Source organism: Corvus kubaryi, unplaced genomic scaffold (genome assembly GCF_017639235.1).
Source record: "Corvus kubaryi isolate FWS band 111438036 unplaced genomic scaffold, C.kubaryi_AGA036_p1.0 37308, whole genome shotgun sequence".
In the NCBI taxonomy this organism is placed as follows: Eukaryota; Metazoa; Chordata; class Aves; order Passeriformes; family Corvidae; genus Corvus; species Corvus kubaryi.
In genome coordinates, this window is record NW_024581096.1 from 18,147,492 (window position 1) to 18,219,580 (window position 72,089).

The following is a 72,089-nucleotide window of genomic DNA, read 5'->3' on the forward strand; positions in this document are numbered from 1 at the left end:
CCCTCCATTTGGGCATATGAGATAATCCTGGTGCAAATGGCCACAGCCACATAGAGCACAGCATGGAGTGCTCAGTAGCAGTTACACTTCACTGTATATTGTCAGTAGTTTCTGTGTACATAAATTTTTCCTCTCCAAAAAAAAAAAAAAAAAAAAAAAAACCAAACAAAATTTAAAAAACCCAAACACAAAACAACCAAACAAAGAAAACCACAAAAACAAACAAACAAACAAACAAAAAAACCCCAACCAAACAAAAACCCCACCGTGAAAACATAACTACAGCACAATTTCTCAGGAACTGCTCTGTCATAAAGGTGTGGAGTGAACCCTTCATACAGTCATGAATGCTGGGAATCTGAGTGGATTTCTCAGCCATGAAACAAAGAAACTTCAGGCTCATCTGGCTCAGTGCTCAGCACCATCCACAAGATGTTGCACGTTCTCAAACCCCATTAATTTCAACTGAGTTGAAAGGCCCCAGTTCCCATTATTCTCTTCCTGTTGGTAAATGGATTCCTGTCACCTCTAGTGAGTTTTGGGTCTCTATGCCCCAACTACAGAAGGCAAAATGTAGAGGCATTAAAGTGACTCTAAGTGCCTTTGTTCCTGCTTCATTCTCAGCCCTGACCATCCCTAAGGGAAGGTACAGCAGCCTTAGGGTGAGTAAATATTATATTCTGCACACAAATATTGCAAATTATTTAGGCACTGCTTTGTAAAACTGAGTATTTTTTATGTTTTTAACATTTTTTTTTAATATTCTGGAGATTAGAAAAGAAGCAATATAGATCATTTGCAGTTCCTAAGAATTTACCACCACACTTTCCTATTTCTCTTATGCCCTCTGAGAGTACCTTTAGTAATCTGTTTTCAGCTCTGTTTACTTTGAATACTATTTAAATTAAACTGCAAAAGTAATATTGTAAACATTACTTGGTTCTACGGTGAATGCCCAGTACATGATTTAATTAGAGGTTTAGAGTTCCTTTAGAAATAAAGTTCCTGTGCAAATGTAAGCTTTACCAGTATAAAAATATATATACATGTATGTAAATGTGCATGTGTGTATGTGCCTACTGTTAATACTATTTTTATTATTTTATTATTTCACTTTTTACTGTCTGGTTATTTCTTCCTTTGTTTTGGATTTTTCCTACTCTATTCTCCAGAAAAAAAAAAAAAAAACAACAAAACTTGTGACAATTGCTAGCAGAAAACATAACAGCTTTGAAATCTATTTTCTTCTCTTTTTAATCCTACTTTAATCCTTTAGAGCTATAAACCAAGGAAAATGCCTATTTTCTACTGTATATATTTACAGCTTCTATTTTAAATAACTTTAGTGCTCTAGGATTTGCAATCACCATGATTTTCTATATGGACAAAAAAAAGAATATCAAAGTTTTAAGCTTCACAGGGAACAATTCAGGAGTCTTTAATGTAGGATCCATACAAAAGCAAGCAGAATTGTTCTTTCTCCACTCCAGCTATTTGGCTCCTCTCTGCTATTGTCTGGCGTATCCTTACCTTCAGTTCCAAGGCAGTTACATTTAATAACTAAATGCACTGAGCCAATTATTAAATTCACCACCATGATCCTCCCAATACATGCAAATGATGGACAAATCTTAAAACCATTTCCCAAATATGATAATTCTCTAATTTATGTGCATGTAAGAATTTGCCTTGCACAATCTAAAGTTGTGATATAAAGAAAATTGTTAATAGAATATAAACAAAGAGTGACTATGAGCTCACAAACCATTTTCATCCTATCAGAGATACAACTCTTCATGCCCTTATCTTTCTATTTGCCTCTTTTATGTGTATTAAGTAAAATGTACACAAGGAGAATAGGGAAGAGAGATGAAAAGACTCATTAAGTGATCATATTTTTGTGTCATTAAGGCATTGTTCTTTACATGTTCCCATTCTTCCTAGGAGAACTAAAAGAGAAAGGAAAACATTTCCTAATGTCCAATTTCATGGTGAGTTTGTTGAATATGTGGGACATTTCATCTCTGGTTTACCTAGTCAAAAAAGCGACTATATTCATGAAACATCTTGAAAATTAATCTATTAATCCGTAGGCCTAAAGCTACAGAAGTATCCTCTTAGTAACTCCTCTTAGCTAACTCAAAGGAAGTGGAGTGCCTACACAGCACTCAAACCCAGTCCTTAAAAGAAGAAAGTCTGGCATGGACTCTCTTGATTCTTAAATTTAGTTCCTCAGCCATATGTAGTCATACATTTCATGACCCTGGAAGCTTCTCTTTTTAGAATCAAATTATTGAATCCTTCTGTTCCCAAAGACGTCTGTTTGTCTGATGTGGCCCTTCCTGGAGTACGTAGTCTCCTTTGTAATTAGGGGTTGTCCTCGATGTTGAACTGATACGTTTGTGCCAGTCAGCTTTTATTTGCTGGATAGCTGTTTTCCAGTATTTTCAGATTGCCAATCATATAAAGTTTTACACTGGAAGATTGAACACCTACTCAGATTTTTGAAGCCTATTGACAGAAGACTTCTTTTTAGCTGTCTGTCATGGACTGCTGAGAACAGCTTCCTCAGGGCTAAACAAACACAGCTACTTCAATTTCCTTTTCCAGCAAAATATGTTTCTACACTCTTGACCATCACAGGCACTCTCTTCTGTGCCTTCTACCACTTAAAAGCAAACTTATTTTGTTCTAATTTTCTAACTGATTCTGGAATGGGAGTGATGACAGCTGATCCATGTGGAGAAATATCCATGCTGCTTCTAGTTCACACTTGATAATGTTCAAAGATAAGCACCACATAGCTATTGAAATGACACCACTGACCTATAAAATGTTGGTCTATAAGATAAATAATATCTCTCACTTGATGGAAGGTTGAAGGAAGCAAAAATCTGTGACTAAATATTGTGATTCACAGAATACAATCTTCTTCCTGAATCTCTTCAGGAAACAAAGAGGAAGGCCTCCTTTTCTAAAAGGAAACCTAAAAAACTGTATGAGAAATCAAGTTAATTGCATTAATCTGAGCATCATTTGTTCCTATCAGATAGTCACGTTTTGCTTTTTGTTTGAGCAAAATTTCTCAGGTTTAGAAAAACAGTAAAAGTGACTGAATGAAGTAAAGCCAATGAATTCTTGTGTGGATTTTCTGATAGCTAATGCAGGAGGAGTTTGGTCAGGATGCAAAATTGTATCAAACTTTCTATGCATAAACAATTTCTCTTGTCTTTAAACATTTTCATGGTTTTGGGAAATTAATATCACATTATTCTTCACATTTTTCTTAGATTTGGGTGCAAAACACAGAAAGAGATGTATGTAAGTGTACAGGCATACATCAAAAGGTGATATATACTCCCTGTTCTCAGGAAACTAGGCTAAAAATGTATCTGACTTTGAACAAATGAGAATAAATGTAACTCTGACTTTTAAAAAACACCACAAAAATAGCTTTTCAACTTCCCAACCAATTCTAAACCCCACAAGACTTAGAAATTTAAAATCCAAATGCCCCAACTGAACAAAGGATATAATCTGAAAAACTTTATTTTAGGGTTCATAACACACCAGTTCATTACGGCCTCTTTCTTTCAGCATGTGTTGTCATGGATTTCAGCTGGTAACAGGAAAACACAAAACATGATGAAAAAAATGTAGTGAGAGGAGTATTAGCAAATTGGCACCAAGTCCTTTAAAACCCAGAAGAAAGCTTATCCTTTTGGCCACCCTAACGTGAAGAACAGAGTTACAGTGATATTTGGAGACCAGGTTTTAGTTGCCATCAATTGACATGGCTGCACAATGGAGCTAGTCTAGATGGAGCTTTGCTGATTTCCATCTGTAAGAGATTTGATTTTAATCTTCTGGTGCCTTACTACCATTATAGTGTTCTCCAACTGACTCAAAATAAAAGACGTACTCTTTCCCTTTGGGTAACACAAAATGATTCCTTAATGTCTATGTGAACTATTAAATAACTAACACCATAGAGAGAGTGGATCTGTCTTCACTGATCTTCTTAAACTCTCCTCTATCTGTGGGAATCACCAAAACGAGTTAAGATAACTGATTGAAATGTGGTTTTTTCCAACATTTCCTTTCCATAACCTTGTATTTTTTTTTTTTTTTTTTCATTTCTGTTAATATACCACTTCATAGCTCAGAAAATCTTGCCCTTTATTTTCTAAGCAGTTCCTTGAATATTACCCTTTGGATATATTTATTTATTTAATTATAAATCCTCTCTGTGCTTCTAGTCTTTATTTCTTTTTCTTTTTATTTACCAGTAGGGAGACTTAGATAGGCTCAGTTTTCTTAATCCTCTTTATAAATTTAAAAAAAACCAATTAAGTCTGCAGAAAGTCTTATTTTTCTGATGGAAAAGAAAATCAGGCTTCCTGCAACATAATAATGCTTTGCACTTCTATAGACCCTTTTATCTGAGGTTCTCAACTAGCTGTAAAACATGCATTCATTAATTAAGCCTTGAAAGAGCCAAGAGACAAACATTACGCCTAGGTTGCAGATAGGTAAACTCAGAAAAAGAAATTCCTTGTTTTTATGGAAGTAACCCAGATTTGAGAAGTGGGACTCAGAAGTCCTAATTTCTGTATGACATGTTTTAGTTTCACGTGAAGTCCAGTCCCGTACTGTTTCAATTGGCACAATTCAATGTTTCTTCTAGAGCTAACAATAGAAAAAGCTCCTTTATTATGTTGTTATCCAGAATGTTCCTAAATCACAGCCTCATTTCTCAATGAAAAGACTATCATGCAGGTTTTCAGTAGGTATAAACTGCTGTAATTTGACTTTAACCTACTGAGATCTGGCAGTGTCCTAAGTAAGATGAGTCTGCCCTTAAGTCCACGTATATGATAGACGTGCATGATAGACAATGGCTTTGTGTTTTCCAGCTATCCTGAAAACAGAACACAAACAAAACTCTATTGGCCACCTAAGAATAATGTTGGAGGGCCAAGTGAATTATATGTTCTAATAACTGGGCATAACTCCGTGGCAATATCAGGAGAGAGAGAGAAGAGGAAACTTAAGTTTTACTTGTCCATCTTAAGAGAACAGGAAAGGGAGGAAGACAACAAAAATAAACAAGCAGATAGTGTAAAAAAAAAAAAAAAAAAAGAAGAACTTCTGTTTGTAAATTAAGTTAAAAGCAAAATTCATAGGGCAGATATAATTTCAGCACCATGCTATAGAAGGTTCAAGGGAACTCAGCTTCATACTATAGCTGATCTGAAGGAACACACTTTCAAGATGTTACTAAGGAAACAAGGTGGCTTGTTTCATATCCAGCTCCTTTATATTCATTCCAAATTTTTCTTGCAGTAAGATTAAAAAGAATATTTATACAGATTCTTAAATTTAGTCATGGATTGAAGTCCAAAGCCTGTAGGAGATTAAAAATTAGGTTTCAATTTCAGAACTAATTTCACTAGGGTTTTGAAATGTTTCAATTCATTGGTAACAGGATTTACTTCATTAATGTAGATTTCCAAAAGTTAGACATCTGAGTTATTCAGGCTCAATCTCTTCAGAGTCCAATAGAGAAACAGGCACTTCAAGGAAGAACTGTACTTGAACAGGTGCTTTCATCTGAAAGTGCGTATGAAAGGAGCCTTGGTGGGTTAGCTGAGTCACACACAGCAAAATTAAAAACATTTTCAGGGAGACAAACCTCAGCCTCAACTGGCTTCCATAATAGACATTTGTGTACACTCATAACAAACAGCCTTTGCTGGTGGAATGAAACTACCCCCAGCCCATGGACGTGCTAAGAATAATTAATTTCTATGCAGAGGCTCTTAATTGAATCATCTTGTCCAAAATGAGGAACCGATTAACAATCTAGAAGACAAATAGCACCGCAAAAAGATAAAGCTCATGATAGTTAAGAAGGACGAAGAGAAAATAAAAGAATTCATAAATAAGGCTTCAGAAAGAAATATTTCAATAAATTCAGAGAATTGGACAATAGTATGTTATGAAAGAAAAGTAATAGGGAAGCTTATTTCTTTAAATAAACAATAGAAGAAGAAAAAGTAATTCTAATACAGAGGAAGAACAGAAACTGTAGCAAGGGATAAGATTTCCTACACCAATACGCATCTACTGATCTTAAATACAGAAGGGAAGAAGGAACTGGGAAGAAATTTCAAAGCCAGCTTGGGCTGATCTCTATTTGTGCTATTGGTGAAAATATGACAAACGTTCCCTCATTCTTTGCAACTTCACTTGTGGTTTCCACATGACGCCTTTTGAGCTGATCCAAACCAGCCCCTGAGAAAAGCTGATGACTCTTCCCTCAGATCAACAGGTTGATCTGGTTCAAATGCAATGGTCTTGACTTGGCATGTGTTGACCATAACACCTCACTGTATAAAGTCTATAAAGAGAATAGCATGAGATTACAAAGGCAGACTGAAAAAGAAACAAAATTGCACAAAAGCAACCGTACAACAAAAGTTCATAAAATATGATATGAAGAAAAAGGGCCAGAAAAATGACCATGCTCATCCTGCCACAGAGAAATTTGTTCAATTAAACCCTATTAAGATTAATTTTTTTTTTGTTGGGTTTTTTTTTAACTAATTTGCTATTGGAAGCAGCTGCTTTTAGGCAACTAATAAAATATATGTTGTTGGATGGTGGACAAGGAGTCTAAAATAGTGAAAGTTACAGGGCATTATTTGCATTCATATAAGTATATGCCACTCATTTGAACAAATTTGCTTAAAAAATCACAAGATTATCCTAATATGCCATTTAAACAAGTATCATATACTTATATGCATACTGGTACGTATTCTGCTTTTAAGTTGGTTGAATATCACATCAGCATCCGTGAAGAACTTTGAAGCGGTTTCAGTGATTTTCATTGAAAACTTAGAGATGAGTGTATCAGAAAAATGGAAGAAAGCAAACATTGTCCCATGTTTAAAAAGAACAAAAAGGAGATACATGAAAACCAGGTCATATATATATATAAGTCCTCAATGGAAGTGCATTTATCTAAAATGTATGTGTGTGTATGATATGCATGAATCACCTGCTTGTACAATGAATTTGTTTTCTCAATAAATTAACAGTACATAAAGATATAACTATATTTATTTATATTATAACCTAAAGAAACTGATTATGCAATTGTTCTAATATTCTACCAATATTGTGTTTGATTTTTGAATTCTCTGCAATTTAACAATTAATGCAGCAAAAAAGTGGAGCTTTGTTTCAGTGATATTAAATATCTTTTTGTGAGAGTGTGTGTGTGTGTGTGTGTGTGTGTCTGCATACACCTCACAAAAACAGAGAATTCATATTGCTTGTGGATAAGCAAATCCCCAGTTTGTCAGTATCTGACAAGTGTTTGGCACTTTTCAATTTAAAAACTTCTTCTTAGTGAATTTTTAAACAAATTAGTTGAAACAAGTGACATACAAATAAAAAATAATTATTTTTCATCCTCTTGGTGTATTTGTCAAGATTATTCTCAGCTTTGAGGCACCTTCAAACAATGCAGAGAAACAGAAGCCCCTATGAAGATCTCCCAGAGAAGGAACAAATTCTATACTCAGAAGCAGGTTAGACCCATCAGTATGATGCTTTAGTAAAGGCTTTTTTGTAATCCTAGTTAGCAGACTGGCATAATGTTTTCTTATCATCCCCACATTTTTGTTAAGGCTCTAAATTTCCTTTCTGGATAGCACCACAACATGCTTTTCACTTGTATAATATCCCAGTGATGCAGATCTACCCACTGCACAACACCACATTGGTTAGGGTAGATGTTGTGTAAAGAAATGAGGACAAAAGGACCATTATTCTTCCTCTCTGCTCAGGAGAAAAGCCAGGCCCTGGCGGAGAACAGCACTTCTCTGTCTCCTGGAAAATCAATAGCAGTCTTGGAAACGGAGGCTGCACAACAGTTGAGTCTCGGTCCAAAGTCTAAAGGAAAATAAAACAATAACAAACTCTAGTTTTTCTCCCTGACATTTTCCTTTGACACAAAGAAATTACTCCCATTTATTGCAACTCTGTTGTTGACCTTGGAGTTGAACCCAGCTCCTACACAAAACCCCCTGAATCTTCCCCTTTCAGGTACTTTTGGCCTGCACCTCTAATTCATGCTTTGACACTGATTATTCTTTACTGATGTGTTGGCTTTTCTTTTCTGATTTGTTTGGATTTAAATTGTAAGTTATTCCTCAAACATGGCTTTTGCTGGCACTAAATTTGACCTATTGTTCTGATTCTGACACATTTGGGCAATAAAGTGTAGGAAGTGTATTTTAAATTTCAGTACCTATCCTACCAATACCCCTAGGTGTTGGACGCAAAGGGAGTAACTACCTCTATTTATTTCCTTTTTCTGTACTTAAAAAAAAAATAAAAGTCCATCTTAAATTAGTAGCTGGGATAGCTGTTCTCTGCATTTTCTCTCCCCATGCCTTCTTCCCTCCCTCCTTCATACTTTCCCGTTTCCTTTTACTTTTTTTTTTCCCTGCAATCTGTTGTTTTCTTTTACTTTTAGAGATAACTATGGTAAATAAATACAGATTTAATCTTTAAATCCACTATCAAGAGAAAATGCATAGTCCAGGTGAATGGGGGAAAGATAGACAAGAAAGGAAGTGGGAAATATAAAGAAAAGAAAAAAATCAGTCTGCCGATCAAATCTTTCATTTCCAAACAGAAATAATTACAGTGATGGTCAGTGGGGAGATTTGGGCAATTTATAGTGGTATAGAAGCAAGTTCCTATCAACAATACTTGATATTCAGGGCAAGCCGCAGAACTACAAGTCCTGAAGCATTGCCTATAATCTTTATTTCATTTTTAGATGTTATGCTGTAATAAAATGTAAAAAGGGAATACATAAAAAGTTATAGAGGTGGGAAAAAACATGGTTTGAAGTTGTATGGCATTTCTTGACAGGGCATGTTCCTAAGGATATGCAGAGAATAACAAATGCTATTTGAAATAAGTACAATAGAGATCTGAAACTAGATTGAAAACCCAAGTCAATTTTCCTGAGTGTCATTTGATTAGCTTTCTTATATAGAACTGAAGCTTAAACAATGCTGGGGATTCAGAGTGGAGAGGTGCTTGGGAACACAGTGAGAAATGGGTTACTCCTACCAATTGCATTTCTGTAGCTTTACAACATTATCATTGCACATTGCTTCAGTGTTTTTGCAATAATCCATAAATGAAGCAATGTCAGAGGGAATTTGATTGATAGCTGGGAAAACACAAAAGCTGTGAAAGTTATTTCTATGCTCTCTCTCTCTGTCTGTCACTGCCTTCTGGGCAAGAGATGTTACCAGTAGCTGTATGAAATAGCTAGAATCTATTGCCTGGCTGTCTATATGGGAAAACACTAACGAGTTTGTGGATATTGCTTTGGACAACAAAAGGTGACAAATATGCATGTAACATATTTGACTTGTGGATTGGTTTGAGTGATTTATGTTGGTGGTGCTTTTTTTCTTTTTTTTTTTCAGGTATTGCTTGCATTTTATCTCCTAATTTAGCAAAAGGTGTCTTGCTCTCTTGCAACAAAATTAACCTTTAACTTGGTTTTCACCTTTGGAGAATTCTAGGTTGAGAATGAGTGCACAGATAACATTTTGATTTGCATCTGAAATAAAGAGGTCCTTCAGAGCTCAGATTTGAGCTTTGTATGTTTATACACACATGTAGAGCTCTTGCAAAGGAGTGAGATATGCAGAAAATTCGTATTGATACTAAGATATGCTGATTGCTGTTTCTTCTATAATTTCTCTATTTCTCTATTTTTGTTGTTATTTTATTGTTCAAATCCTCTAACTGTTCTTCAAACTTAGATTACTTTAAAAAGGCAATTTGCCAGATACCTTTTTTTCTTTTTTCATTTTATTTTTTTCTTTCTTTTCTTTATTTCTTTCTTTTTTCTTTACATTTCCAGCAAGGAAATATTCTCAGAGCCTGTGTTATATGTAAGAGTGAACACCCAGAAACTCAATGGAGATAGCAACAGAGATGGTTCTAAGAGGGCCAGGGTGATTCCAGCTGTCCCTTAGGAATACTGCACTTTGAATCCTGCACAGGGGGTGTTTGAAGCTACAACATTCTTCATAGCTTTAGGAAAAAAAATACTGTTTTAAGAGATATTTTATGTTACTAACATTATTTCACTCTATTTTTTTACCCTCTCAGAACTCTGTCAATCTCTCTGTGTCTCTACATAAGCTCGTAATAATGGAGTACAAACCAGCCTCTGTTTGAAAAGTGTTTGAATTCCCATACAGTTCCCAAAATGCATACTCTGGAAGCAGTGCAATGTACTTAAATCGTGATCATGAGAAGTGACACAACATTCATAAGTTGTAATTGTTCCTCTTTGGGTTGATCCACTTCTGTTCTACCATTCGTACATACCATGGCCTCCTCTAATGCGTGTTAACAAAAATTGCAATTCATGGTGTGTGTTATGGCACATATTGTGTTTAAATACTGAATGATGACAGACTTGGTGGGCTTCCACTGCAAATATTGCCCATGGGGAAAAGTTGGTTCTGAGGCTGTGGTAAGTAGTCTCAAAATACTATTTGCTTTCCTTTTCTTCAGGATTTATTGCATTTTATAATGTATTATATATTTTATTCAAAGAAGTCTTTCTAGGGATAAGGACTTCAATACATAACAACAGCTCCCTTGAGTGGGAGATTTCAGGGCGACCTGCCAGCTCTTCTTGCTGCAGATGTCAGGCCATCTGGCTGCCATCTCTGGGGCAGGACACATCAAGGGAGTTGGCTGGCGCATCTCCCCAGCAGGAGTTACTTGGTAGGGGTAAAGAGGGGAGGGGAGTGTGTGAGGATGTGTGGAAAAAATATAGCAGACTACTGTCATGGGAAGTTTGTGAGTGAGACTGGTTTTATGTATATATTTATGTAAATCGATAGAAAGACAGATGTACTGAGAGACATTACTTCCAGCAAAGATTATTCAGGGTTAAAAATGAGCTTTGGTAACTTGGATAGGAAAGACATCTCATTCGTGGTATTCAATATTTCTAATGTTTCTATTCCATCCTTTTTGTTTATTTTTTTCTTTCTTACAACCATGCAGATAATGTGCACAAGAAGGGTGTATGAATTCTGGTGGGTTTTTATGAACGTGGGTACCACTGAATATGTTTGAATGGACAGCCATCTGTTGTCAAAAGAGATACAAATCTTTCTCTGAGCTGGAATACTGGATAATAATTAACTTAGATAATCTAAGTTAACCGCACAAAGAGTTGGGGTCAACGGCTCATTGTCCATGGGAGAGCAGTGATGAGTGGTGTCCCTCAGGGGTCAGTGCTGGGGCTGACACTGTTCAACATCTTTGTTGGTGGCAGGGACAGTGGGATCGAGGGCACCCTCAGCAAGTTCACTGACAACACTGAGCTCTATGGTGCAGTCAACACACTGGAGGGAGGGGATGAATCCAGAGGGACCCTTACAAGAGGCCTGGCTAGAGCGGGGGCACCGTGTAAACAACATGAAATTCAACACAGCAAAGTGCTGGGTCCTACACCTGGATTGCAGCAATCCCAGACACCCCTACAGGCTGGGTGGGAAAGTGATTGAGAACAGCCCTGCAGAGAGAAACTCGGTAGGTGATGGTCGATGAAAAACAACTTGAACTGGCAGTGAGAACGTACAGCCCAGAAAGCCAAATGTATCCTTGGGCTGCATCCGAAGGAGTATGGGCAGCAGTCGAGGGAGGGGATTCTCCCCATCTACTCTAGTCTTGTGAGACCCCATCTGAATAACTGACTGCAGTTCTGGTGCTCTCAAGATAGAAAGGACATGGGACTGCTAGAGCAAGTCCAGAGGAGGCCACAAAATTGGTAGGAGGACTGGAGCATGTCCCCTATGAAGACAGGCTGAGAAAGTTGGGGCTGTTCGTCCCGGAGAAGAGAAAGTTGAGTGGAAAACTTATAGGAACCTTTCAGTATCTGAAGGGGCTACAGGGAAGCCAGAGAGGGACTCAGCTATCTATAGTGGATAGGAGAAGGGGGACTGGGTACAAACTGAAAGCAAACAAATTTAGGTTAGATTTTAGGAAGAAACTCTTTACTGTGGAAGTGGTGAGACACCCGAAAAGATTCCCCAGGGAGACTGTGGGTGCCCCAACCCTGGAAGTTTTCAAGACCAGGTTGGATAAGGCCTTGAGCAACCTGGTCTAGTGGGAGGTGGCCCTGCCCAAGACAGAGAGCTTGGGACTAGATGAGATTTTAAGGTACCTTCCCATCCTTAACATTCTATGGTTCTGTGATCTTCTATCCAGATAGGTACAGCTTGAAAGAAGAGGATGGTGCAACCTCAGGAATCAGACCTTTCTGGTTTTTTTCTACAAGGATGAAACACTGGCTGTTGCTCAAAAAACCTGAAAGCCAAGGACAGTGGTGAAGACATAATTTTATAAATGAAGATATGGCTACCAAAAATTGAATCTTTGATGCTTGGAAGCTGACTAGAGCTTCCTGCAAGAGCTTAAAAAACCCCCATCAAACAGAAACACCCCAACATCAAGAGCAACAGCAAAACCCGTTAGGAAGCGACAGGAATGCAACTTTAGTGGATAATTTTTGAGAGGACCCTAGCAATGGTGACATATTGAAGTTTCTGAGTAATGGCTTATGAATCCCAGTCCAGGGGACTAGGACAGGGCAAATGTGCATAGCACACATCTCAGGAATAAAAAAGGGGTCAGATCAGTAACTATATATTAAGATTTAAGTCTTCTACTCAAAGGCTGAAGTCTGAGTCTTGGTACTGGGTACTGACATTCCTCCCTAAGTAATTCTTCTGCAAGCAAATAAGTAACAGGAGGATGGAAGATCTACCTTTGTCACTGTTTATTCAGAAATGAGCTGTTACCCTACCTTAAGCTGATCTCTCAATATAAAGTGCTTCACTTCCCTGAGCTGAAAATGTTGATGCTACCGCAAAGACAACCTTAGTGTGTTCTTTGAGAACTGATGTAGGCTAATGAACTACTGGGAATAAAGTTGGCATGCTGTGAGATTATCCCTTTGGTGATCAAGACAGTCTCATTACTTTTTCTCTTCTGCCACTGTCTGCCTTCCTTTTCAGAATTGGGAAGGGACCGATATTCCATCTCCCTCAATGCCATTGTTACACTTAGGTAGGCAACAAGGTTAAGATCAGAATGTGACATAAGTTTGTTGTTGTTTTTTTTTTTTCCCCATGGAGATCCGACCTGCATGGAATAATCAAAGAAAACAGGAATAGAGCCCTGAAAGAGATCCCTGCGTCCAGTCCTTTGTTCTCACTGGCAGCTGTGTAATTTCAGACAAATTTACCTCTCACCTGTATCTTTTATGTAAACTTCTTAATGAGGTTAGTCAATCAAAGGATGTGATAAGATTTCATGCACCATGTGCAAGTCCAAGGGATGGAAAATAATGTGTTCAGATGCCACATAAGTAATGAACATGGCATCTAAATATAAAGAGTGAAAAATGGAAAATAAAAAAAAAAAAACTTACACATTCTCTTAATAGAAGCTAAAAGCATTTATGTTTCAGGTATCCACCTGAGTGGGTTTTTCCTTTAAATGCTGCCCTTATGCAATCACTCAAGAAGGGTTTGGGGCAGTTTTTTTCCCTCATTTAATTTTTTGATGCCATTGAAATATTCTCTTGTCTTTGCTTCAATTCACATCTCTTCCTTGCTCTTCTTTCTTCTACTTTATCTCTCTTAAAAAATTCTGCCCTTGTTTAAAATACAACAAACAACAAATGATAGCTAGAATTAGTCAAGTGTGCTTTAAGACCATGAGGCACTATCAGCAAATGCAATCTGTCCTCTATAGACCTAATATCCGTGGAGATGAAACAAAATGTTGTTTACTGAATCAACACTAACCACAGCATGGCCTGCATGGGGGAACCAGGCACACATTATTGCAGAGGCTAAAGAGTGTAAAACCACTGATCCTGCAGTTACAGGGTCATAAAATCCTGCTTTCTGTGAAAAGCGTTTAATAGTGGGCATTTTTAATACCTCCTCTCTGGGAGACACAAAATACAAGGGACCTTGAATAATTACTCAGTATAAAATATTGGGAGTAAACTTCTGTCAACAAAGCAGATGGTCCTCCCCCTTCCTCTGACACCCCCTGAATCCTCCAGCCTCGAACATACAAAGTGTGTTCTGACAATTTGACAGTTGATAAGGAAAAGACATTTACCATTAACTCTAAATAGGAACAAGGAGCATAAAATGAGAATACGGCCCTTCGATGAACATAAGTGTGAGTTCCAGTCAGCTGATCCCGGTTGTGCTGTGTGAAACGGGACTGTTTTGTCTGTCCCTATGTGTGCTATTTTTGATGGCAATAAATAGAGCTTAACTGAATAACATTTCAAATGGGTTGCAAGCTGCAGTTTTATTTGAGGTTGTGGTTGCTTTCAGTGCTGGGCAAAGGCATAAGCCCTGTGCAACCTTCACATCTATATGTTGAGTTTGTACAGCACTTTCTCGATTTGTGTGTGGTACAGAAAAAGGTTATCAGTTGCCTTTACTGTAATGAACCACTTGTGGTTGGAGATCATGCACAAAAGAATAGAATTCTTCTTTCAACCTTTATAAACAGTGCAATTCATTTAGTTTAACTGATGGCAGGTTGAATTTATGATGCTGAGTGCAAGAGAGGTAAATCCCACACTGTCCCTACTGTCTCAGAAAATATTAAAAAAAAATATATATAAAATTATATTTTGTTTATAAAATTCTTCTTGAGGATTTACTGAAATAATTTTAAATTTAAAAAGAACATTCTCACACTTGTTAGACAAGGGTACTTTGGTGCAAATGCAAATAATAAGTGAATATCAGGTTTCATATTAATCTCAGCTCATGAGAGATATGAGGCAGTTAAAATCACCAACAATATTAAACTTATATTACAGAATTGGGTACAAAATGCTTACCTAACTAAGTAAAATTCAATTCAATCCCACTGACCTGCCCTAAGTCTGTCATCAGATGAAACTGTCCTTCAAAAATATAGTGAATAATCATAAGAAATACAGACCCGCTTCTTTCTTCACTTGTATCAGTTGGGGAAATGTTTCTTTTTCTTCATAGCATGGATTTATTCTATGTATATTTATTCTGTGTATTCCTGATTATTGTTGTTGCTGTATTGGTGATTATAGTTATGTTTCTGCAGGGTGGTTAAATCACTGCTCAGCTCAGCCTGTGGTGGTTGGTGGTGTTAGGGCAGTGGATCACTGGCTCCATGTTTCCATGTTAATGCAAGATGATTCCCACCTTTGCTGGTTCCAATGAGAACAGTATCCTTACACCAGATAGTCATCTCAGAGTCAAGAAATCCATACTTGTTGAAAGGATGTGTCACTTGTTCTAATTTTTCAGTACTTCTGTATCATTGGTGGGTCTGTACCACCACAGACTGGGAAGTCTGCAGCACACATCTAAGCACCTGAGGGAGCTGGGGGTGCTTATTCTGGAATAAAGGAGGCTGGGAGGGAACCTCATCTCTCTTTACAAGTCCCTGGAAGGAGGTTTGTAGCCATGTGGGTACTTCTTCTCCAAGGTAACAAGTGACAGAACAAGAGGAAACAGACTCAAGTTGCCCCAGTGGAGGTTTCAATTAGATATTTGGAAAAGTATTTCACTAGATGGGTGGTCAGACGTAGAAACAGGCTGCCTAGGGAAGTGGTGGAATCACTATCCTGGAATTGTTCAAAATGTGTGTGAAGGTGGCATTGGGAATGTGGTTTAGTACTGAACACATTTGTTATACTGGTTAACAGTTGGACTCTGATCTTAGAGGTCTTTTCCAACTTCAATAATTCTAAGAATTTATGGTTATGAAGACCTGCATTTTAGATGCCTACTTTTGTTTCAGTCTGGAGTAAAAGGAAACAGTTTCATAAGAATGTGATATGAATGTGGTAGGGCATTTGTGACTTGCTGAGAGGTTTGAATCATTTGTGTTCTGACTCATATTTCAGTTCCTGTATCTGTGGCTGGAGAATTTCTGCAGAATTAAAAAAAAAAAAAAGATATTGTCATTCTAATGGTATTCAAATGCTGAGTCAGAAAAAACAATGTGAAACCAAGAGTTGTCTTTTATTTCTGAAGAATTACTCAAGTGTTGCAGGATGTAATGGAGAAATGGGTTTCATCCTTTGTATACAACAGCACAATAATGGAGCAGGAATAAGGCCAAGACCTCAACTCCACGAACTGTAATGTTGTTATACCAATGCACAAAAGCTGAGACTCTCTTTGCTGTTGACTGCACTGTATGTGCAATGATTTTAAGATTAGCCATTTTTAATAATCTTCATACACACAAAAGCACAGTACTACAGGGATAGCATTTTGTAATTATGTTCTTCATCATACAGCAAGCCTGTCTGAATAATGTCAGATTGCAAATGGATCTAATCCTGTATGAAGAGTTTCTTCAATTTTGAATTATGCTACATTATATTGCAGAGACTTTTGAAACAGAGGGCTCAGTCTTTGAATAGAGGTGTCTTTATTCAGCATTAACAGGTGCAGCTGATTGGTGCAGGTATCTACTGACTACAAGTTGTGAGAGAAGAGCTGTGACACTGCAGTGGAAAGATGATGTGTACAAACCTTCTGGTGACAGTATCATTTGGCTTAAATATAATGTGGCTGTGTCTTGCCTAATGGCCCATTCTCCTTTCCTATTCAGGAAAATCAAAAGCAGCACTATGAACTCAGTGGAGTTACAATTACACATGAAGCAATGTGCATTATTGACAGTTTTTCAGTAGTCAAAGCATCAGTGAGGAAGTTTTTCAGAGCACAAAAGAAAATATAAAAGAGTAACCAAGAGATGGGAAAAAATAGTAAAAAGACTTTTAATTTGACGTAGGAAGGCTTTATGCTATTAAATGTAATTATATCAACTCTTCACCCAAGCTTCACATTTCAAGAGGTATCTCGGATGTATCATAACTGTACCTACTGGTAACTGTCTATAAGCAGTATATAAACACAAGAAATTCAGAATCATTTAACTGTCTAAATCCCAGAGATCTAGAAATCCAGGGGTGAAAAAAACCAAACCAAACCAAAACAAAAAAATCCTCAAAACAACAAGAGCAAAAAATAATTGCTTAAAGTGGATGGAGGGAAAGACAAGGATGGAAGGAAAGACAAGGAAGAGAAACGATCATTTCAACCACAAATGAACACGCCAGTGATTTCCAGGTAAATTTAATTTAGCACACAAGAACATAAACACCCCCCTTCTGGGCTCCTTAGTACAAGAATTCCTGGAGTAGGTCCAATAATTGGTGACAGAGTTGATTAAGGATTTGGACCATCTCTCCTGTGAGGAAAGGCTGAGGAAGCTGGGGTGGTTCAGCCTCCAGAGAAGACACAGCTGAGAGGGGACCCCATCCCTGTGTGTCCCTGTCAGCAGGGAGGGCTCAGAGCAATGGCACCAGAGGAACGGGCAGGGATTGATCCCAGGAAGTTCCACCTGGACAGGAGGCAGAATTTCTGTCCTGGGCAGTGACTGAGCCCTAAACAGATTGTCCAGAGAGGGTGTGGAGATCACTGCTCATTTATGGAATATCTGGGATATTCCAGAACCCTCCAGACACATTCCTGTGCTGGATGCTCTGGGATAGCCCTGCTTGAGCAGGGAGTTGGGACCAGATGACCCCCACTGTGACCCATTAATGTTTTTAGTGATACTGAAATGAGCATTGCTATTCTGAGAGGCAGCTACTGAACACCCAGTATTGTCATCTTGTTTAATTAAACAGAAACCACTGGTTATCATTTTGATCTCACATCCCAAGACCCACGGGACAAGACCCTAGAGTGATATCTACATATTAACTTTTGCACTGATAGCAGGTGGTAGACTTGTGATTCATTTACTGTCTCTGAAGACATTCATCCCAGAACATTCATTCATAGCAACCTTGAATTGGCTGGGGGAGACATTTTTGGCTAGAAAGTATGTCAGGGACAATAGGCATAAATAGCATCTTGAGGACAATAAAATATCTACTATTAGATCCCTTAGACTTCTTTCTTCCTGAAGTTTCTGTGTGTCTGAAGGAGAATGCAAAGGACTTCATACTCTCATCTGTGTCAACCTTACACAATCAGGTGATCCCCTTCTGCTACAAAGTCCCTGCCTTGTTCCTCCAGCTCATTCTTGTGATGTTCTGCACTTCATGACCAGCATAAAGATGCACTAGGGTACTGTTTCTGTATATAAGCTGTCTTATTCCTTCCTAATGAAAAGTTTGATATAAAACAAGGTATAAGGCAGACAAGTAAGATGATTTGTAGAAATTGCAGTAGTGCCTAAGATGGCAGTGGTCTCCACACACACATTTCTATGGTTACAGACTGATAAAAAAATGACTAAAATTCATCAAGTGCTTCTATAAATCTCTTTACCAAAACAGCAGTGCAGGAGCCTCCCAGGAACTGTAACACTACAGATGAAAAAGCTTAATCTTTCCCCACACTAGCCTGCAGCTAGACCACCACAGTAGGTGGTGCTGTGAGAAGAGTCGATTGGCATTTCGGTCTCTACAGGGGGAATAAGTAACAAAAAAATTACCATCCTTCACTTCCCTGCCCCCATCAACCTCTCAAAAGTAGTTTTTAGAGCTCCTGAAATGTTCAAAATAAGAAAAGTCTTATTTCTACCTCCTCACCTCTCCCAAGAAGGAAATCCATAATGGAATTATTTAGTTCCTACTACAGATTTCAAGTTTTCACTGTGAAAGCAGTAAAGGAAATACAAGGAAAAGGGGGAAAAAAGTAAAATAAAGAAGGAATCACAAAGAATCACAGGATAGTCTGAGTGGGAAGAGGCCAGAAGGATCATAGAGTCCAGCTCTTAAGTGAATGGCCCATATGGGGATTGAACACATGTTCTAGATGTTATTAGCACCAAGGTCTAACCAAATGAGCTAAGAAAGAAAGAAGAAAAGTCTTAGGGTAAAAAATTGAAGAAAAATCTTAGGGTAAAAAAAAAAGAAATAAACCAAAGCCATGAAGACATTTTAAGGAACAAGCATTGCAGCAGAGAGATTACAACAGTCAATAAAATGTAGACAAAGAAAGGTACACAAGCAAATTAAACTAGAGTAATTTTTCTACATCTTCAAGGAGAGAAAGAGATATTATGATTAGAAAACCACAGCAGAGAAAATGGGGTTAATACAGCATCTACGCTAATTAAATACAGTAAAACACTTGACAAAGAATGGAGTTTTTTGCAGAACAGGAAATCATTGAAAATATCAGCTGGCTAGCTTTTTTGTGGAAAACCATTAGTAACTTTATTTATTAGTGTTTTCTTTATATATATGTGTGTGTGTATATATATATTTATATGTATATATCTGTATATATATATCTATCTTGTCCCACACCATTGATTTTTTTGAATTACGTATAGATAACTCCTAAACACATTTCCATATGGACACCAATTAGTTTCTGACTGGTTTCTGAAGGCTTCTTTTCTAGAGATAGAATTAGTTTCTAGCCTCAGAAAGAGTTCTGGCATTGGAACAGGCTGGCAAAGAATGAGCCAGAATTGCCTCCAATGAAGAAATTCCTTGCTGTGAAATCCAGTCCCTGATGGAAATGATTACCTACCAGCATAAACTAGTCGTCTCTCTAATGATGTTTTGATTTCATACAGCACTCTTTATCAGAAGTCCCAAGAGTTGCCTGAAGAAATCATTTAGTGTTCCCAAAACCAGGAACACATATACATACAAGTAATTAAGAACAACTTGGTTTTATTGTTGTTTTATTGTCTTGTTTTTCTGTGTTTTTTTAAAAGAGAACATATTTTACATTAATTGGTCTTATACAGAGCATAAAACCTTCACCACTGTGTACCCATTATTGTCCATTAATTTTTTTCTCATCTGATCTCTCATATTTTGTTTCCTTCAATGGTAGTTCTTTGTGTCAGTCTATATTCTTATGAGGAACTCCCCATGAGTGAATGATTTTAACCTCAGTTGAACCTCATTGATTTCAATCATATTTTGTCCAGAAATAATTCCCATAAAACCATGAAAATTTACAGTGCCTGCATTCTGAGGCAGGCTCCTTATATTTAATAGTAATCCTTGGTGACTGGAAACCAAGTTTGTCAATCATTGATACAATAAAGTAATTTCAATAACAAAAAAAATGCAAAGATGTGCAAAAGCCACACCATTTTCTATCTATTTGTCTTCACCAACACTGTTCAAAGGGCCAAGAAACAGATTTGGAGTCTTTTCCTTACATATTTTGCAGAGGTATATCGAAAAGCTCAGAGCCAGACAAGCTGGTTGATAATCTGAAGAATGCTTACCTCAGTTGTCCCTTGAGGTGTGCTCAATGTCCTCACAGGAGCACACTTGCTTGTGGAAATTGAAACTCCTCAGTGGAAATTATAAAATAAGAGAAAATAAGTAATAAAATAAAGATCTTGACTATATCCTCTGGATAGATTCTAGCTCCTAGTCAGTATTCCTCTTAATAGCACAGGCTGCCGCACTCTCACGTAGATTGTTTTCTGGTGTGTAAGAAAACACCATGTTGTATACAAAATGTCAGCTCTTATCTTGTATATCCTATACCCAAAGATATCCATGTTCCAGAATAAAAATCTGCTTTTAAATTGCTGATAAAATTGGCTTATTTTCTTCATTCCTCTACTATGTGTTATACACTATTAGACCAAAATTTTTAATGAACTCACTGGTTTCTCTTTCAAGATATAAGAGAAAAAAAAAAAAAAAAAAACAAAACTAAAAACCAACAAAATAAATGAAAAACCCCAAATAAAACCAAGAATATCTGCTCATGACAAGGAGCAGTTTCTATTTGGAACAACATTTAGTTACAACTTTTTTCTCATAACTGGATTCGGGAAAGTCTTATTTTGGCTGCAATTGGGGTTTCTTTTGTGGGTTTATTTATTTGGTTAATTCTTATTTTATTTTGTCAATGTTTACAGGGGAGGATGTCAATAGGACAGAGCCAGGCTCTTCTTGGTAGTGACAAGAAATAGGACATGAGGCAATGGGCAGAAACAGGCACACAGGAAGTTACAGCTGAATATGAAGAACTCTGCTGTGAGAGTGACTGAGCACTGGAATAAGCTGCCCAGAGAGGCTGAGAATTCTTGTTCCCTGGAGATGTCAAAAATCTGTCTGGGCACAATCTAGAGTAGTATGCTTAGGGGGACACTGCTTGAGCAGGGAACTTGGACTTGAAGACTTGGTGTCTCACTGAATCTGTGACAATATGTACAAATTGCTGTAGCAAGCTGGGGGTGGGTTTCTTTTCCCAGGCAACTAGTGACAGGACAAGAGGACATAGCAACAAGCTATGCTAGGAGAGGTTCAGACCAAACATGAGGAGGAAATTCTTCATGGAAAGGATTGTGAAAAGTTGGAATAGACTGTGCAGAGAGGTGGTGGAGTCACCATCCTGGAGGTGCTCAGGAAATGACCAAATGTGGCACTCAGTGCCATGGTCTGGTTGGCAAGGTGCTGATCAGTCAAAACTCAGGCTTGATGACCTTAGAGGTCTTTTCCAACCTAAATGATTCTGTGATTCTGTGAAATAAAAGGCCCACTCGAAGCTGGGATAAATGGTGCAACTCTTTTTCCTTCAGTGATATTCATCATGATTTGGGAAATAATCACAATCATGGTAGTTTAGCAGAAAGGATAAGTCAGAAATAAAATGATCTGTTATCAAATTACACAACTAGAGCCCTTAAAATAGCCCCAGAATCTTTGACAGTATTTTAGAGCAGATGATGCTGGAATTAACAGATTTAGAGACATTGTCTTAAACTACTTCATGTCTATGTTAATGAATACATTTTATCAAAGACCAAATTAAGCAGAATGCTTGTGATCTTGCCTGCCCAGTTTAGTGCTAGCACATAGCCTGACCTTTCAGCACTTGGGCTCTCTAGTTAGGTCCCAAGGCTGCTGTAAATGTTAAAATGAAGCACAAGACCATCACTGTGAAATTTGTTGCTGTCCTGCTTTTAAGGTATCTATTTTTCACGATGATGGGACATCAGGGATAACATGAAGTCAGATGGGGTAGACCTTTTACAGCACATTTTTTGAAGTTAGCATATTTACTGTACATATCAGTCATAAAAGTGTCTTCCTGGAGTGTCACAGACATCCTGGCTGGAAAGAGCTGAACAAAGAATGTGTATATAAAGTGGGAAAAGGCAGATAGAAAGTAGAAAGAGAGAGTAGTAATGCAAAATTTGTGACCGAAATCGCAGTAAGATGCACAGTAATAGAAGAAGTAATAGACCCTCTTCTCATTTACAAGTTTGATGTGACCAATATTGACTCACAGTCTTTCTCCTTTCACTCGTCTTTGAAAAAGAATAGTTTTACAAACTTAATTTCCTGAACCAACTTTTCAAAATTACTTTCATAAACTTTAAACTGTTGATAATGATCATGCTATACATGTGGGAAGAGATTTTTCTGTTTTTTTGTTTTGTTTTGTTTTCTTGCTTTTTTTCTGGGATAGGCAATCTTACAGATCTTCCCCTGGTTCTTTTTCTGCTCATTTGTGTAAATTCTTTTTTCCTGTAGCACCTTTTCATTTGTTATTGCTAAATAAGGAGAAACAAATTGTGCAGGCAGCTGGTCTGTTCTGAAATGGCTCCCCTCAACCCTAGTTTTCTCCCTTCAAATGAAAGACAATAACAATTTTCTTGGATTGCTTTATAAGTCGAGGGCTCTGGAAATCTTTCTGACGTTGCTCTGAAGGCACAATGCTGGTGATACACTATGTTGCACAGAAACAACACTGCTTTTTTGTTGCTTTTGTGGAACCTAGAGGTCTTGACTTAATGAGTTGACCGTTTGACTGGAATAAAAAGTGACTGATGTACATTTGATACAGCGGTGTCATCTCAGTATATATCACATGACTAGCGTATGCTAAGTGGTTGGAAGATGCAGATCTGGAATGCAAAGAATGGGCTTCCAAGAAAGTGAAGATCAAGGACGTGACCTCCAAAGCTTCTTGTACATTATTTAAACAAAATGCTCTGGACATGTATTATATAAAGGTAATGTAATGTCCTAAGGTTTTTAGAGATATGTCTAAATAACTTCCTAAAAATTCTTTGAAGGTCCAAGCTTTCAAGAGACATCAAACAAGGTTTGGGATTACTGTGATGGCAGCATTCTGTGACACAACAAGAATGGGAAGAGAGGTTAAATTTAGATACATCTTTTAGGCAGAAAAACCTCTATGAGAAGAATCATAAAGATAAAAAACCAAAAAAACAAAACCAAAAACTTAAATAGTCAACAGAGAAAGTCAGGTGACTCACACAGATTCAGGTGAATAACCCTTCTGAGTTTCCTCTCATCTCTTTGACTCAAAAGTCAGACTAGGACAAGCTTAAAGAGTATTTAATCAGCTAGTCTGAAACAGTCTTGAGAAATCAAATAGAAATTACTCAAAATCTATGGAAAAAGACCCAAATATTTATGTTGTGATTTATCATCTTTTATTTATCTACACTGGACATCTACCTCTGAGCATTTCAGATACTCTTTGTTATTATCTAGGGAGTGGAATAGTAGTTAATCTAATATATTCTGAGCATTTTCTTAAGGACAAGATGAATCATGACCTTGTTTCCCTCATTGGCGGGGGTGACAAGATTAAAAATATGTGGCTACCTCATTGGTGTCTACATTTAGTCAGATGAATCCCAGCCTAATGACCAAGTGGAAGCTAACACTCTCTCTAATAGCTATTTGGACGCGCCCACATTATCTGAATTGTCTTGATGAAATAAAAGTAGGCTTGTGCCTAGATTTCCAAACCCTTAACCAAGTGACAGCTGGCTCCCTCAGGAAGGATGCTAAAATTTGACTGAAGATGGAGAATGAAAACCATCACTTTTCAGTAGGAGGCCTCTCTAGGTCATTTGTAAGGCAAGATAGTGATTTTTCTTGAACACAGATTTCAGAATAAGATTCCAGTCTTTAAAGTTCATAATTTCTTTTTTGTTGAAAATATACATTTTTATGGTGAGTAACCACTGCAGAGTGACAGGAGGAAATTCATATTGAAATATGTAAAACATGTTTTGTATTGATTGATTTTCAACACTGCTGTGTAGATTGCACAATTAGATTGACGTCAACAGATTTATTCCATTTCCATGATTCTGTCCAAGCATTTCAAGCTGTGTCACATAAAACACAAAAAACCTCCCTCCAAACTAATTGAAATAACATTAGGCATAACACTATTGAAATGAAACATTAAGTATTAATTTAAGCAAATATTAATAAAACAAAAAATAAAGCCCATTATGAAATAACATTCTATCTTTCTGCCCATGTAATCCATCCGTCTATTTTTTACATAAAGAATAGAAACAGATTTTCTTTCAGTATGTTCTCACCAAATCTGGTACTATCTGGAAGGCACGCATGCATATTAATTGTAGTAGGTGTTAGAGACAGAAAAAGACTATTTTTTTATAAAATGTCATAAGTTTTTACACCTGCTTAGTTACTGTGAAGGTTACCAAATAGCTGAAAGGTTTTTTGTTTAACAAAAACGTGTGCTATTTAAGTATGGGGAAACACAAGAAAACATATTGCTTTGGCCTATTACTCAAGAACTTTTACTCAGAAGTGTCTGTCCTTGCTCTAGAAGGGTAGATTAGGGATCACAACCTTAACAAAATACAAAAACTTCCCGGTCATTTTTCATCTCATATGTCAAGTTTCTAGAGGAAAAGAAGTGGAGGTAAAGTGGAGGCAATCCTTTTAGCTTAGTATTCAAAGTTCTTGATTCATACAGTGTCCAGACACGTTGTTTATTTAAGTATTCCTTAAGAAAAGGAATATTAGCAATGACCAGTGAATAGTTTTTAATGTTCACAAAGCTGTATTTTTTTGCACACAAAAACTACAAATGCATCTAAGTAAAAGAAATATTAAAAACAAACACATAAACAAACAAAACAACAACAAAAAGTAGAAAGAAGAATGTGACAGGGCACAAGAAAGAGAACAAGCAGAAAGTCAATGCATCAAAACACAGGAACCAGGACCATTTTATTGCAGGTAACTCACACAACTGTTTATTTGCATCTAATACTATAACATTTTTGCATTTGGCCATTACATTTATCCAGATTTATTGTGTAAATGATAAGGTTCCACATTCTCATTGCAGCTTGTATTCCAAATATATTTTCATATTTTCTGGACACTCCAGACATTTGACAGTGCCAGCTGAGCCTGCAGAAGTTCACACACCTGAAAATTTTATCAACATAGACGCCCACATGCAAAAGGACATTCAGGAGCTTCTGCCTCATTTTCATATCCTTTGTGAAAAAAAATTGGATATGTTGGAGATTATTTTTCCTTCCACTGATACACTGTTTTTTACAGTGGAAAGTTCCATTCAAAAGGAACTGAACTTTACAGAAGAGGGATTGAAACTAGGGGACATTTAGGTTTCTTCCAACCCAGGCCATTCTACGATTCTATGATTCTTATTGTTAACACCAGATAAAGCAACCCAGTTTCTCTCTGTTATCTCGACTACCTCCCTCTCCCTAAACCTCCAAATCAAAACTAACAAAAGAGAAACGCTTACTCTCCCTTCACTAAAGGCATTTAAATTTATGTCAGAGTAACTGTACAGTAAGAAAGGAATCCAGTCCCCCAAATTTTTCAGCTTCCTTCATAAGATTCATTAATAGTATCCACGTGAATATTTCTACTTGTATAACAACATCGTAAAAAAATTCTTCTTGCATGATCTGTAAACGTTTAAAACTTTTTTAATGGAAGCATGTATAATGAAAAATTGGTTACCACAGGGCAGTACTGAACTTAATCTACATTCATTTATGTTCTTATAAAAGAGTAGAACAAATCAAATCCAAATCAAACCAAACCAATGACATCGGTTGTCCAATAAAAGGCTTTCATATGAGAAACCAAGAACAAAATTCTACTGTCTTTTGCAGTATTCAAATTTGACCAATTTCAATGGCATTACTTTTCTCCCCTCTGGTAAATAATTTGAAGGCAAAGTTCTCATGCAAGACATGAGGCCCCAAGGTATGTAAAGTAACAACCAAACAGCCAAGTATTTTGATGCAAATTGAGTTTTCTGTGAAAATTAATGAATCTGAGACAGGTATGCAGCAAGATTCCTTCAAACTGAAAATAGAACAGCAATAAAAATGCCAAGAAGTGATAAGGCAGCAATAACACATGAGAGATTCTATGTATCAGTTGGAAAAAAGTAGTTACTGTAAATGAGTGGGTGTTCTTGTGCTCTATTTTCCCTCCTTCTTTCTTTTTTTTGTTTGTTTCATTTTCCTTGATTGCTGAACAGAGACACGTCTGCAAAATGATGGATTAATTAGGAGAAACATACATCTCTCTTTAAAATAGGAAAAAAAAACTTCATCTCTATAAGATCCCTTCCAAAGTCCTCATTATTACAATGTGGTGGGCTTTGAAAGTCATTTACATAATAGCTAACAAAAATGTACTCAGCAATACACCGGGCCCACTAAACACGGGAGATAATTACACTGGGAGAATGATATTCCACTGCCAGCTCCATTTTCAAGATACATTTATTTGCCTTGCACACAGCCCTGAACAACCAAACACACATTAACATACCGTGTAGGTGCGTGCTATTGCAATCTACATGATGGGGGAAGGGAAGAAATACAACACACTATTCTTGGCATATATGTACCACCTGAATGGTATTTTTCATTATCTCCTGCACTGGGAACATTGTATTATTCCACTGGGAAGTCATAGCGAAGAGGATATAATTATCAGCAAAGTAATGGGGATCCTCTTGCTAATGGCCAGCTATTCAAATATCTCAATATAATCGCCTTGCCCAATCTCTCCCCATTGCCTACTCTTCTGGAGAAACTCATCATTTTTTCCACTTACTCCAGCATAATGAATTCATTTTGCATTTTCTTTGTGAGAAATTAAGAGGAATAGCAATGTAATGTGTTGACATTTGAAATGCAGCATAGCAAAGTTTAGACTGGCAATTTAGTTTAATCGCCCACTAGCACGGAGAAGCTTCTTATTAAATTAGTTCTTGGTGTACAGGACATGTATTTCTCCATTGAACTCTCTCATCTTTCTTATTTTTATCTTTCATCCACATCTCAGTTCACTAGGGAGACAGCAGAAAACACACACTCACCTCAGGTACTTTTATATATTACCCTTTATGATCATTGATGTTCATATAGAGGACGAGTGACGGGTGAAAACACTTACATCTTCACAAGAAAACACATCTTCTGAAAAACAGTAGAGGTTGCTAGTCCCTTTAAGAGGAGTACACATAGAACAGTACTGATCATTCATTGTTGTAAGAGCTCTCATGGTGCTTTCCCAAACTGCCTGGGTTCATCCCTTGCTTCCTGATGTCATTACAGCATAACCATTAACACTCTATTCTTGCTTATGCTTACTTTAAAATTTTAACAGGATGCAGAATTAATCAGTCCCAAGATCATTCACTTAAAAGTTGCTCTGAGTAGTCAAAAAGCAGCTTATATATTCCATTTTTGAAGGGAATGTATTGGAGGGGCAGTTGGACAAATCTTTGTGGGTTTTGTTTTGGTTTGTTCTTATTTGTTGGTTTTACATGGATTCAACATATAAGTGTAGTATATAAAATTTTGGTCATTTGTGTTTGGGATGTCAGTGTAGCCTGTAATTTGTGGAAAATATTGGGTAGGCCATTCAGGAGAAGGACAGGATGGTGAAATTGTAATTACATTTACCACCACCACCACTTAAAATTTTTTGTGTAATATGTATTACTTTTCATAATTGTTTCCTCATATTTTTGTAGTCTGGATATCATTCACAACAGTAAGAACACATCGTTATTTCTTTAATGTGAGCAAAATTTTGTCTAAAATAAAATATTTTTATTTTAACAGGGTTTTATCTCAGCAAAAACTGCATAATTTTCAAAATCCATTCAGCTCTACTATTAATGAGATAACAAAGTCTACACCAGGAGATACTAGAAATGGCATAATTTCAAAACAAAAATACAAAATAATCCTCTCAGATAATATGTGTTGATTCTGTTGTATAAAATGAAATAGATTGCATTTTGAATCATTTAATCAAGGATATTGATAGTAAAAAAATACTAAAGCAGAGAAGCCAGTGTTTCATACCTAAAGGAAATATTCACAAAGATTTCTAGGAAGAAATAGAACCTGGATATGGTTGAGGAGTTTGATTTCTTCCTGTGACACACTGTTTTTAAGGACAGAACCTTTTTAAGTTACAACTGCAATGACTGCCTGCTTATATGAAATGTGTGTTCCTGAGCAAATAGTCAACCAGGAATATTTTATTTTTCTTGAAAGAAGTAGAGCAAATTGTTCTTACATCACCTTGTCTTACTCTGGTAGAATATTTCACTAGCTTTAACCAAATGAATCCTCATTTACATGAATGGAAGACAATATTCAACTTCCATGGGTTTATGAGTTTTTCCTCTGGTATTTCTGCTTCATAAGTAGCTAAAGTTGTGTGCTGTAACCTCCTGGCTTAAAAATCCTTGGAATTTCCCACAAACATTACTCATAACTTAACACATACTATACTGCAGCAAAATACCAATAGCAGGTCCTTAACAAAGTTGTTGATTTCTCAGAGTAAAACAGTTTTCTACATGAAAAATCCTCCAGTTTCCTCTTGTTATTAAGAAATCTGCTTTCCCCTTCTTCATGCCTACATACTCTGATATTTTTGTCTATTTCTTGCAGTTTCCAAGTCTCTGAATTATGGGAAATCTTTTTTTTTTTTCTTCCTTCCTGAGGAGCTTTATGAGTATTCACGCTACTCACCACTTTGCCAACTCCTGCACTCCTTCTGCAGAAGAGAAACACTAATTTTCACATCAGAGCCTACCAGTTTGTAAACTTGTCTTACACCATTAATTTCAGGAACCTTCCAACGTCTTTCAATGGGAAATTAGCAGTCAAATGTGTTTAGTTTGCAGAAACAGCAGCCACACCACTGACAAGAGCAACAACTCGTACAACTGTAAGTCATTAAGAAAAGAATTTCTTCAACTATGAATGCATACATTGTCAATGGTGAATGAAAGGAGGAAGCAAAAGGGAGAAGTGGAGGGGGGTGAAGTAAAAAAGACAGAAAGTGCCACAATAGGCTCCAAAACTCTCTGTGCTAGTCAAACTTGTCAGCATTCAGCCTGCATTTCCTGATGACTGTTGTTAAAAAAGTGTTAAAAAAGCAGTTTCTATTGTTCGTTGCCTGAAAAAAAAAAAAAAAAAAAAGGACTTGAAGTTTTAAAGGCTATTTGTAAAGGATCCTATTTAAAGTTTTGGCAGAGTAGGGAACCTAATTACTAAATGTCATTTGTCTGAATGTAAATGAGAAAGGAGTTGGAGAAAGAAAAAGGAAAAGGATCCATGGTCTTCTGGGGTTTGAAAAGCCCCCCTGATGGTGACTGCATTGCTTTTTCACCCCTTCTTCCTCAGTGTGATTAGGTCCTAGATTGCAGAGAGCAGCCTTTCCCTGCTGAGAGCACAGGGAGCGACTGGGAGCATGATGGAGTGCCCTGATGAACTGAAAACACGGAGGCAACAGGTTCTATGAAGACGATAGTGGTGCTGAGACATCTGCTGATCACCACTGCCTGTGCCTGCGATTTTAAGTGTGAAGAGGGAGACACCAACCCAGATTCCTGTTTGGGGCAGGTTCTGCTGTTTCTCTAAAAATGCCAAATGCACCAGAATGCCAAGTCAAGAGCATGGTGACCAGGGGTTACCGCAATACAAATTTTTGTATTAGTGAGAAATGACTAATAAAGGCAACCTAAAATCACTATGGGTGTACTGCGTGTGGGGAGTGGGAATTCCAGTGACAGTGATATCAGCCACCAGAGCAGGGATGGAGGATGAGCACCCACCTCTTTTGGATGCTTTAGAAAACATCTACATTGTTTGCTAACTATTGCTATTGTTTGCTAACTTTTTTTCTCAGGCTTTCTGTTTCACAACTAAAAGATAATTCACATTTTCCTCATCCCCTCATCACATCACAGGGTTCACTGTTCCATTATCACCCTCATCATCATCTTCATCATGCCTGCAGCTTTTCAAGGCTTCCTTGTTGCCTGTCCCAAACTGAAAGAAACTCTGTATTTCCATGATTATGGCCTTCAGAAGAGACCCAAGGGGAAAAGAGAACTGCAAAGCTGCTCACTTCCTAGATTTGCTGAGTGTCTCTCCACGCTGGCTTTGTGCACCATTTCCTGCTCAGTCTTTGCTGGATATTTCTTACCTCAGGATATGTACCCTAAGGCATCCCCCACAGGTCAGGATGTAGAGTCACAGATATGAAGATAATGAGGAGCCATGGGCTACAGTGTTTTTCAGCATGCTGTTGTCATCCAGCTCTCTACATCTCTATTTCAGCAGGCAGCAGAGTGTTGCATCTCCTCTCTGTCAGGCTAGTTTGCTGGATCAGTCCTCAGCCCTTGTATTTTTACTTTTTTGTGTATGTGTGTGTGTGTATCTAGGACATTTATTATTTGCATTTTTCAGTCTGGATTATGAGCATATCTGTCAATCATTCCTAAATTGGCCTGTAAAACAATCCACTGTACTACTTGGTTTTTGTATAGTTTTGCGTGGGTTTTCCCAGCTCCTTGCCTTATAACATCTATTCTTTACATATGTTCATGCCTCACATTGGCTGTGCTTTAATTTAGAGACGGAATCAACCTGCTCTATGTTGTTTTGGTGAGCTCTCCGTGGCACACATCAAGCCCTTCTTGTCTTACCAAAATGGCATTTGCCACAACTGGTACCCTGTCCAAGAGCCTGGAGTAGAAGTCACAAGTGAAATGTGCTACCATAGATGAAAGTGCATCATCCTTCTGCCTATCTTGCACATACATTTAAACATGATTTGGTGTGTTAATCTCCACTCATCTCTTTTTTTTTTTTTAATGGGGTTGTCATCCTGCTACAGCAGATATACGCTTTCTGGCTGAATTAAATAAAATGGCAGAGTTTTTACTGGCTCTTAAATGAAAGTCACGGAAGTTTTAGATGGCCAAGTTTTCAGCTATAAATTAAATAAATCCCTTGGATTGTTCAGTCACAGAGGTAAAAAAACCACACTGAATTACTCACCTTCCAGCTATCAATGTAGCCCTATGAAAAGGATGGACACCTTCCAGCTGCCTGTTGGGCCTATAATGCATGAAAATGATCAGTGATGAACAGGGATTGTCTGGGGGTTTACCAGTTGGTCCAGACCAAACCCAGGCCAGGAATACTTCTAACAACAACGTAAGACATTCACAGTCAGAGCACAAAAATGCAACATTTAATTTACTGATACAAATAGAGGCTAAGGGGCCACTCACTAAGATGTTCTGACATCTTCTGGCTGTAGGTGAGAGGCAGACATAGGTGTTTAAATAGATATATAACTTTTTTAATGCACTGTTTGCTCTCTTTTAGAGTGTTATTGAGTCATTTTCTCAGACTAATAAAGCTGGAGGTAAATATAGCTTATTCATTTCTAACTTGGTCATTACAGAAGGCAACTACTTTTCATAATCTTTCTCCAAAACAACAAAGACAGTTTATTCACTTACTGGTTTTTATTTTGGTTTTTATTACATCATAACAACCCTTTGTTTTTGTCCCACTGAGATTCTAAAGGAAGACAGCAAGACTGATCTTGTCAAGGTCTGAGTATTCAAAGTGCCAAATAAAATGACTCTAAGAAAAGTCCCTTCCCCAATTACTTTAACTCATGGAGGAATTTTCCATTACGGCTCTGAAGCTGATGCAATTTTTATGCATTATAAGGCCACACTCTATCAATTTATTGCCCCTCAAATGAGTGCATTAATATTGATGGCAGCTAAACACATTGCAAACATGTTCTGCCCATTAATGCCCTGGAATAGAGTCATTATCCCATTTCAGTCCCACTGCAATGGCGGGACTGATGGGTGTACAGAAGGATCTGAAATAAAAACTCAGAACTGAGTATATTCAGAGATCAGGGCTCATATCCACTAGAAGCAGTGAGATCTGCTAAAGGTTCACAGTCCATTACTTGTCCCTGATATCCTGAGATTCATAGCCGTAAAGAATAATTCACCCAAAATAAATTTGAGGACTGCTGTGGTGGTATTTATGGGTGTACACACTTCCTGACCTCAATGGACATATGCCATGAAGTACCAAATACCCATTATCCACGTATTCATGAGAGGAATGAAAGGGTATTCAAATGTGATTTCCCAGTACTCCAGTTTTCCTACTGAGCTCTGCAAATGCTTGCTAGGTGGCCACTAGCTTGAGAGGATGTAGTAATATCCTGATCCTCTTCAGAACAGCTGCCTATGAAGTGTCACACTTGCTGGGCTTCCATTTGGAGAAGAATAGGAGGCAATTTCTGGAAACATGAGAGGAAAATCTACTCCCTCTCCCTTCCTTTTTTTTTTTCCATCTTAGTGCCTCAGGTTAATAAAAAAAACGATAGTCCTGAATGCTACAGGGAAATAAAGAACGGTAATACCAGTGATTGCATGTAATTTCTAATACTGAAACATTTCATTCTGGAACTAAACACTGCCAGAGGAAAACACTTCTCTTCTTCCCTCTTCCTCTTGCCTGCAAAATTCAGATGTTATGTATGTGTGCTTATGTACCTATTTGTCTATATATACAAATTATCTAAGGGCACAAAATCTATGCTACATACATTTAATATATATATATATCTAGCCTGCAGTGGAGTTTCAAGAGTAAAAACTTCTTGAGCTCAAGGTTTTTTTTATACCACCAGAAAAAATCCTAAACTAATTTATTAAATAAATTAATTAAATAATGCACTTAAATTATTGCTTGTTTTCTTAATTAAAGGTGCTTTGTTTGGTTTTTTTTCCTCATAATTTTATTTGAAACCTTACTTTGAGAATTTTATTCCCAGGCTTCCTTCTTGGGGTTATAATTACAAGAAACTATAAATAAAAACATCCTGTTAAGTACATGAAATAAAAAGCTGAGAGAAAAAGAATAATAATAAAAAGAAAAGAGACTCTGAGCTTGAAGAATTAGACACTATTTGCAACTACTTCTGGAACAATGAACTACTTTGTGGTCATAAGAATGCCTCTAACCACCTGTTCATGTCAGGAAAATAACTACCTTCTTTTCCCTTTCTTCTTATTTTTATTGCCTTGTGATTAGGCTGCAGATATGTGCTGTAGCTAGACATGTCTTTGATAACGAGAGGGACAGAACTCAGGTGCGGAGTGCAGTGGCCAGTGACAGGGGACACAATCTCACCCACAAGTATCTGACAACAGTTTTGGAGAACTCAGACCATTTTGAAAACCTTAATGTGGATAATTTCACTACTAAAGTCCAATCCTTATAGTCTTGGGGTCCTGCATTTGCAGTCCCTGACTGGGTCAAATAAAAGCTACAGGTTTTACTCCATCAAATCTTGGATGTATTCTGACCCTGTTATTTGAGACACCTTTCCTCTATATGTGAGCACTTGGGGACAAGATGGATCCTCTTATATGCAGATATCATAATCTGAATTAGGATCATTCCTCAGGTCCCTATTCCTGTGGGACCTGAATTCCACCCCCCTTCACAGTGGACCACAATGCTCATTTGTCCCCTCAAGAATAATGATGAAGGCTGTTAGAACTGATACTTTTTGCTGTAGGAGGTGGGGACGTGGCCTGTAAATTTTGTAATTAGAGGGAAGCATTTAATATTTAATTAAGGTAGGAGTTGTTTGGGTTTGGGGTTTTGTTTTGCTTTATTTTTACTAGAAGGTGCCTTGTGTTTAACATAGGCAATTAACAGTTGAACTATCAAAAATAAAAAGAATCAGCTTTTCTCAGCTGCACTGCTAAGGCAAGAAAAGAATTTAACCCATTAACATTGTTGCATTGTGCCCATTAACTATGATTTTAATGTTGTCTTCCTCGCTTATCAGTACTGCTAATTATGAAACATCCTTGGTGGAGTGCCATCATGTGCTCAGCGCTGTAATCAAGCAATCAAGCCTGAACTGGGGAGGGATGTACTTGAGTTGGAAATATTAGTGAACAAGAGAATGGGATTTGGAGCCACCTATTCCCCCATTCTAAAGCTTTGGGTAGAACTTCCACCAGAGACCAACAAGGAACCATTGCAGGTGCCCTCATTAAGATCTCAAGTTAGCAAAGCAGTTAAGCATGTGATAGAGTCAACATGATTTAATAACTCAGTTGAAGTTAAGCGCCAACTCAGGGTCTAAATCAAGAAGGATATACTTTATGGTCTATTTCTTTGGAATATTGTAGTTTTGAACTGAAGAAGGGGAAGAGTTCAGGCTTCCCCTAAAGTCAATTGTGCTAAGCATATTATCCCAAGTCCTACCTTCCACCAAAACTACCAATAAAGGTAATTGAGGTGCTTTTTTATGCTACCAGAGCTCTGCAAAAATCATCACTTGTTTTGTTTTCATGTCAAAAGTCAAATACCGTGTTTAAAAAAGGAAGATAATTTTCCCTTTATTTAAAAATACGTCAGTTGCACAAAGTGATATTTTTACACCAGTATTTTTCTTTTCTTCAGCATAGGTTAAACTTCACTTTTATGCCAACTGATACTTTACAATTACTCCTAGTTACATCTCTCCTTCCTATACCGCACTTTCCCCATCAATTGAATGGAGGAGACTGATGTCAGTGTTCCTTGAAATACAGTCACAGTTTAACAGAGCTGCATGTTATAGAATAAGCAACATGACTTATATTAAATAAATAAATAAATAAGAATAAAGATAAATAAATAAATTAAACAGAAAAGCAATTCAGAATAGATTGATGGGGGGGAAAAAAGCCCTTAATTTAAATCTTAGTAAACTAGATGTTATTTATAAGTTTTTCCTTAGGCAATTTAATCACTTCTCAATAACAAAACTGATTATTTAGTCACAAACACTTCTGCTCACAGTCGTCACTTTTATTAGTAAGATCCAGTCTGATCTGATTAGAAAACAAACTTCAGGAATATCTCCTATTAGCTTCTATTCATCTCAGCAGCAATTTAAAGTACAGCTGATGGCTGACTAAAAAAAAAAAAAAAAAGGACTCAGAAACCCCAACAGCAAAACTCACAATAGAACATTCTACAAGCACTGGCACTAATATATGAGCCATTTATCTTTTACTCCCAGTTACTTAGAAAGGTAAAGATTTGTAGATGACAAAGCTGTCGATATTACATTAAAGCAAAAATAAACACAATGAGCAACCACCTGGAAAGGAAGAGAAATTTGTATGATGAAGGAGGCATGTACATCTTGCCTCAAGCTCTAAATGAAAATCCTATGTAAGGCAGCTTTATCATGGATGTGCTGACCAGTACATTTGAAAGCTGGTGCCTTTTTCATTTCCTTGCGAAAAATACTTTTTAAAACCAAGAAAATGGCCAGGGAAACAAAACTAAGGGTTTGTAGCAGGTGGAGTACCAAAAACATGGTCACAGTTCTTGGTGCTGTCTTACTGATGACGGCATTGCTTTCACCCTTGAGCATGTGCATTTTTGCCTGGAATCTTTATTTTCTCTTTTCTCTGCTGATTTCAGATGTAGGGGATTCCTGAGCACGATGAAGTTGTGTTAGCAGGTGGGCATCTTGTATACTGAGAACAAGGAGTAAGGGCAAGCAGACTTCATGGAGCAGACAATGTAAAAAAAAAGAAAACAAAAACGGGGAAGTTGGGAAGATAGAGAAAAGAAGGCATCACAACTTTCTCAAGGTTTCATGAGAAAAGCAGGTGCAGGATCTGTAGCCTCTCGCTGAAGGATTTTCTCTTTGTGTCTGTACTCCTACAAAAACATAAGACACTGAGCCACATCCACACCCGTTAATTAAATGTCTGACTTTTCTCTCAGATTCAGCAGTTTGCATGAAAGGCGCAGGAGGGCAGTGCCAGCTCCTCCCGATGAAAACACTTCCAGCCAGGATCTGGCAGTAAAGCAGCAAGGAGCAGAGCTCGCCACTCCTCCCAGACACAAATCCCGGCACTTGCAGCTCTTTGGGGTACAATGCTGCCTCTTGACCAACTGCTTGTACTGCTTTCATCCTCACTCTGGTACCCAATTATCACCTTGTTAGCCGCACACCTGCGGTGTCTTCACCCAGAGGTCACTAAACCTCGTGGGCCTGATTCTCCACTCAGTGCTCCAGCCCCAAATGGAGATCACTCCATCAAATCAACAGCTTTAGAGGAGCCTAAATAAAAGGGGAATGAGGTGATCTGCAACATTAACCCTTTTCCTCTCTGTTTTTCCCTCATATGCACCCTTCAGCCATCTGTCGCCACTGAGAAAGTGATTAGTTAATGGGAACATTTCTTCTAATCAGGGCTGGGCAATAGCAAAAGCAAGAACAAATGCAACTCTTAGGCTATTGTAGTGTTTCTCCAAATCCTTCTGGAGCTGTTACATCTCAGGAAGAGTAGTCAGGAAACTTGACTGATGTAGGAACAGAATCAGCAGTATGCTAAAAGTTTTGCATCTAAATAAGTCATTCATGATGGCTGCTTTGTGTTTTGGCCTCATCAAAATTCAGGCCTATTACAGCATGGGGAGAAAAGCTCTGGGAAGTGAAATGAGAGCTGGGAGAGACAAATGTAAATAGAAAATGTGTTTCTGAATTGTGCTACAGGGACTAGTATGAATATAAGCTACTGGTAAATGATGGTGTTTCACTTGAAGAAGGATATTGTCCGGTGGTGCTAATATAAAGAAATAAAGTTTCAAAGAATTATCACAGCATAATATTGACTCAAAAGCACTGTCTCCAAGACTGAAGCTAAAAGAAATCTCCTCAAGAGAGGTGTATATGTAGCTATGAAAAAATAACAATACCACCTACATTTCAGGACCAATATTGCACTAACTTTTCATCTCAGTAAATTCAGTGTTTGATGCAGCAAAGCCCCATACTTGGCTAAGAAGGACCAGGAGGAATATAATACGTTTTAAAATTTCTGTCACAGAGATGAGTTGAATTTAAGAAGAGACAGTGCAAATAATGCACATCTATAGGGAGGGCTAAACTAATGAGCATAAGCTAAGACTTTTTAACATGCAGGGGGTTGGTGTAATCCTTACATATACATTATTTTCACACTTACGAGCAAAAGAATGACTCTGAAAAATACGGTGGAAGAGAATTTATGAAGTATATTAGCGCTTGGGGAAAGCAGGCCATTCTCATAGTGTTTATATTTTGGCATACAGACCCCAACAGTGTTTCAGCATTTGGATGAACAATGCTAGTCTGTAACTTTCCACTCAAGCCTTCTGAGAGACCCTTGTGAGAAACAAAGGCTTTGGTGATCTGTCAAGAATGCTACTGCTTAACAATCAAAGCTTTGGATTTAACACTAATAGACTCAAATCTTGGCCATGTCTGCTTTCCTGAGGTCATTTTGTGAATGCCACACCATACTTTGTACTGGCCTGGAGAACATCCCAGAGGTTTCTCATTTCAGCAGTTCAGTGGAGTTGTGAATGTCCTTCCATTCAAGTAAGTAAAAGAGAAACTGAGGTAGGATTATTTGACAGTGGTTCAGTTCAAGCCTGTTTCACTGTTAAGATCTACTGAATCAGGAGAACTGGTATTAGCACCTACACATCAGTGTAGTGTCAATTAATTAGAAAGGAATCAAATGAGTGATGCATTCTGCTTAACTCTGAAGACCTCATGAACAATAAACAAGTGCCTATAGAAGTACTAATGGTGTATTTACTTTGGAAGCTGAGGGATTTTTGAGGCAGGTGAGACTCACAAAGACAAAGGACTAAAATGAGAAAGAAACAAGGGTAGACCAGTCTGAGAAGATAATTTATTTAGATATAAATATAGATATAGATATATATAAACTACTAACATCGTAGTTTGCTAATTTGAATTTTCCGTAATAGCATGTGCCTTGGACTGTTGTAGTAATACAGCTGCTTTTATGGGTAAATGGGATGACTGCAAACACCCTGTGTCTGTTCCCTGCTTCACTATGGAATTTGTTGTATGGTCAGTAGCAACCTGGTCCAACAGGTCTTGTCTAAGCAGTAAAGGTTAGATGCAGCCTTAAAGCTAGGAACCCACAGAATATCATGCCGTTTTCTCCAGAGGATTGGTGTAATAAAAATAGCAGTTTCTAATAGGTCTAGTCCACCACTGAGTCCTTTTTTTTTTTTAAATTATTTTTTTATTTTTATTTGGTCCAGGTTTACCACAAACAGAAGGCTGAGGCAGGAATTGTGATAAGACAGTGTCTCTCACAGATTTCTGCTGCCAGTATTGTTGTGTCTGATGCTAGTTTTTTCTCATTATATTCAGTGTATCTGAAACTAAGCTCCACTATGTGTAACTAGCCTATGGCAGGAAGCAGAGGAAATAGCCTTTTCAGGAAGCCAGAGAAAATTCATGTTAAAATATAAGCTGATGTTATTAAGCTGGTTGTTGGTGCAGTAGAAGTACTGAGGCTTGCTTGTTTAGACAGTTGGCTGTGGTCAAATTAAGCACGCTTGAAATTCAAATAGAACCACAACTTAAATAAAAGATGACAAAAAATTATATACCACGTTTACTTTTGTGCTAAGGAGAACTGTGACATTTCATTCTGAGTGGCTTCTTAGGCAATGTAAGACTGCGAAAAATTCTATTCATCTTTTGCTTGAAGTTAAGGATGTGTGAAGTTGAGGCTTTCTCTCAGAAGCTTCCTGTGATGTGGTAATGTAGGAAAATGTCTTTGCTACTGTGACCAACTCACCCATTTGTTATGTTGTTGCTCGCTGGATGCGCAGAGATTTCCAAACACTTCCCTGAGGGCGAGGCTAAAGCTAAAGTTCTCTTGTACCACATGTCCAGACAACTTCCATGTCACTACATTAATAAATAAATAAAAAAAGTGAGAGAGAGCAAAAAGGAAAAAAAATGAAAAAATGTGGCATAAACCAAAACCTCATGAACCATAACCTGCTTTTATTTGGTGGGGGGAAGAAAGCCATATTGTTTTCATAAAAAGAGTATCCCACTTTCATCCAGGCAAATGCAGTCAGTGAGTGATTCCATGCCACTTTTATTCAGAAATTCCCTCACTTTTACATCTTTTCCTTTTAGGTGCTGGAGGTGTTTTTCTAATTAGCTATAGCCATCATTGTTAGCAGCAATTCAGTATCTGAAATATACCCTGTGTTTTAACTGATGATTTTCATTTCAGGTTTGCCTTACAGATAGCTCTGAAAATAACTAAAATAGCTAATGGGTTTCTCTTTTTATGTATTTGTTGATGTGAGTGATACAACTGATAATTGCACACCAACTCACCTCACTTTAAGGTATGGTATGGCGAGTATAATGAAATTGCAAAACTTTCCCTTGCGTTTTCTTGTTGGTTTGTTGTTGGTTGGGGTTTTTAATTTTTTTTTTTTTTGGGGGGGGAGGATTCTTTTTACTATAGCAGAAAAATTAAAGACTGTCTTCATGCCATCATATGGTACTATCACTTGATATTAGAAAATACAACTCAAGGTACGGCTCAGAAGTCAGATGTGGTTTACTATACAGGCACCTGTTAACTGACAATGAGAGCTGACATTACTATAATGGAAATGCCCAGAGTATATTTATGGAACATTAATTCAGCCTATAATATTGCAGCAGTCAAAATCTATGGATGTAGATTCTATTTCAGACATTTTCCTTTTCTTCCTCGTAATCCACTTTTTTCTTTTTTATTGTGTGTATCAGAGATTTAAGAAGAGATTAGTTAAATGTCCCATTTGAACTATTTTCTTTGTCTTCACATACTCTGTCTTAATGAGACAGGGTGAGCATCTCAGTCTTTTGAGAAGAACCTGTTTAATGCAATAGGCTTCCTCTCTCTGGAGAGAGGAATAGGGCTGAGATAACACCGTATACACTGACAAAAGATTCCCATAAGTGGATGATGCTCACAGACTTTTCTCATTCCCTAGGGAGAGATTTGAATAATGCAAGGTTAAGGGGCTTGGCATATTACCTCAGGACAGCTGTTCTAGTCCTGCAGAACAACATGAAAAAACACAGAGGCAGCCTGGGATGGGAGGTGTTATCATACAAACAACGCTTGTCTCACTGCTGTAACAATGAGCACAAGGTGCAATGCTGGGACAGATGGATAGTGAGAAATCAGGAGGGAAAAGCAGAGATCATAAGCTGGAATTGAGAAAAGGCTAGACAAAAAGCAAAGGTATGTATCACTCACGACATTGAAATTGTGATCTTGAGTTCTGCTGATTTATTTATCCTCCTGACTGAAGCTGTGATGAAGTAAGGCCAGTCAGGGACAGAAGGAGGTGTCAGGAAGACACTGGCCACTTAAGGAATGAAGCAGTGCTTGAGGGTCTCAGTTGCGCCCTGTTTCAGAGGTACAGACAAAAGGTTGAACTTACAACAGGGAAACGCAGAAAGTGGGGAGTGGAGAGCCAGGAAAGAAGACACGACAGAAGGAACAGTCATTTTATCCAGGTGGGCCATAGGTGCTGACACACAGGTCATGGTAGTCATCACAGCTTGTCAGCCTCACATAACTAGATTTAGGCACTTTTAATACTACAGAGGTGATTATTTATAACATAATGGCTTTATTCAGGTACATTATGAGTATACTTTGATGGGGAGAGGTGTTTCTATGTCTCAACTGCCTTTTTGAAGCTTTTTTTTTCTGCCTTTACTCCTTATAACAGCTTACCCCTAACCACCATCTCTCTCTTTCACATGTTTTATGTAAGTCTTCCTGGGTCACTGCATGTCATTTGTTATTTTGTAAGTTTGTCCTTCTACACTCCTCGCTTTACCAGGTTGTTTTGAATTTTCACATCTTCCTCTTCACCTTTCTATCCTGAAAGTGCTGTGTGATCTCATAAAGAAAAAAATTGTCATCTTTATGCTTGATCATGTGAAATCTTCATGAATGCTTATCAATATGACATGTTTCTGTCATTGATCCATCATGCTGAAGCTGCACTTCTGTGTACTTTGCTGTCTTGCAGATATAACTATGTGTTAAGAAAACCATAATGCTGGAGGATGTTATTTTTGAATGAGTCTTTTTCCTGTACTACTTATTGATGTTGAAAAGATAAAAACAAAGGTATGACTGTCAGTCAACATAAGGTTGCAAAACTACTTTGCCTTAAAGCAGTTGAAGTTTTGACCCAATAACATGTTAATTTCATGGGAGTTTCAAGGCTTTTGCAAGGACCCTATTTCAGAAAATAAGGTCAGTATTCTGAAGTTAGTGACACTAATTTTTATCAGATAAGCCTGATGTCCCTCATCTGAGTCCACAGAGATTGACTGACTTATTCCAGTTTAAAAAACGGAAAATGGGAGAGCATGCTCTCCATCAAAAAATCTCCTTCCATAAAAACATTCAGAAGCCATCAGCTTATGTGATGTGAAAAGGAATTAAATGCAACAACAGCATGACATCAGCAGTGGAAAATTTTCAGACTTTAAATGTCATTCCTTTTAAACACAAGACTTGTTTGAGGTTTTTGTCTCCATTTCACAAGATAGAGTACAAAACATTGTGACATGCTTAATATTTCTTCCGCCAAGCCGTCCATTCTGATTTCATTCTCACCCTTTACAGAGTTGTTGATTTCAGCCTGCATTTGGCTGCCAAAAATGTGATTGCACACGCAGCACCAAGAACAAAGTGAAAATGAATTATGCATTGGGAAGGAAGTTACATTTGAGTCAAAAAACTTAAGACTTCAGCACCTCCAAATTACAATATAATTTATGAGTGAATACATTTAAAGAGATAGCAACGGACTGAAGCAAGAGAGGGTCAGCCATGTCGAGGCTTAATATAATTTACAGTAGCTTTCAATTATTTATTTTTAAGAAGCCACTGAGCACACTGGATCTTTCCAGTGGTAATGTCAAAATATGGATATTGGGAAAAAGACATGAATAATAGTGACAGGTTTTTATGCATGATAATGGTATATGGGGACATTTAAAATATGGATCACTCACCAGAGCAAAAAGCGCATGTCATTTACTCTGAGAATACACGACGGTATGCTTAGTGGTTCTTCTTCTGCACTACAAAAGTTTGCTGAACTTGATTTTTTTTATTCTTTCTTCTTCTCCCTTTCGATTTAAAACTTTTTGCTTTGAAACAATGGCTGGTGAGTTCAGATTGACTTCCCAGAAAGGAAAAAAAGAGCCAGGGCTCTTTACAGTGACTCAGGCAGAATGAAAGAAAGCCTTTTAAAACTTTCAGCTCATGCAGTCAACAGTGTTTTGCTTTTTATTTATCTGTTTCATAATACTATATTTAAAGGAAGTGTGCGGCTTTTGAAACCCTAGAATGAAGTCTGGAATATCTGTTTTCAATTCCTTGAAAGGTTTCTTTCATAGAAATAGGCAAGTTACTTCATCACTGAAGCCACAAAATGTTTTTGATTCTCAGAATCCTTATTTAATAGTTGCTTTAATACTATAAACATCAAAATCACTGAAACGTTGATTTTTACCTGCAGATATATACAAAATAAGGAGGTCTCATGGCTATTTACTTAGGATTCCAGCCTATGCCCAGACCCCAGAAACCAGGAAACGTATTGAGGTGCCTCCAGCCACCAATCCAGACAGAAACAGACCTTCCATAGCTTCTACATCATATCTTTCTGTCCCAGAAAGATCTTAAGGTAAGCATTTAGACAATTTTATTTAGTCACCTGAAATCTGGATAAATGTGTCCCACGTCTGTCTGTAGAGACCACTCTGCTCAGCATTTTCAGGTGGTGCTTTTTGGATCAGCCTTACACAGCAGATTCCAGGGGACAACAGAGTCTACAAGCTGGACTCGAGAGTAAAAATAAGCTCTTCTTCCTTGGGTTACCACTGGCATTTTGCCTCCATCCTATCCATATGGTTGCATTACTGTTTGGGGGCAACCTATTTGGCCTTGGAAGTGGCCCCCTAACCCTGGGCTCTGTGCTCCGACCACAGGTATATGGGGTAGTTATCTTTCTTATTAAGGCTGATCAGAAGTAGATAATCAGCACATTTTACAATAACAAAAGTGAGAGTTAATGAAGTATTTAATACATTGGAACTGGTATTTAGCGCTTCCTCCTTTTTTAGTTCATTGATTTCTATGCCTCTCTTTCACCATGTTTCTCTCCTTTTTCTGTTCTTTCTTACCAAGCTAGAAATGCACTGAAGAATATCTGATCGCACAGTGGAGATTCCCTCCTGAGGTGTGAGAGTTCTGGTCTCATGAATTAAACACTTTGAGTATTTAAAGAAAGATTTTTCAAAGGATGTGCTACAACTGCTGAACATTTACGGTAGAGTGCAAGCACTTGCAATTCCTTTCCATGTTGCTGCTTTACAGGAAAAATAAAAGCAGTGTGGTATGACCTGCTCTAGCTCCGAATTTAAGAAAAAAAAAAATCATAGTTTCCAGTCTAAGGTAAAGGAAAGGAGTCTTCAGCTGATGGCTGGACATTTGCATTGCAATAGAGAAGTGAATCTTTTAGAGTGCTTATGGTTCTCAGCAAACCACTCAGATTTTGGCATCTGAAGATCCCATTCTTATGTATCTCTCCCTAAACACTGCATAAAAACTCTACTTGCCTCGAAGCTATGGCATCTGGTGACGGCCATAAGAGTCACATTAATCCCACAGCTACCATTATTGCCAATGCTAAGAGTAGTCCTTATCTAATTAAGTGTAGACCTTGCCCCTGAGCTAGTGATCCTTTGGTTCTCTTACGCAAAGCAGAGAAATAGTTACTTGTAGGGTGCAATACACCTTATTCTTAACTAGAAATCTAAAATATGTCAGCTAATGAGACTGATTTTCTTCAAGTGTGTGGGGTTTTGACTTTTGTGGTTCTGGTTTTTTTTAAATAGATCATAAAAGCAATGTTAAAACTAGCTGAGGACTAAACATAAAAGGCACAGGCACCTAAAATTACCTGAGGTGCATCTTCTTTGTTTCTCTATTTGAACTTAACTCTTTCTCAGAAGTGGACTGTGCTTATCTTAAATAGAGAGGTACAAGCAGGCATTTTTTCATTTACTACTTTAGGAGAGCATTGACCTTTGTACTTTGAGAGTAAGTTTGGGGGGGCTTTAGGGAGTATATTTCTCTTTTGTTTTGGTTGGTTGGTTTGTTGGGGGGTTTTTTTGTTTGTTTGTTTTTCTATTTTTCCTTTTTTTTTCTTTTCCTTTTCGCCTATGTTTTTCCTTTTCTTTTTTTTTTTTTATTTGTTTTTTTCTCTAGGTTTTTTTTTTTTTGGCTTTCAGTGTCCTGTCAGCTGCCATGCTGGTAGAGACAAGAAAAAACTAGAATTGTAGAGATATTTGGTGATTGAATTCTCAACTGTTCATGCAAACTCCTCTCATATGCAAGGACAGCATGATTTAATTCTTTTATCAAGTTAGCATAACTGGTTCATACTATCATCAACAGATCAGAATGGACCACATGACAAAGTGTATCTGTGTGTGAGATAAAATCACCACTTTTCCATTAGTCATAGTAGAGAATATTTAAAGACATTGTGAACTAAGGAGGAAATAACTTACTAAGCAATGCATCTTCTGAAATTCCTTATTGATTTTCTGGTATGATCTTGTCTGATACCACAATAATACAAGAGAAAATGAGAATTATCTGATCTTTGGTTTATCAATAGATCTCATTTCTTAGGAGAGAAAGTGTCACAAACCTACGTCAAATCCTATATCTAAGTAGCTTCTTAACTGTTCATTCTGCACTGACTTTGTCTTATTTGTCTTTCCAGGTAGTGAAGATCACTGTGTCTTTTTATTGGTCATGAAATACAAACTGTGGTGGAGGGCAGGAGTGGATTTTTTGGTTTGGATTTTCACAGGGAGTGAGCATTGTGAAGGAAGGTGAAATAGCATCATTCAGATGCTGTTCAAGAACACCACTTAAGAAAGGCAGGAACAAACGAGGCACATGTGTCCTCAGACAAGTTTTGCATACTGGGTAAGGGATTTCAATACTGCCTTTGTGGCTGTCCTCACAAGCCCATGGAAAAGTGAGAAAGCCTGAAAAATGGGAAATTAACAGCCAGCCACCTCTCACCTAGTCCCAGCCTTTATCTTAGCCCCATTTCATGATAGCAGAAAGAATAAAAATACCCTCAAGCCAGAAGAGAACTGTTCCTCACTTTCTACCATGAGCCATGTAGGGACAAACAATGGGCATAAAGTTGAGAACTGCACAGATTGATAGAAGAATGAAGGATAAATAAACCCCTTTTCTGCTTTCAATTCATTACACTGTTGTTCCCTTTGTGGAAAGGGAGTTAACTGGCACCAAGCTGTTTATCTTCTTCAAACACAGATGAACTATAACCAGTGTCATTCATCACTCAGTCCAGGGGTGCTGCACCAGTGAAAAGATTGGCCTAGTAAGGATTGGCCTAGTAAGGACTGTCCAGTCTAGTTTCTTATAAGGCAAGACATTTAAATGCTACTGCTTAAAAATGCTTGATTTGCTGAGGTTTGCAACAACAGTCCATCATGAACAACATCTACTCAGAAACCCCAGAAAGCAAGGCTGTCTTTTACCAATAGCTGACCTTATGAAGCAAGATTCCTAACATGAGTCCTTTGAGCCAAAACCTCACAGACAAAGGGCTTTCCTGATGATCTTCAATCTACATTTGGAGTTGCCAGTCCATGCCTTGCAAACTTCCACATTTTCTTCACAAATCATGCAAAACTCTTAAGGTTTAATGGTCTCTCACACTGTCTTTCCTCAGGTGATTCTACCCTTCAGGAAGATTTATGCATACCTGTCAAAAGCTGCTAGATTTCTATCTCTCTTTCTTTCTACCTCTCTCTCTTCTCTTTCTGCCCCTGAAGTTTCAGAGCTGGTTGTCACTCTTTAACAGTTTATTTTCCATAAATACACAGTGAGCATCTCACCCTTTCCTCAACACTGGAGCACATTCTGCTTTCATATGCAAATCCTCTCAGTCAACAATGTAGCAGGAATATGTTTAAACAAGAATAGAGATAGCTAATCAATGTACTTCCCTAAGATTACTTATTCCTGGGTTGCTGAGTCTGCCTTTGCTTGGTCCTTGCTCGGGTACAACTCCTGCGAATGTCTAGGGAAGTTTAGTTTGTGAAACAACTGAGAGAGATGTGAGTGAGAGTATTAAAATAGGATTTTATATTAGTCTATTATTATATCAGAGATAACACTGGAGTGGACTCCTGAGGATATAAATACACTGCAGGCTTCTTACTGACATCCTTCTGTTACCATTGTGTATTTTTCCCAAATCAGGTGCATTTTATGACTTGGTCTGTAAATCTGGGCAGCCCCACAGCATTATATAGTGTCACGGGTTAGCAAGTGTAGTCCCGGAAGTGATGGTCTTGCAAAGGGGCGCTTACAGCTCCTCTATGACCTGATAGAACCTATCAGCTGGCCAGTTTGAATATGGACAATTTTTTAAGCCACTTAAAATTTTGACCGCCTCTGTGGTCCACATTTAAGAATGGACAAACCCCAGGAAGCTCTCTGTCTCGTTTCTGGTGCTGGGACATGTAGCTGCAGGGTCCGTACAGGGCCTGCAGGGCCCAGGCCAGGCCCTGCTCGGGCCGGGCCAGCCACGGCCATCCTGGAGCTGTGCTGCCTTGTCCCACCCACGGTCCCCCACCCCCAGCCCTGCTACATGCAGACGGGCCGCTCCCCCTCTCCAGTGTGGATGAAGATGAAGATTCAGCTGAAGCTGCACCACTGCCTGGCAAAGATCATGTGACCAACAGCAATAAGCGAAATTCCAGCTGCAAGACCCGGATGAGATTAACCCTTTTAGTGCTGTGAAGAGCTGAAAACCTGAGGGAGGAGAAAGAGGAGATGCTTAAAGCTGATATTCTGTTGTAAAGCTATGGTGGTGATAGACTCTGACATATCAGAGTACCTGTTGTAATTTCATGAAGGCATGGGGGGTGGAGCGTCCAAACTGTACTTGTGAGCAAAAGTACCTGTGCTGGTATAAGCAAATGCTGAAGCAGCTGTGATTTGATGAGAAGTTTGAACAAGGAGAGATGAGGACTCTTGCTCCAATTGGAAGGAGAAGAAGGACCTCTGTTCCTAGAGATACTCCCAGAGATAGTCCTAGAGATGAAGATGTTTTTTCTCCCAGGAAAGGAAGAGGGCCTCTATTCTCAGAGATGGAAATGCTCGCAGAGATGGGTGAAGAGAACTTTTGTTGCTGAAGAGCTCAACCTTAAAATGGTACCCCATTAGCTCAAGATTGCACCCTCAAAAGCAGTTGTGGGAAAAGCTGCAAGTTCTCTGCTTGCATCATCCCACATGATGCGAGCAGAGAACCAACCTGGGCGGCTGTCTTGTGATACTGAAGCGAGTAGAGAACCAACCCGGGCGGCTGTCTCGTTGTGATAATATCTCCATAGCATGAGCAAGAGAGACTCCTCTCCCTAAGTGAACTGAACAAGGTTATTATGGAAGTGGTAAACAGACTGAACATCTCAAGGGTTGTCTTTTTGCATTGTCAGTGGGAGAAGGGAGAAAGGTGGGGGGAGGAGAAGTGTTCTGAAGGTGGTGGTATGATTTTATTTTATTTTTTTTCCTTCTTTTAGGTCTATTAATAAACTTCTTTATATTCTTTCAAGTTTTGTGCCTGCTTTGCTTTTCTCCTAATTCTTATCTCACAGAAGGTAAACACTAATGAGTATTTTGGTCCAAACCACTACATACAGATATTCCAGGAGAGCACAAACTGATGGGCATCTGTAGGGGGCTGACCCTGGCTGGGTGCCAGGCACCAACCACAGCCACTCTCTCACTCCCCTCTGCAACTGGACAGGGGAGAGAAAATACAACACAAGGTTCATGAATTGAGGACAGGGAGAAGTCAGTCACCCATTACCATCGCGGGCAAAACTGACTCAGCTTGGGGATATTAACTGGGTTTATTACCAACAAAAACAGAGCAGGATAATGAGATGTAAAAACACCTTCCCAAACTCCTCCCTCTTTTCCAGGCTCTACTTCTTCCCCCTCCACAGTGTAGGGAGGTGGGAATGGGAGTTATGGTCAGTCCATCACACATTGTTCCTGCTGGTGCTCAAGGAGAGGATTCAGAATCCTTCCCCTGCTCCAGTGTGAGGTCCTTCCTGTGGGAGACAGTCCTGCATGAATTGCTCCAAAGTGGGTCATTCTTTCACAGGGTGCAGTCCTCCAGGAACAGGTTGCTCCAGTGGAAAACCACACAGGATCACAAGTCCTACAAAAACCTTCTCCAGCCTGGGCTCCTCTCTCCACAGGTCTGCAGGTCCCTGCCAGAAGCCTGCTTCAGGATGGGTTTCCTATGGGTTAAAATCCCTCCTTTGGGCATCCCCCTGCTCCAACCTGCGCTCCTCCAGGGGTTCCAGGTGGATCTCTGCTCCCCTGTGCCCTCCCTGGGCTGCAGGGGCACAGCTGCCTCACCATGGGCTGTTCCAGGGGCTGCAGGGGAATCTGAGCTCCAGAGCCTGGAGCAGCTCCTGCCCCTCCTTCTGCACTGCCCTGGGTGTCTGCAGGGCTGCTCCTCTCACACATGTGCTCATTCTGCTCTTCTCTGACCAGAAATACCTCTACATAATGTGTTTTTCCCTTCTTAATATGTTATCAGAAAGCCATGGCCATCACTCTTGACGGGCTCAGCCTTGGCCAGCAGTGGGTCTGCCTTGGGTCCAGCTCACATTGGCTCTGCCAGATGTGGAGGAAGCTGCCAGCATCTTCTCAGAGATGCCATCCCTGCAGCCTCTCCACTACCAAAACCTGATCACACAAACACAGTACAGGATCTCAGGTCTCTTTTCCTTTAGCTCCATTTAATTAGTTAAATTAAAATATTTACATTTTACATTATAATTACATTATATTGCCTTTCTCCATACTCGTACATGTTTAGAGGGGATTCTGATAACTCTAGGTTAGCCATTTATTTCTTAGATCTGCAGATATGTGTTCAGAAATTCAAACATTCATTATTAAATATTGGGATATAAAATCCTCTTTTCCAGCTATAAAATCTTTACAGGTTTGAAACTGTTTTATTGTGGCAAAAGAATTTCTTATGATTTTGATTACCTAACGACCATTGAACAGGTATTTAATGAGTGTTTAGTATCTTCAGCCTGTCCCATTTGATCAGAAAAGCATGTTTCTAACGTTTATGCCAAGTATGTCAAAGGACTAGATTCTGTCTTTTTCCCAAAAATGTTGGACTGCAAGAAAAGAGATGAGAAATACCTATTGCTTCATTGCTTTTCCACTTACTGACAGACTAGGATTCTTCCCACTAAGATATTTTAAATCCTGCTTTAAATATTCAAACTGAGGGTGAAAAGATTATCCAACAGTGTTAATGTCAAATTTACTTTGCATGAAGTGCACTAGAAAGGAAAACTCGCCTTAACAAGGATCAATATTACCTGCTAAAAGACTTGCACTAAACTACATTGATTGATTTAAAAGACTTTGAGAAAATATGCACATGTTCCAGAGTATCTTTTTTTTAAGGTATTGTGAGATTTCATGGCTATTCCTCGAGAAACATTGTATCAGGAGCATCATGATCCCTTGCCTATACTAGCCCAAGCCAGATCTGCAGCTGCTGTTCAATAGAGGCTTCCTGGGGACAATGGGATATGTCCAGGGTTAAATCATGATCCTGAAATTCTCCTTATTTATTGGCAAACATGATTACCTCATAAAATTCAGAGGCTCAAAAAGCACTCAGGAGTGACAAGTGAATTTTGCATGGACAGTCAAAACAAAAGCTTTTCCCAAGCAAGCAAGCAATTTTCCCATCTACCATCGATCATGACAGAGCCCTTGTGTGTCCTTAAGGATTCAGACATGGTTTCCCATGACTGTTAATGTTTCCAATTAAAGCAATCCTCTTGTTATCAGTGGGGATGTTGGGCAAGTAGCAGTTTCCCAGTATGAATAAGCAGTGCACAGCTGGCTCTACATCTCCTCAGTATGCAACAAAATAGAAGACAAAACCTGTGGATGTGAAGACCCTGCGCCCTGCTAATTCCAGCAATAAACACAGAAATTTTACAGTGACATGCTGAATGGATTTTTCATCCCTGCATTTGTGCTAAGAGACTGAGTTGGACTCAGTTCAGGTAGCAGACCTGTTTTAGTGAAGCAGTGCTTTGGGGCTTATATTAAAGGGCAAAATAAAACATAATGCTTCCCTATCTCCAGCTTCAGAAGCGACACTTGCTGTGTTTTTCAACCTCCTTTTGAGGTTTGTATTGGCAGAACATCAGTCACTTTATTTCTACAACACCACTCTTCATAGCTCTAAAAGTGTTTCATATAAGCCACTAACATCCCAATTTTGAGCACCAGCAGACAAATTATGTGTTCAGAAAACATGCCTCAGTTCTTTGTTTCAAAACCTAGTTGATCTAGTTTATTTTAAAGTGGGGTGGGTTTGGTTTTTTGTTTTATTTGTTTGCTTTTTTAATCACTCCTTGTAAGTTGCATGGTTAATTTACAAATAATGTTCATGCAACATCAAATGGTTATGATACACACATATGTGTTATTTTGTTCTCTTGCTATCCCTCAAAAAATATGATAAATATGAATATTTTTACTATGCAATCATACTCGGAATCCAATGTTTAGGTATTAAAATCAAGAGCTGAACACACTGAATGTGAGATACAGCATCTTCTTGATTTTGCTTTGCACTGTTTTCCTAGAAACCTGCTTGCACAATGCTCTTATTTAAATAAGTGGTGTAACTGATGAATTTAGGTACTATTCAGTATAAATTATCTCTAAATTCTAAAAGAAAATCGTGCTGACATTTTTTTTCCCCCCCCAGAGACGATTTGTATTTCAATTGTGAAAACTCTGGCAGAAGTCAGTGGTTTCATATTCAAATCAAGGCACTCATCTTGGCATATTTTTCTAACCTTGGGTCTGTCATGGTCTCCCATACAATTAGAAGAGAAAGTATGTGTCTTAAAAATGTGGTTCAGAGGAACTAAGTGCCAGTGACTATATAGAAAACTTATGTATCTCCATGGGACTCTTTGAGAGAGGATAAAATCTCCTTTCCAGTAAAGGAGGGGGGTCAGAACATTTCCTGTAGAAATGGGGGAAAGAATCATCAAAAACCTCCACTGGACTGGGTTTGAGCTGTGTTTGAGCTTCCACGTTCCAAGTAGGCTTCATTACCTCTTGCCTGAACAGAAAGGTTTCTCTAGCCTCTGTGCTGCAGTTAGATTATTTAATCTACCAGAAAAGCATATATATCATGTTGGACTAAAACACCAATGTGAAAGAGTGAGTTAATCTTATGCAGTTATCTTCCTGGATTTTAGAGGCTCTTTTTAGTTATGTTTACATGTATTATCTAGGAGAGAGTATCTCTTAGTAGTGGTTGCAATTAAATTCTGTTTGATTATTCTGCCTCTGGTTTACACATTTTATGTTGCTTTACTGCACAGTGACCCAGATTTAGCAGCAGTGATGGAACATATACTGGCCTCTGGCTGTTCCATAGCATGGTTGGTAAAGCACACTTTTGGAAGTGAAAAGCCTCCATCACCCACATCTGCAGAGCTGAAAACAACAGTTTTAGCATATCCTGGGACAATGTAGGATCTGTGGGCCACAGAGTCATAGCTTTGAACAAATGCCAAAGATTATTCCTTGGCAGGAGAGCTGCATGTGACAGACCTTGGAGACTGGGGAGTCAAAGCCAGCACAGTGGGGTGGTAAATACATCTGAAGTGACTGGCTACAGTGTCATGCCTTGACCACAGGGCCAACAACAATTCCTCATGCCTTTGATGTAGACAGTTGTGATAAGCTACCAGGAGTTCATTTTTTGGTGTGCTATCTTGACTGCCTTTCTTCTATCAATATATTACCAACTTGAATTATTTCAAAAGGGATTTTCTGTTCCGTTCAACAAACTAACTTAAAAAGAGAAAAGATCCATTGAAGGCAGAAAATGAGTAAGTGTAGCATAGAAAGAGTAGTTTGTCACAGCAGATATATCTCTATTTGCACTTCTGCTATTATTAACATGTGCACTAAGAAACATGAAACAAACCTTAAAGCCATTTTTTTTGCAGAGCCTAAAGCTGATTAAATCAAATGCAGATGTGGAATTGGTGCAAAACAGATGCTGAAAAGCCATGTCAATATCCTAAAGGAATCCATTCCCTATCAGAAGGAAACTTAATTTCTACTATAAAGAATTTGATTATGTATTGTTATACCAAATGTGATTAATGTTTTGTGGTGATTAATCAACTGCAAAATATATAATTATGCCATCTGTATTTTTCCAGCTTCTTGTCACTTAAGAATTCCACTGGGGAGTGGGAGGTGGGATAATGAGTACTGGTGGCATTTAGAGTGCTTAAAACTGCACTCAGAAAGCTTGAGGAATCCAGTAACAAAAAGAACTGGCATTTATTCTAACAGCAAAACCTCTAAGCATATTAAGTAAGAACCCAGAAGACCCATTGGCTTGATAGCTACTTATGTGGAAGACCCAGTTATGGAGTTCAAACAGCCTGGGACCCATGAGGGCTTGCTCCAATTCAAAGGTAACCTATTAAGACCCCAGGAGAGTATTCAGAATTTGACTTTTGGACCACCTCCTGCTGTCTGATTTATGAAACAGACCTGACACTGACGCAAGGATCATCGACTGTCTTCTGGTTGCATGCAAAGTGAGGAATATTTGCAGTGACAGTTGAGAGCAAAGAATAACACTAACTACTTACATATATTTTATTTTTCTCCCCCCTAGGGAAAGCAATTGTTTAGGTTCAGATCTGAGGTAAGACACTTGGCCCACAAAATCATCTATCAAACTGACGAGATGTCTTTTCAAAATGTCATGCAGAATTAAGGTAAAAAGTAAAAGAGGTAAAAATAAAGGTTCCTTAGGGAAGTTGGTCCCAACCACACTACAGATGAATGATCTGTATCAGTCTTTTATCTATTCTCAAATTAAAATACATCATTTGGGAGATAGATCCTTCATCTGCTTGGTGCTTGAAGAGGGAAGAAAATGTGAAGACTGAATCCAGAGTCTTAATAACTCCCACATGCTTGTAAGAAAAGCATTCTGGTAACTTTTTTTTTTTTTTTTTCTTCTTTGGTTCACTTGTTTTCTTTCTTTTCTTGGATTAATATAAAGACTATGTAAAACATGGTCTAACAGTGATTCTCCTTTTTATCTATCTCATTTGACATTGTTGAAAATTAACATACTGAAACCTGCTGAAATTCAACAGAGCAAACACAGGTCCTGCACCCAGAGAGGAATAACCCCAGGCACCAGCACAGGTTGGGGGTGACCTGCTGGAAAGCAGCTCTGCAGAGCAGAATCTGAGGGTCCTGGTGGACATCCAGCTGTCCATAATCAACAGTCTGTTCTTGTGGCCAATCCTGGGGTACATTGGGAAGAGAATTGACAGTGAGGGGATCCTGCCCCTCTGTTCTGCCCTGTGACGTATATCTGTAGGACTGTGTCCAGCTCTGGGCTCCTCAGTACAGGAGGGACATGGAGATCCTGGAATGAGTCTAGTAGCTCTCCAGCTACAAAGTTAATCAAGAGACTCTTTTGAGGATCATCTCTCCTATGAGAAAAGTCTGAAGGGATTAGCTCTGTTCAGACTTGAGAAAATACCACTGGCAGGGGACCTCTTCAATGTGTACAAATATCTAAGGGTGGGAAGGGGGGTCCAAAAGGAAGGACCAGGCTCTGCTCAGTAATGCAAATCCATAGGAGAAGAAGCAAAGGGAAGAAACTGATACACAGGAAGTTCTACCTGAATATGAGGAAGAATTTCTTTACTGTAAAGGGATGGTGCTGGAACAGATTGTCCAGAGACATGGTGGAGTCTCCCTCACTGGAGACATTCCAGAGCCCCCTGGAAACAATCCTGTGCTATGTACTGTGGTATGACCCTGCTTGAAACAGGGAGGTGGGACCAGAGGAGTCCTTGTGGTCCCTTCCAACCTGACCCATTCTGTGGTTCTGTGATCTCCAAAGAAAGTGAAGATGGATGCATGCCCCTATATGTACTTTAATCACGATCATGGTGTAGTTTTGAATAGAAGATTCATGGGATCAGGTGGAAACTAAATGTTAAAAGCTTGAAACTGTGACCCAGTTAGTGCTTTTATTTTGCAGTACTTGAGACAAAAGACAGGGTTTAATAAGCTTCACAAATAGACAGGAGTTTACTTAAAAGTCTAAAAGAGGAGCAATACACTTTCACATACACAGGCATTCACTGACATTTTAGACACCCATCACAGCTGCTAAAGTTCAGCTGCAACTCCAGAAGACCATGGACATCTCAGAAATACTGTGTCATATTTGCCAGTTCCTTTGTGGATAACTTGGATATCAGGGATATCTGGCACTGCAGGATTGTTTAGGTATGTAGCCCACCTTACGTCTTTCAGTATGTGGATCTATCTGTCAGCCTCTGAATTCTCCCTGTGAAAAGCCACATTTGTGTTCTTTCTTGTGTTCTGTCTCTCCTTTGCCTTTTTAATTTGTAATGTATTTATACAAGGTCCATTCCTCCTGATCTTTTAAGGGATTGGTCTTGATTCGGTCAGTCCCCTTGCAACCCCATTAATAAAAAGGCATAGTGATGTTACTAGAGTCAGTCTCTAGCAAAACTCGTGAATCAGGGAGAGGTACAGGCTCATAAAAAAAAAAAAAAAAGATTCTGCTTACATGAACACATGCTTTGGTAATGAGCAATAACAGGGGAAAAAATAAACTACAATAAAAGGTGCATGACAGTTTGAGTTTGGGTGATATATACTTGGTTTTAAAGTTGCCTCAATGTGTCAGTGTCTTATTCATGGCTGGCAGCTAGTGTGGATGCAGCAGAAGTAGCATAATGGTTTGAAATATCATTGTGATTATGTTTTAAGGTCAAGTACCTTTTTAACATCCTTTCTGGCTAAAAAAAAAAGGAAAGAAAGAAAAGAAAAAAAAAGAGAAAAGAATAACACAGGAAAAAAGAGAAGGGAGATGGCAAGAAACAGAAAATAGAGAAAATCCACTTCGAGAACAGAAACTGATAATGAAAAGACAAAAATATTTGGAATCATAGTACTCTGTATAATGTGAGATCACTGGGTAGACAGTGGCCCATTTTGTGTCCACTCCTGTCATTTCCTCCCGTCTATGAGTCCTTGCAATTGCAGAACATTCTGAGCATCAGCAGAAGCAGCTGCTGTCACCATGTCACCATCACCACTTACTTTACAGGAAGTAAGTACTTCCTGAAGTACTTACAACTTGCTAGTTACAACTATTGTTCTTAAGTTGTTGATACAGTTTGGATGAAACATATTAATTACAAGTGTGTGAGTGAGTGAAGTATTAAAGAGTACATGTGTAGAATGACCAGATTAAGTAATGTGATTTAACATAAGAACAGTAACTCTACATTAGGAAAGTAGTTACTGGAGTCTCCCTTTATGATCAAAGAAAATAAACACCACAAAAGGATGATTCAGACCATTGGTGATTTTGCCTGGAATTTGCACTCTGATTGTCACATTAATAAAAACAAGGAACAATTGCATTGATTTCAGTGGTGATGAGATTTTTAATTTACTGGTGGTGGTGAGAAGGCAAATTGGTTCCAGCATGCTCCCCTCTTCCAACCATTCTTTCAAAGTGAAATGCTCAAATTCTAAAGAATGGACAAAGCTCTGGAAATCATACTGCAGGGAAGCCATCTACACTCTTTTGTGGCTGGAAATGAAGGGGAAAAAAATGCCTGATGACCCAAAAGGTCATTCCCATCGCTAATTTTTGTGATTTCCTGCCAATTCTTCTCCCTAAGTCTTGATTAAATATTCAGAAAAATCATTACTTATACATAAAGCTATTCATTTAAAGGTGCTTCAAATAAACCAGACTACAAACACTTTGTTAAAGGAAGGCAACATTCAAAAGATACCATATCTTTGAGTCCCAATTAGGCCAGATCATTATGGAAATATATTGCAATTAGGTTTGCATCCACTGGATGGAACTTGTTGCCAGATAACAGGAACCTCTCAATTTTTTTTTTTCTTTTTTTCTATCATGATTATTATCACAGTATGAGACCATTATTTCAGATAGAATATAGCCAAACGTTATTGAATTCCGAAAAAAAACCCAAACCGAAACAAACTAAAAAGTCAATTTACCTAATTAAAAACTGTATTCAAACTTATCATTACAAAGAAAAACAAATATAAAAACTATTGGATAGTTTTTATAGGGGATACTCTTCTTTTAAATGGATACATATACACATCAGCAGTATTAACTCCAAGAGTACTGTTGGAAGTGGATTTACTTCTCTCAAGCACATTGTACTAAGGATCTAAGAGGTCACCTTATTCTGACCCAAAGACTATCTAAAGAATGATCCACTGTGAGTTTTCTTTATCTTCTTCAGTGACAGATTCAAATTATTTCTTCAATCCTCAATTGCATCTGGTCTATCTCCAGTTAGGAGCTACATATGAGCTCTCAAACTCTCATTCCAGGATAAAATTACTGTCCTGGATCTCATGTTTACAACTCTTATGACCCTCCTTTGATTTCTACTACATCCAGCTCTTGACCTGTTCACAATTTCACAGCTTTCAACATAAGAAGCTGCTGCTTTAATTGAACCAATTTTCTAAATTGCACAATTGCCAGCACTGGATGCATTTCAAGATCAAGAACACTATTTCCATGTAGTTAACTTCTCAGTCCCTTTGTTTTGCTTCCACCATGATTCCTATGTTCCTTTTCCCTCTCCAGCCTGCATGTACAGTTGTGGGTTAGAGAAATCATATATTGGCCTAATTGTCTCTTTGAAATCTAATTGTCTCTCAGGGATCCCACCCGGAGCTTGACTATGACCGTCTTAACCAGGCTTTTTATTTTGGCAAGAATTCTGCCTCCTGCATTTGCTGAGCACTAGTTTCCACCACATGTTTTTTAAGAGGAAACTCAATAGACTGTGAATTAGTTTCGGATTTCCTGTGAACTGGAATGAGACATGTACAAAAATATTCTTAAACTGTCTTTTTTTTTAAGATCTTGTAGTAGATTCTGATAAAACAATGAGAGCAAGTAAAATTTTGAAGAGCATAACAACTGGAGTGACATATGACATGGCTTGTGAGAGAACTACCCACTGATGATATAATTACAGAAAAGATGCTACCCTTTGCACATACTGGGTTCAAATTAAGTTCATAAACAATCCCCTTCCTAAAGAAAAAGGACAAGTGAACTGATTCTCCCTGGCTTACAGCAGTGCAAATAGAGATTCAATTCAAAGAGATGGCATAATGAGAGATATAGTCTAAGTGTGAATACATTTTCAGGAGGGAAATTTACCCTGAACTGTAATACACAGAACCTTGGTGTGTTGATGGTGGTTTACTTTACCACAGATCCTAGATGTTCTCATCCAGCTTGGCATCATAATGTGCAGGAGGTGGATTAACACATGAGAGAGAATTTCATCATGGAAGATGCTTTAGTCACGGGTTGCAGTACTAAAGCCCCAAACTGATATTTGGCTCTCATTGTCTTCCTTTCATTTTCTTTTCATTTTTCCTTTTTTTTTCCTTTTTTTTTTTTTAACTTGTCTATTTACTTTACTTACCCTGTGTATTTTATGAGTGTTGCTATCATATAACTACACTAGAAGGCTGAGGATTGAGAAGTAAAATCGTGAGTTATGTCTTTGGGGGAAAGGTACCTTTGTGTTAAAAAAACACCCACAGAAAATTGTCATAAAATAGTACACAGGACATTTTAAATAATTTATTAATAAATAATGCCTTCCTGCTGGCAATTCCTTCAGCAACAGAGTATAAAATCTATCTTTAGTGATACCTTAAAAAATATCAGCAATTTGTAAACATAAAATTCTCTGTGTCAGTTCTTACCATTTATCTTAAAAAACAAAAGACAATACATATCTCTGCATAATGGAGAAGTTCAACAACTCTTTAGACAAAGAACACCTTCCCTCCTTTTTTAAAATATTTGTTTAGGGCCCATGAAAGGGACAAGTTAAATTATAAAACCCCTTAAAAACCAGTTGTTCACTTGTCCACTCAGAAGAGACATCATCAATAGCAACAATTAAGTTTTCCTTCAGTTACACCCGGTGGTAGCGTATTCCTCAGTCCCTATTCTGAATTTCTATGAAAGAATAATTAAGTCCCACTCTCTTTTTTTCTCCTTTATCTTCCTTTCTCCTCTTCCCTCTGCCATCAGTGATCTAGAGCAGGGAGATTATAGTACTTCCTGTGTGGATGCTGTCAAAGGATGATTTTTATATTTGCAGTGAGCAAAACATTTTACAGACCTGCCAACCACTTGTCATATGCTCATGTCCCTCTTTCACTGCCAGAATGGGCTGGAAATGAACCAGCTGTGGGAGATGGAAATAGAAACATTCTTTGTAAGTACTCATTCAGGTACACACTACACACGTTTTTGTTCAGTATAGATAAATCCTTCTGTCTGCTCACAAAACAAAGTTGGTAAGTTTCTTCTAAGAACAAGATAAAGCAAATGATTGTGTGAAAATGTATCCATATGCTGTGGATATCTGCAAATAAACCACAGTTATTTGCATGCCCTAGCTATGAAGTAACTGTGCCCTTGAGGCACTCCTGATTTGGAAATTATGTAAGACAAAGAAAACTTGATGTCAGTCATGATTGACTCATATACATACCCTCACAACCCTTTTTTAATCATGTTCTTTGCTTTTCATTTAGTTGGAGGTTTTGATTGTAAGGGATATCCCAGCAATTATGTAGTCAATGTTAAAAGAAATCTGATTATGATCTCACAGAATACTTGATTTCCCTCCATGTTTGTCATCCAAGAAGCAAAACCAATAATAAAAAGTCTAAGTGGACAATTAATGTTGATATTAAATTACTAAGAAAGAGAATATTTGCATAATAATTGTTGATAATAATGTATGAGCTCTCTATGGACTGCAGAATATTTACCTAAACTACTTATCCAGTAACTCTGAGTGTGAAGGATTTAAAGTTTCTTCCAATAATTTATAAATATTATGATATGACCTGCTTATTTTGATGTTTTCTTTGTTTATATGTATGCATCAAACTAATTTAATAACTAGACTCTCAGGAAATCATTTGGAAAAGTGAAGAAGGAATTTCTGATACTCATATGTTGGTATGCTCTCTACAATACAGAGAGGTCTTTTAGAGAAATGTCCTTTATCAGATCTTCCCTAAGGTGGTCCAGATATTTTTGTAGATTACTATTAGGTTCCTGAGGAGCTGAAAATAACTACCAGGTGGAGTGGGTGGGGAATGCAGAGTCAAGTCACTGTTAAACTAAAAATTGGACATGCTTTGTGAGACTTAGGCCTCAACACTCAGCTGTAAGAATGTAGGTCCATGAGGTTTTTTCAATTGCATATAGGATAGTAGGGCAAATTGTAAGAAGCTTTCACTGTGTTTACAGTACATCAGATTCAAGTGACTCCTGGCCTGGTGGTCATACTTTACTACAATGTGCAACCTGAGGTATTGAATGCTTTAGAGAAACCCTTTTTATTTTCTACTGTGGAATCTCTCATAAATCAGGCCACTCATCCTCAAACTGGAATTGCTTTGGGTCCAGCTGCCTAAGCTGCTGAGGGTCTCCCATCAATCTGCCCTGTCTTTGAGTCATAAGGTTAATAAGGCACATTTGTGTTCACAGCGTGAAATGCTTCAAAGGTTTCCATATTAGGCATTTATCCTACTTTAAAGCTATATACTAATTACTACAGGACGCTTTAGTGCATTCTATGAGACCTAGTTCTTAAGTAAGAGTGTTGTGTGGGTCTGAATTCATTCAGATAAATCAGTAAATTATGGAATATAAGCAACTTCTTATAAACAAAATCTAAACTGAAAGTGAGAACTTGGGGATTCTGCTCTCAAAATGTGCCTTCCTGAGCAGATTACTATAACATAATTCAGTATACAGTTTGATAATGTTGTCTAAATTTGTGTTTACTGCCGAGTATTTGTGTGCAGCAGGACAGCTATGAAAGAATAATCCTATAAAGACCTATCCTCATTACTCCATGACAATAGCTTCCTGTAATTCATCTCCTCTCAAAGCCACATGCACAATATAAAAATCAAATAATGTGTAAAAAGGAAGTCCCAAAAAAAGGATAAAAGTACAACTATTTCAGTAATTGTGACATTGAGTAACAAATCTGTAGAAATCCAAATCTGTTTGAATATAAATTCATGAGCCCATGAAGGGGCAACTTTTGAATAAATTAGTCACGGTGAATAGTTTACCCAATTTTATTACAATCTGGAAGTGAGGAGCTCAGTATGGTATCTTTTTTTACCTGATTTTAAATGTCCTGAAGCATTTGTCATGTTGTTTCCTTTGTAATCACTAGCTTTTTTGCAGACAAACAATCTCCCAGTTTGAAAAACATACAATACAATAATATGCTGCAACCATATCCTGTCATTTTAGTCTCTTCAATGCCCTGTAAATACCTTGGGCAAACCTTAGATCTGCTTCAACAAGAACATGGAAATTCAGTCAGAGTATGGTTTAAGCTGATCCCCAAAATTTAGCACTGTTTGTAAACAAGGTTGCCGTGGTCCCGTCCGGCTAGCACGCTGTGCCGGCACTGGGCAATCTTCTGCCTGCCCAGAACGGGAAGGACGGAAACCGATCGTCACGCGGGAGGGCAGGCGAAGGACCTGCTCGGGTTTGCCTTGCCCACCGATGGTGAAGGTGCGTGAAGGAGGTAGGAAAGAAGCAGAGGGACTTCTTCATGAGGGGAGAGGGTTTACTGGAGAGAAAAATCCACAGAGAAAGCTGAAGAAATGTGGCTTGCAGGGGGTCTTGTACCCCCACAATACGGAAACACATGGAAAACACACAGTAACCAATGGAACATCAGCCAGGGGGTGTTATGGGGGCGGGGAGAAGGAATTACAGCAAATGGGAGAAGGGATAAGTGGGGAGGAGTAACAAGGGCCAATTAACTACTGAGGGACATAGAACTCTCTGGAAAAAGAACCAAATATGAGAAATAAGGGGAGGGGAGGGCTGAGGCCAATGGTAAGGCATGGATTTATATCTTTTTCACAGCCTTTTGAATGCTCAAGGCTTTTGGCTGTGGAAGCATCAAACCAATGGACCTTTGGGTCTACTTGATTCGTCTGATCACGGCTCACCGCAACACGAGGTTGTTCTTCAAGGTTGTTCACTATTCTGATTTTGAGAGGCTCATCTCTAAAACTGAAGATATCCCTCAGTTGCTTCATTACTTATTTCTGTGCAGGTAGACAGACAGACAAAATAAACTATTTCAGGAGAAACTAAACTGAATTAGTATCAGACCAGCTGAGCTATAAATCTGAGGAAGGTGTCAAATCCTTTTAAATTTAGCTATATCTGGTAATATTTTTTTCAAAAAAAGTGGAGATTTCAATATCAGGAAAATCTGCTTGCAACAAGTCTCATGGTGGCTTATACTAAAACTGGGAGCATTGCAGAAGTTACTTAACCTGAATCCAGTGGTCACAAAGCATAGCTCTTTCCTCAAGAAAATAATATCTTATATTTCCTGACCTACAAATTATAAAGAACTGGCACAGGCCTGTGTGTCCATGTTCTTGTTTTTTGAATAGGAACAAACTCTGTCACATCAGTATTCATCACTTATGCTTCAGGTTGAAAGGGGAAGTAAAAACAAAACAAAACAAAACAAACCCAGAAACATGAAAAGAAGAGATCAAAGGACCAGCCATGAAAGGGAGAAAAAATGCTTTTCAAGTGCATTGCATTTTTTCCCTTGGTAATGGATCCTAATCACAAATCCTTAGTGAAGTGACCATCACGGTGTACAAATATAGCATAAATTTTTTGCTTAACAAATAGATATATATGTGTGTGCAAAATTATATATATATATATATATATATGGGTTTTTTGTTCATTAGAAACACCTGACTTTTCTGAAAAAGCCAAAAGAAGAGAAAGAGGAAAGTTGTAAAGTCAGATGTGTTAGAAAACATGCATTTCTTGAAAGAATAGAGGAGTGGCCCATGGTTGCAGTCCCTCAGGCTGTTCTTTTCCTGGCATGGATTGCCCATGGGCGGCAGTCCCCGTCCCAGTGTGGTTTTGTGAATTGAGGGATGGACTGTTTCTAATGTAGAGCTCAACTTGGGAGGAGAGGAAAAAAGGCACTTGTTAGATTTGAAATGCTGTTTATAGGAGATTGGCTCTGTAATTAAGTTAAATTCTTGTGAGGGCAAGGAAGGGGAGAAAAACTGCACTCACAGAAGCCACCAGGTAAAGAAACAGAAGAATCTAGGTCTTGCTCACTGACTCCAGCAGTGAATACAAGAAGACATTGTCTAGCAACTTCAGCCTTTCCTCCTTCCTACCAGTACTGATGCCTGTGGCTTTAAAGTTAAATCAAAAAGTGGCAATTGATGTCTGCAGTGATAGTAATTGTACAAGATAATATTACTTGTATTCTTAGGATAAGAGTGGGAAAAAACATAGTTTTCTACAGCCATTGGTTTTGTAGGAATAAAAATTGCTCAGTCAAAATTTTACTTTTATGGTCTATGAGCTGTAAAGACCATTTAAGGTCAACTCTTCATACTGTATTAGGTAAACATTTTAGAGGTAAATACTTTTATCCAAGTTTGCTGCAAGCAAAGAAATAGACCATGAAAACTCAAGAGAATGGACTTGATGTTTTCATGCTATTATTTTTACTGAGCTAAAGCTTCAGTACTAGAGGTGTTCAGAGCCTCATATTTAACGTGCAAGCTTCAAAACATCACCAAAAGAAAATTGCATTGACACAGCTATAAAAGAAAAGTATTATATAGTCTATGGATTGCATGTTCTGTCACTGTGGTACCAGAACCATTTCTGTTCTCACTAATGTTCATGTCAGGGAGAATTGGGAACCATAATGGCTGAGGTCTAACCACAGCTCTACTTCAGTTTTCCCATCTCACTGTACCCAATTATTTGGGCTAAAACTTCTGTAAGCTGTTCCAGCGTTTTCACTAGGGACAGCCCCATCATCCTAAACATTTTATATATTTGTCTGACTGTGAAGAGATGGCCCCAAATGCCTTAGACACAGGAAATAAGGACTGCGTGCTTATGACAGTTGATTAATGCAATGGAAGGAACTGATGTGAGTAACCTGTGGGGCACCCAAGCACTTGCATGCTGATTAGAATATTAGAAATAGATAATAGGAAACACCTATTGTTATGTACGATAATTTAGGCACTTTTACCCATGCAGGAACTAGAAGTAAACTGAGTAATATCTCTATTTCAAACAGTAGAAGAGAGTAAGTGTTTTGTAGTGAAGATTTGCTGTCAAAAAAACCTGCTGAAGTTCTTATCTTACATCATCAACAATACTTTCTGTGAAGTCCTCTGTCTCGTTGTTCAGAGAGGAAGTAGGAAATACGGCATGGAAGAGGAGCAAGATGGAGCTTGGGGACAGTGAGTAATGTTTAAGACATTATGCAGTAAAGGGTGCTCATGCCTTAAATTCTTCTAAGATTAAAGGAATTACATGTTAGACAGACACTGAAAACACCTCTCTCATCTTGAACACGTTTATATATCTTTCCTGCTTACTTATGCTTACACATCCAGACGGAAATACTTGAGGAGCAGCTCCCAGTACATATTCCTAAAGAAAGGGCTTTGGTGGATCGATGCTGCGTTTGCCCCTGCTGGGTCCCTCGTGGGCCGCTGAGGCGGCGCTCTGCAGCACCCGCACACAATCTCACCTGCGCAGGTGTCACGAACAGCCGCTCACACACACAGTCCATGCACGAACCGGAGACAGAGAGGTGAGAGGGGTTCTCTGCGTGCAATTCTGAGGCGTTTAATGGCAACACCCCAAAGGGAACACAGGCAAGAAAGAACCACAACCGAACACCTGCACCGCTTTTATCCCGAAAACTGCCAGAGGCGGGCAGAGCATCCAAAACCAATGGTCTGAGGGCTAGGGGGCAGAGGCAAGGTTGAATGACATAACAGGGGCCAATGGGAAAAGGGATGGGAGGGGGAAGAGGGCCAGTGACCAGCAGGATCTAGACAAAGGGAGAACTTTGTAGCACAGTGTTGTAAGAAGAGACCACTTTTAAGGCAACTTGAGGGGTGTAAAGTGGACTTAGCCACTGCAACATATTCCCATCGCCTAACTGTAGGGCCAAACTGTTTGAAAACACATTCCCCTCATCCAGGATTAATGACTTTTTTTCTTATCTGAAGAGCAACTCATTCTCAGGCCCAAAGGTGTCCTATCTCTTCAGTCCCTGGCCCCTGGAGTTTATTTGTAGGAAACTTGCAAGGGAAACAGGAGACGAAGTTTTGAATTCTTTGAAACAAAAAGGGAGGTTAAGCCAGATCTCCTGCTTTTGTTTTGGCAAGTACATCTTACTCAGTGCTCTTTCTAAAAGCAGGATGGTTCTACTACCAGTGCCTGCATTTTGCTGTTAAAGAAGACACCTGTGGTTAGCATGCAGAAATTGACAGAGGTGTGTATGCCCACACAGATTTTGGAGTTACTACAAGTTGAGAAAGTGCTACAAGCATATTTCCAGGGTGAAATACAGGGAATATTCAGGGTCATAATGTGGCCTCCTGGTAGACTGCTGGTACTTAAGAGAAATACTGTTATCCTGAATCTGTATTCTGAGATTAGTTTTAGACAAGTTAATTATACCCATTCCTGCTCTTTCCCTCACAATAGCCCGTCCTCTTAACACCTGAATGCCCCTAACTGTAAAGCAAGAATGTATTGTTCCCATCAGGCTCACAGGAATGTTGGGCTGCTTAATAATTAACTGGAAGAAGACCATTAAAATTCTCACACTTTTTTCATGCAAAATGTCTCTATTTCAGCTTCTAGTGCCATGATGCTTTAGCTACTTCCATGGACTTTTGATGCAAATATGACAAAGCAGCAACCAGAAAGTGCTCTTCACGAGGTGCATGAGAAAATGAACATTAAAAGACTGAAAGTTTTGGTTTTGATGCTTAAATGATTTGTGGTGGTGACCTCAACTGTGGTCTAATGACTATTTTACCCAATTAATTTCCTTAGATATTTTTGCTATGCTTTAAAAATGCATGCTCAAATTTTACTTTTTTTTTCCTTTTCTTTCTGAAGTCCCTGTTTTGTTTTCTACACTGAGAACTGAAGAAATGTAGCCATAGTAAATCCCTTTGTTTTGCCTTGTACGAATAGTAAAAGAGTATATTATCTTCATTTTTCTTCCTTCTTCCCACTTAAATATTTACTTTTTCCAAGGATGAATAGGAAGAGTAAATATATATAATGATGTTTTGTTTTACTGATGAGAAATTGTCATGCCCTTACATTAGACAGGGTTGAGAACTGAGAAAACTGATAAACCAACAGACAATATAGGCAATATTTAAACCACAGGATCCTGATTCTCAGTTCCTTCTTTCTTACATTGTACACAGTAATGGACTCTGAAGGGGTCAAGGAACTTATTATCTCCAAAAACATTTGATGTTACTTTCTGAACTACTTGTTGGAAGTAAAAAGGGGCTTTTTTAGAAGGATGTGCACACTATTTCCATGCATTTTATGGACTTCATAAACCCAGGAAATAGATACCTCCATACCCCAATATGCTCTTCAGATCCACTCTGAGACCCCTTTGCATTGTCTTACTCCACCTGGTATGTTTAATGGATTCCTCAGTACCAGAGCTAAAAGTTTTTCTTTTAGTCTCTGTAAAATACCCCAAGGGTCTAGAGTATTCAGGGACAAAGAAATAGAAAAATCCCTGTAGGGACTTTCAGGCTTGACTAACAAAGTCAGTAGATTAAAATAACCAAATCAACTAAACAGGGCCTGGGGGAAAGCCAGGTAACCCTCTGAAAACATCCAAAATGTTGTAAAATATGTGGTGTGAGAGCAATTATTCATGGGTCACAAAAAGAATAACAAGGGATGGAATGAAATTAAGAAAGAGAACATTTCCACTTGATAAAGTCTATAATCCTGTGCAGAAATCTTCCAGTGAAAGGAGCTATTCTGACTTGTTTATAGATTGGCTAAACTACGTTAATAAACAAGCTGTAAATCTCTTAATTTCCTGAGTTAGAAGGAAAACTGGCAAGATCTCCTGTTGGAACAGGTATTTTACCTCTCCAGTGCCTATGATTCTATCACACACGGTCCCTTTCAATTATCAAAGAATCACGTGCCCATTTCAGCAACATGACTCCCATTAATGTCAAAGGGAGACTCGAGATTAAAAACCCCAGGCGTCACTTTAAAAATGCAGGAATTAAAATGATGTATCATTTCTCCACTAGAGAAACCAATTCCCCAAATATGAGACCCCCTTGCATTTTTCTTCTACAGGACTACCCTTGCTTATCCTCAGCACCCAAAAATAAATACCAAGTCCAGATCGCAATTAACCAAGAGCTTCTGAAGGTGAAAAAGAGAAAAGCAGAGACTTTTTTTAGCCATTAAAGAAATTAAAGACTTTGCTTTTCCAGGGAGAGTGTGATTTAAGGGCTAATCAGCACCATGGTCCTACACATTATCTAAGAAATTGAAAATTACTGGCTACTAAACCCAGCTCTCAGAAACTCCAGGGGGAATCTCTGCAAGGCCTCTGATAACTTTTGAGTCTAGGCTTGAATGTTGTTCTCATCTTAATTAGAAATTCACCGTGTGTGTTTGTATATGTGTTTGCATTTGTATATATGTTTATTGCTGTATGTGCACATACTTACATACATATTTTGTCTCCATATGGATGCACACACATTACAGAATATATAACTCTTCACTCTAATTGCCTGCTTTTTTCCCTGTCATGTTTAGCAGATTATGCTCTCTACACTCTATTTTCCTTTCCCTGTATTGGCAAATACTTACAAATGCCCTATTTGCTTTCTTTTATCTCATTACATTATACAGTGGCTTTCTGTACACATACACTCAGAAACATCAGCAAATAACTTACTTTCAAAGAGCTTTAAGAAAAGCAAATGTATTTGTTAGAAGTGTGTAAGACTGACTCAAAGCATAAGAAAAGAAGTTGCTCAGGGCAAAAGATTACCAAAGATGCTAAAATGACTCCAATCTCACTCTTTTGCTAACACCAGAAGCCACCAGAATCTTCACACCTACAGCTGTCAACAAAGAAAGTTAATCTGACAGCTAAGGTAGAAGGGGTATTTGAAGAAAAGTGCAGTGCCAGGATTGGTCATCAGTTTGCTGCTGCCTGCCTGAGTTCTGAATAATCCCCTGGAAATGCCCCATGCTCTCCAGTGAAAACCGAGGGAAATGTGAAGTGTGCTTCTCTTTTTCAAATAGATCAATAACAACACAAGTTCTACGAAAAAGTTGGGGGGGGGGGTGCTGCTACTGAGTGGAATGGGGACCTCTGGAACAGAGGCTGAGATACTGAATGCCTTCCTTGCTTTCATCTCTGCTGTCCAGGCCAGGTCTCATGAAACTATGGTGGTCAAACACTGGAAAATGTTTGCAAAGATCTTGTGGGATTTCTCTCCTTTAATGAGATTCAAAGTTTCTGCAAACAGGGTCCTGAATAGCTTAACCTAACCCTTCTCTGAGTGAGAGGCAAGATGATTTCCAGCAATCTCTACAGTCTAAAGTACTCCATGATTCTTTGATTTGTTAGAAATGGGAGAAAATAAATGTTGATGGATCTGCAAGCAGATGGAGCTGAAAATAAACAGAGAAATTGTCAGCTTAAATGTGCCCCGCACTGTTTTCTGGTACTGAGGCCAACTGGCACAGAAAAGGCTATGTCCATATTATTAAATGCTTTTCACCTTCTAAAGAAGGTGGATGTGTGTAAACTGGTCCCTGGCTTGTGCTAAACACAAAACATACCTGAAAATTGGGATATCTCAAGTCAGATGGCTCAAAAGGGTGTTGGAAACCACTGTGACAATTTAGCTTTACAACCAATTGACTTCTGGAATTCAGAAATATTCCCCATAACTATTTAATTTACTAGAACTGGTGTACGCATGACACCAGAGATTTTTATCATTCCAAATTAAATGTAGAAAAAATATTTATACTCCTGAGAACTCTCACAGGTAGTGTATCTGTAATGCTCATCTTTCTAGCATTATTTTTGTTAATTTGGCTTTTTGATTTTGATTTTGCTTTTGATTTTAAAAAAAGCCTACCTAGAAAGCTTTTTTTTTCCCCCCCCACACTGCAAATTATGACCCAAGGCTGTGTGTCAGTTCCTGTGCATGGTGCTCTTAAAGACATAGGTAAGATCATGTTTCTATATAGTCTTGTTCTGGTTTCTTAGTGCAATTTCTTGATATGGGGAGGGTGATTCTGGTAAATAAAATAAAGTTTAAAAAAAACAAAAAACAAAAAACCAAGCAATCTTTTTGTGAGGAATGAAAGAAATTAAAGAGAAGGTCCAGATTTTAAGACTTTTGAGACAAGGGAAAGAACTATATGCAAATATTTCATATTCAGAGAGGTTCACTTTTAAACAGTTGTATTGTTTGGGGTTTTCTCCAAACACTTAAAGGGTATTTTCATATTTCCTTGCAATACTTTCCCCTCATTATTAGTTTTGGATTTTCTTTTCATTGTGTTTTTTAACATTGTTTGCTTGGACTTTTTTTCTTTCAAATGAATAGCTTTCAGGGGCTCTGGGTGTGTTGTTTTTTTTTCTTGGTTTGTTTGTTTTCAGCTCACCAAATCACAAACAGAAATATGTTTATGTCTGCTTAATGTGTTCTTGGATTTTACCTTCTCACTTTATCTTTCAATGTAACCTTGAAGATCATATTAAAGTCCGGAAAATTTGAGCAACTAGTGGGAAATAACAGGAAAATTATGAAAAATTTAAAATTTACTCAACTTCAACTTTAGTTATTTTTCTCCCTTCTGGCACAGTGTTATTTTATTCACCTCTCTTATAAAAAACCAGCATTTATAAGTACATAAGAAAATGGGCACAATCAGCTTCTTGATATAAGGCAGGGTGTACAAAGAATTCCTAACTAAATGTAGGGTACTATTTTAATTAAAGTCAGTGATGGGAAAAAGTGCTGCACTAACAATTCAGATCGTGAATGATTTGGTTCATCCACAAAATGTTTCTTTCTCATCCTCTGCTTCAGCAATTTACTTCAGTGAAGGGCATGTTCAGACTACTCAGCTCTTTTCCAGAGGAACCTGCCTGTTCTGGCCTGGGCTGAAGTCCACTGAAGAGCTTTTTTGTCTGCCGAAAAGGCATCATTGCTATTGATCTGTGCTGGATTTCAACAAGTGACCTCAGGGTGACTGTCTGTGTGAGCTCTCACTCGAGAGACCCTTACTTTCAACAAGGGTTTTTTTCATATTGGTATTAAAGCAGGGTACCTCATGAATGAACAGAGCATGAAATAAAAAATAACCATAAGAAAAAAAAATGCAGGTTTATGTTTCTTTTTTTGTTGTTTTTTTTTTCAAAAGGACATCCCCATTTTCACTTAAATTACACTCGTATAAGGGGAGCATTGCTCCAATAGATTCAATAGAATACCTTTTGATCCACATTCTATGTCACAAATCAGAGTTTTGCCTGCAGACTGTTAACAGAAGTTAACTGGAAAATCTTTGTGCTTAGCTGCTGCCTTTCTCAATAATGACCTATAGATGCTAAAACATACAGAATATTAAACATAAAATGGATTTGCTAAGTAGATTACACACACACCACAGATGACTCAATTCACTGATCCACAGGGTGCACATTCAGTCAGAAAAATAATAATTAAAAAAAATGCAAGAAATTCCATACATCTTAATGCCAGGGCCATTAATGTGGGGAAACAATAAGTTCATTCCTCTACATTCTTCATTTGGAGATGGGAAGTGTGGTGGCCAGTGAACATACATTACAAGGGACAGAGAGTTCTCTGTAAGACAAGTCTCTAGTACTACAAGAAATACTTTATGTTAGGGTGACCAGAAAGGCTTCTCCCAGGATGCTTGTTCTGTTATGTTAAGCTGTCCCAGTTTGGATTCCCCGGTTGGCTGTTGGCCTCTACCCCTCATCACTCCCCCAGAACTTCCCGATTGGTCCCCATTCCCTAGTCCCGCCTTTTCCCTGCCCCCAAATAAAACTCTGAGCTTTGGGATCATGTTCATATTTGCCTCTGCAACCTTTGACAGTGTAGCAGCAATAAATGCTCCTGGCGGAGCGCACGCAAATGCCCTTCTCGACTCTTTGCTACCGACTATATTACTGACCCCACCCGTGCTTCTGTGGGGGCACGCAGGACCCCATGGAGCCGGGCAGGGATGGTATTAGGGAAGGGTTTATTTCTTCTGGAAAGACAGAGCTGAGAAAGATACATTCATTACACTGCTGAAGGAAAAATCATTCAGCAGGAAATATAGGTAGTATAGCTGAAGAACAAAGAAAGTAGATTCTTAATTTTTTTTTCCTCCTAAAAAGCAGATTGTTTCTTTTTATCCTTTTCTTAAAGGCATAAAAGGAGCAATACAGATCCCTACAACCAAAAAATCAGAACCAGACAAACTGAGAAATTAAAATTTCGCACAAACTATTTTCCTGTATCAGACTTTGACAACATTATACAGACTCTAGACACACAACCTGGGATAAGTTCATAACCTCTCATTCAGAAATTTGAACAGCCACTACAATAAGTGAACATTATAGTGCCATAATTACTTTATGAAAGGGATTGCACAGTTATGAACAGTCAAAGCTCCATCTCATTGGGAATGACAGTTTCTATCTTTCAGAAGTGGAAGAAGTAACGCCGAAGTAACACCTGGGTATTCCAACCAACGGAAACAACACTGGAAGGGAAGTGAGTCTTGAGTCTTTCTTTCTTCACTGAGTTACCCAGTTCTGACACTTACAGTTCTAAAGTATACACCATGCATTGCCTTCACCTGCTCTGGAGTTGCTTTCAAAAGGCAGGGAAAAGCAGCTGGTTGTCCAGTCCTTCCTATTTCTTCTGTGCCTCCCCAATCTGTTCTAGATATGCCATGGCTGATTTCACTCTGGATTTCTCTGTGGAATTTTAAATTGCTGTGCACAAAGGCTGTTGTTTTATCTCCAAGACAACACAACATCTTTATATTTATAAATATAATATATTTTATATATTTATATATTTATATATATTTATATATATTTATATATATTTATATATATATTTATATATATATATTTATAAATATATATATTTTAAATATTTATATTTATAAATATAATATTTATATATATAATATATATATATTTATATATATTTATAAGATAAAACAACAATGTACATATAAGTCTGCAGCTCCTTTAAGGAACCATATTAAGTGTTCAATATTGTGTATATGTATAATGTTGGATGGCAATAAATCCTACCATACTAAACCCAAAAGATTTCTTTGGTGTCTTTTTGTATAAAGTGTCCATCTGGGCTAAATCTAGTCTCCTGTTTTTTCAACAAATATGACAAATTGCTGTGCTGGAGGGTAAGCCAAATGTACTTTTAGTAGTAGTTATCAAGACTAATAACAATCAAGAAGGTACTTTGCAGTACTGAACACATCTCTTGACTATTCCAGGGCTTGGCAAAAGACACAACTCTCTAGAT

General features: G+C 38.2%; 1 long non-coding RNA gene across 1 annotated transcript; it reads left to right on the plus strand.

The window, feature by feature from the left end:
* Positions 1 to 39,947: 39,947 nt before the first annotated feature.
* LOC121664972 lies at positions 39,948 to 46,737 on the plus strand. Its single transcript, XR_006016181.1, has 3 exons — positions 39,948 to 40,490; positions 42,799 to 42,966; positions 45,076 to 46,737. It is a non-coding gene; the product is annotated as an uncharacterized LOC121664972 (long non-coding RNA).
* Positions 46,738 to 72,089: the final 25,352 nt, after the last annotated feature.